Here is a 71806-nt window from a genome sequence, read left to right on the forward strand (position 1 = left end):
GATGGTCAGGTTGCGGGAGCCTTGCAAGAGGCAACAGACACTATGAAACCCACCGGTGTCAGTTCCTCCACTTTGAAGTCGGAACTCTCACTGTATAATCCCAAGAAATGCGGTCCAAGTACCAAAGGGCGGACATCGTTAGAAGACAGAGACATCAACCTATATACAAGAAACGGTTGCTGCATACTGTTACGATCGGCCTGCAGGAGTTCCGACCTGCAATATTTTCCCGGCACGCTCCGACGACTCGCTTTGTAAAGACGACAATGAGCCTACTAAATAGCCCAACGGCGCCGGCATGTCTAACCACGTTCGGCGGACCGAGTCTTGTTAGTTGATTCGCTGTCGCCTTCACGGTTTGCTTGGAGAGAGAGAACTCCTGGAAAAGGATGTTTTTTGGTGCTTTCTCACAGGCCCCAGAAGTCGTCACAGTCAATTGACAGGTGCGGCGGCTACAGACTGCGGGGTCAGCTCTTGGATCAAGAGGCGCCTCTTTGGTATAGACCCCTGTCTACGAGAACCCCCTCACCTCTGTTTGTCCAGTTAAACCAAAGTGCGGAAGTGACTGTATGAACCTTTCCCCTAAAGGCGGGTCAACTACGATGATTTTGGACGCTGCCATTGATCGAAGGTTCAACGGCAGTTTTCCCTCATCTAGGGAAGACAGAGTGTTTTTGAGCAGCTGTTTACGGCTGCTTGGCGTGCCTTCTCTTTCAGTCATGCTAGACTGATGAAATGTAACTTCCTCCACCCTTCATATAAATATTGTAAATAAATCCCATATTCCTTGTTCTCGATGAGAACAAGTCCCTCCCTTCAACAACCTCCTCAGCGTGGATGTGTCGGACGACGGCATGGGCCAGCTACCATTTATTTCATGCCCGACCCCAACTCTTACAACTGGCTGGGAGCGGTGAGACGGATTTTTTGACGTGGTGCTGTGTCTGCGGTGAGTGCGCTTCGTTCTTGCTTTGACTCTCTAGGCTTCATTTTCTGGTTGTTCAGTTTAGAACTGTAGCGAAGCTAGATTGTTGTTCGTTAGCTAGGTTGTGCTCACATAGGTCTGTTTAGCGAGCAGGATCAAGGCAGTAAAGCAGCAACCAAGGAGCAGAAAAATGCAACTTGAGCTTGAAAGAAAACGTTTGGAGCTGTCTCAAGGAAGTGAAGGGGCTGTGGGACGATCAAGTGAGGCAGGATCATACTGCATGGACAGGCTGTTAAAGCCATTTGAGGTTGGGAACGACATAGGCTTGTTCGTAGAAAATTCTGAAAGGACATGTCAGAAGATGAACTTACACGGCCACAGCGGTTGCTTTCTATGTTGTCGCGTGAGGCTGCAGAAGTAATCGCCAGACTGAGTGCACAAGATGCATATGATTATGCAAGTGTTAAGGCTAGTCTTTTGAAGAAGTACCGCCTTCCAGCCGAAGCTTTTCGGGAAAGGTTTAGAAGCGCGGGCAAGAAAGATAGCGAGGGATATCCGGAATTGCCATATAGCGTAAAGGCCAACCTAGTCGAGTGGCTTAAAAGCGCGGCAGCGTACGAGAGCAGACACATGATTATTGAATACATGTGTCTGGAGCAATTTTACAGGAGCATCCCACAATCTGTGAAGCTGTGCATGCAAGACAGAAGAAATGTAAACACTGCGGAAAGGGCGGCTGAATTAGCGGAAGTGTACGCAACGCGTAGAAAGCTGAACGCCGACGACGCAATTTGCGATGGTCGAAATGGACCGCGGAAGCCATTTCCGTTGAAAAAGGGTTCAAAAAAGAAAATTCGAATCTTTTAGACCAATCCCCTGTTATCAGTGCCACAAACATGGACATATCGCTGTAAACTGCTCGAAGCCTCGCGTAGTTTTCTCCTGCGTGGATGAAAAAGACGGGATTATTGCACATTTAAGCCCATATCTTCCCGACCTGCAAGTTCATGGGAAACAATGCCGAGTGCTGCGAGACAGGGCCGCCACTATGGACATTGTCCATCCCTCTTACGGGACGGTAGATGACTTCACGCGAGAAGTACCATGGATAAAACAGCTTGTGGAAGGAGACAGCGTGTGTCTACCCAATGCAAAAGTCCAAATCATTAGTCAGTTCGGGGAGCTCGAGAATGAGGCTGCAGTTTCCAAATTCTTGTCGCTGCAGTACCCTTACATTTTATTCGAATCGGTCGGATCAGTTACTGCGGGACAAGGTGCTTAAACTGCGATAGGGCGTAGTACAGGCGTTGACGCGAGACCAAGCTCATAAAATTGGGTCGCTCTCGGCTGAAAATGCAAAAGCTGCTCCAGCGGAAGTAGCAAAAGAGGTAACTTCAGTAACCGAATCCGAGCTAGGCTCGAGGGAGAAAAAACGGCTGAGGAAAGCCTGCTAGCTGACCAGCTCAATGAGAGCGTATCACTCGGATGTCAAAGTTCACCCCTGCAGAAAGAGCCAGCTGACGCACTCGCAAACGAGACAGCATCGTTACTATCACCGGCCTCATAGAACTTTGATCGGCTCTTACATGTGGACAGAGGGCCTGTGGCAGTCGAGCGAAAGAATGATGAACGCTTAGCTAAATTGCATCTCGCAGCTAAAGGAGGCATTTCTAGGCGCAACGTTACGATACGAGAGGAGGATTGTTGTATCGGCACTGCAGAGACCGAAAGGGCAGGATTCTAGATCAATCAGTCGTACCTACAAAGTAAAGGGAGGACCTTTTGAGTCTCTGTCATTAAGATGGGTGGTCTTGCCGCCTAGGCATGAAGAAATCAAATGAAAGATTGTTTATGGAATACTATTACCCTGGCTGTTTCAAAGCTGTAGAAAACAATGTAAGATCATGTGGTCTCTGCCAGCGCTTGCGTAAACCAGGCGAGACCTGGAAAGCTCCACTAAAGGTAGTGCCCTTCATTTCAGAACCTTTAAGACGACTTATGCTAGGCACTCTAGGGCCTCTACCAAAGGCAAAGTTGGGTTAGATGTACTTGTTTACGGCGCTGTGTCCGGCTACAAAGTTTCCGGAATCAATCCCTCTGAAAGAGCTCAGCTCCACCGAAGTAGTAGACGCGTTTTTGTCAGTATTGCGAACGGTTCCTCATGAGGCTACAGAATTCTCGCCACCAGAAATAGTGTATCGGAGGAAGCTCCATTCTCCACTGTGAAAGTTAAGAGAGATGCGGGATGAAAGAGGAGAGAGTCCAACAAAGGTAGAATACGTGATGAATCTGCTGTAACAGCTAAGTGCAACCCAAGAACTAGTCGAACAGAACATCGGAGTTGCTCAAGAGAACGCCAAGTTCTATTACGACAAGAATGCGAGGCTTCGTACGTTTAACCCCCGAGACCAGGTAATGATCCTGAAGCCTTCAAGAAAGAATAAGCTTTAAGTTCACTGGGATGGACCTGTTACAGTGTTGCAGAAACTATCAGATTCTAAGTATGCTCTGAAAAGGACCGGTCGCAGGGAGCAGGTGTGGATAGACCACTGCAATTATGAAGCCATATGTGGAGCGGAGCGGAGTCATTAACTGTACCATCAAAGAACAGGATGACGCTAGTACCGAGTTTAATGAGTAAAAGGCGACCTCCAACTCTGAAGTCAGCCTAGAAGAAGTGGTAAATCATTCGGTAAGCTCGGTAAACCCGAACAGCTAGATGAGCTAAGAGGGCTGTTAGGATAATATCTCTGCCGATTCAGCGATCGGCCAGGTTGAACCGAACTAATAACGCATGAAATAGAGCTGACATTAACCGAACCCGCAAGATCAAAGTCTGACAGTGTCTCCACGACAAAACCAAATTAGGAAGGCAGAGATACAGCGCATACTAGAGTTGGGAGTTATTGAACCCTCTGAGAGTGACTACACATCATCGCTAATACTTCTAGAATCCCTTTACTAGGCCGTGTCCCAAATAAGGACTGTCTTCGAGTTGTTGACTACAGGAGGTTAAATGCCATCAATAGGGATCAGCTGCACCCGATACCCAACATTGAGGAACGAATCGAGAGAGTTGGCGCTGCTAAATATATTTCAGCTATAGATCTCGTGCGAGAAATGTGGCAAGCTCCCCTTTCAGAAAGTGCCAGCCGCTATGGCATATTTATCTCACCTGTAGGCACTTTCCGCCCACTCGCCTTCAGCTTCGGGCTGAAGAACGCGCCGTTTAGCTTCTCTAAGTTCATGGATATTGTCTTAAAGGACTTGCAGGAGTTCGCCTTGCCATGTCTTGATGATGTAGCAATATTTTCGGACAGCTGCAATAAGCACGTATCGCACCTCAAACAGGTGTTCTCACGGTTGAGCTAAGCTGGCTACTTATCTGGGCCACGTTGTCGGACAGGGCACAATACGACCAGCCGAGATGAAAATAGTTACGAATGGCGATTTTTCACAGCCGCGCACGAAAACAGTCATTCGTTCGTTTTCCGGATTTGTGGGGTACTATCAACGGTACATTCCGAATTACTTAAGAATAGTAAGTCCTTTAACGGGCGCCCTCCGAAAGGGAGCACCGAATAGCGTGCACTAAGTTATGGACAAAGAGTACGCTTTCCAAGGTATAAAAGCGCTATTGGTTTCTGGTCCTGTGCTTCGCGCGCCAGACTACACAAAGGAATCCATAGTTCAATGCGAGGCTAGCGACAGGGGTATGGGCATCGTACTTTATTTTTATTGCGATAAAGACTTGCCCTTAAGGCATAATTGTTGGTGCGTATATGGGCGTCGTACTTAGTCAGGTTGGCGACGATAATGCGGAACATCCTATGTTCTATGCCAGAAGTAAACTTACTGCAAGATAGGAAGCCTGCAGTGCTTCAGAGAAGGAATGTGCTTGTTTAGTTTGGATAGCCCAGAACTTGTCGTGGTACTTGTACGGAGTGAGGTTCATCTTCGAGACCGACCACTGACCTCTGTCATGGCTCAATCAAATGTCACACAAAACTGGCCGCTTTCTCCGATGTAGCTTCACTCTCCAAGAGTACAACTTCTCCGTTAGATATAAGAACTTAAAGTTGCATAGCAATGCGGGTGGTTTGAGCAGGCAAATTGGAATTCTGCGTTTAGAGATACCACCTAAATTTTGGGGCTATTATTGTTATTTTGCTAAGCCAAGAGAATCCCATCTCATTTACCACGACTCCAAACATGATTGCTGAGTTTGTCAGCACGAAATTCCTTCAAAAATTGGTGTAGCGAAATGCCGCATTTGCTGTTTCTGTACTTTTGTTTTCCTTGAAGCCTAGCGAGTCTAAGGTGAGATCCAAGATACGTCATCTCGGCGGAGAGCCGTGTTGCGCGGTTCGCTTTGCAGTTGCCTGTCCTTGTTGCATGTTTTGGGGCGGTGTCATCATTTCACAGCTGGTCGCTCCAAGCCAAGGCATCCCCCTCTTGCCACCAGCCATTCTTTTCCTGCCCAACGGTTATCAGCTCTGGCCAGTCGAGATTTTCAGGGGCATGGAGGGGCTATTACTATCGGCCTGCAGGAGTAACAACCTGCAAAATTTTACAAGCCCGCTGCGACGACTCGCTTTGTAAAAACAACAATGCGCCTCCTCAACAGCCCTTGTGCTCAACAGTCTATTCACTTGTACAGAGGGCTTAATGCAGCTTGGCATTCACAATAGTCTAGTAGAGATTGCAGAGACCCAGGAGCTCGCTCAACTAAGTCGCCTTACTACAAAGAAGGCAGGGAGATCCATTTCGCAGGAACTCGGATGTCACGCCGATATAGTAACGGAGGAGATCTGTGACGTTCCCCCATCGGTTCGTGAAAACATTCTGGTCGCGCCAATAACTACGGACGTGCACCCCCATCATAATCGCGGTATAAGGAGGGCAACGACGGCCAATTTCCTTTGACAAATACACAGTGATCAGCGACAACTCAGCTTTGTGGATGCAGCTCCTTGTAAGAGACGTCGGGTGTTCACCATCGTCACTGTCCATGGTCGGTAAGGAATTACCAATGCTGCTTCGGTTCGGACCAATCACTCCGAAAATGCTGAACAAATGGCTCTTGCCCTGCCCTGCTCACGGTATGTCATCTATACTGATTCAAGGTCTGCAGTTAGAGCAATTGGAAAAGGCACCGTTTCGAAACAGGCCCTCAGATTTCGTGAGGTAGGGCAGTCACGCACCACTTCATTTATTGGTTGCAGATGAGGGCCAGATAGAAGGCGTTCCTTTTAACCCCAACTAGTCGGCTCACGGCACTGCGCGCGCACTTGCCCACCGCTGTACCCGCGACCAACCGGAAGCCGACCCTACAGAGAACAGGGACAAGCCCTCCACCTACAACGAGATTACTAAACACTACTATCTCAGCCGTAGAACCTACCTCGTTCCTCATGTGCGGCTCAATAGAGCTGAAGCAGCAACGCTCTGTCTACTACACAGAATATGTTTCCTTATCCGCCGCCCTTGCATAAAATCTATCCGGATACTTACACCGATGGTACTTACCGTGATTGCAGAGGAATTGCCACGTTAGTACACATGCTCTGGCGGTATGCCAGGTCACGCTCTATTGTCTATAACAGCTCGGTCATATGGAAGACGGTTCTCCGGTGCCCTCTTCTGGCTGACCAACTCTGGGTGTTCCACCAGGCCCACGGTGCGGCAGAGAGGCTTGGCCATCCAATTCTCACGTGGGGGCGACCCGCTTCATGAAGACTCACGATCTGCAGGACTTCAATAAAGTTTTACGGTACCATACCATACCTGTACATTTCTTTACCATGCATCTGGTGCACGGCATACGAGCGTTTTTGGACTTCGTGGACTAGATGTCGCTGTCCTGGCTGGCATGAGATCCCGTCACTTCGGCCTTAGCAGCGCATCGCCATAGCTGCTGATATGCCATGGTGGGTGTAGGACACCCCGAGAAGCGTAAAAGCTGCAAGGCGTTTTAAGTTCTAATGGACGTCACACAAGGATTATGCCTTATAGAGCGAGTTGGGAGTGAGATTATGGCGGCGTGACTGCGCACGACACATGATAGCATCACACTTGTCGTCAGGGCAGTAGGAGCAGTGCGAGGTTATGTATATCTTTTTTTAGTAATGCATCATCACGATATGGCGAAGTTTTACGCTGTAGACCGCGAGTGAACTTACCCCATTCTCACACGGCACTTATTTTTGCATTGACATATATATATGCCGTGCACATACATAGCGGAATGCTTATGATCGCACCCATACCCCACACGGTAAACTAGGGGTAATTCGCAAAACAGATATTGACTTTGCAGAAAGTTTTGACAGAACTGATCTCAAGATCACTACGGGCGGTAATAGGAGTTGCATTTAACCTAAATACGAACGAATCGCATTTCATAACTCATGTTTATTTACCTCTTCCAGTGGTAATTGTTCGGCTGTATATTACCCACGACTGTATCACCCTACTTCGGCTGATTGCAGTTGCTGGACCAATGGCCCATAAGCATAGCGGGATGACGACTGTGAGACCGATGCATTTGCGGTGATGAAATCGTGACGAACAAATAACTTCAATGGAACTTCTAAGCCGGTATGGCGGCGGGAACCGCATGACGACAATGAGATGAAAATTCCTAGATGATAATAGTTGTATGACAACAACATTGTGACAACGATGTCATCAGGGCAATGCGGAGGTTGTTGAGGATGATGGCCTTACGGCAATGGTATGACGACGCACGGATAATACATTATAATGACAATAATTCGACCACCACGGCCAGCGACAACGGTTTCAGAACAGGCGCTATGAGAGAGGCGGTCTGACCGCGACCTAATGAAGGAGTGGTGACAGCGGCGGCATAATGAGGAATGCATTACCAGACTGCCTCAGAATGCCTGCAATAAAGGAATGAGTCAATGCTTCGACGAAGTCGGTATGACGAAGACGGCATGCGCTCATTTGGATGACGTTACTGAACGATGGTAGAACGACAACGTCACGACTGCGGCGTGATGACAACGGTATCGTGACGACTGTGTGAGCACAAGGAAGTGTCGATGACGACTTGGCGTAAAACATAAAACTTACGATCACAACTATACAGGCACTGGACCGGCATGACGACGATGGTATGACAACGAATATATGATGACGACTCTATGTCATCAGTGGCATGACAGCCCCGGCATAATACCCACTGAATGCCGTCAACTTGATTGGGATATAATAACGAGAGACGATTTACGTCGATGGAAATAGAAAATGGTGTGGCCATGACATCACGTCGACGGCCTTTTGAGGATATTAGCGGCAGTGTGTTGCTGAATGGGCGCGCCATTTCATTACAATTCCATTCCGGGGAATTAGACCTTTGGTAATTTCATTCCTTTCAAATCTTCGGTATGAACGAACAGCTCATTACCACTCGTGGAATGGCCGGGTAGTTCGTAGACCGGGTGTACGTAGACGCGGCGCGATATGGAGGTGGGAGAAGCGCACACGCGATCGCGGTTGTAGACCACACGGGTAAGTGCCTCGCGAGCGCCACGGGGACCACGCGACAGACGGAGGCGGCCGAAGAGGCCGCGATAGCCCTAGCACTCGTCGCGGTGCCGAACGCTGGGATCGTGATCAGCGACTCGCAGGCGGCAATCCGCGGCTTCGCGCACGGTCGTGTTTCTGGGGAAGCGTCCCGCATACTCCAAATTTCTGACGACGGTGACTCGTCATCGCCCTCGCAACTCCAAAATTCCACGGTCTGCCTCCTATGGACCCCGGCACACGCCGATGTTCCGCTCGCGGGCAACGAGACGGCCCACGCCACGGCTCGAGGTCTCACACGCCGAGCCGCCGCTGATTAGGTGGCCGCCGCCACCGCCCCCGAGAGCGGGGCATTGGATCTGCCGGATCGGGACACTACAAAAGAAATACAGCAACAAGAAACACACTGGGCGTGGGGTGATCGCCTAACCACGTTCAGAGACCTCACGCGACACTACAGACTCGAAAGACGCACATTCCCGCCACCGCACGATAAATTCAACAGGAACGAGGCCGTAACTTTACGCTTGCTCCAGACACACACCTACCCTAGCCCCGCTATCTTACACCAATGCTATCAACGCTATCTTACACCAATGCTATATCCAACAGAAGCGTGTAAAACGTGCGGACAGAGAGCAACGCTGCAACACGTGCTCTGGGGACATGCCGGCAACAACGGTAATGAAACCAGCTGCGTTCGCGACGCGTCCATAATCGCGGCCGTTGCCAGAGTACGGGAAGGCTCGAGCTCGCTTCTTCCCGACGCCGCCACGGATTCGGGAGCCGCCGGTGACCTTCTCCGTACCCGCCGTGGTTGCTCAGTGGCTATGGTGTTGGGCTGTTGAGCACGAAGTCGCGGGATCGAATCCCGGCCACGGCGGCGGCATTTCGATGGAGGCGAAATGCGAAAACACCCGTGTGCTTAGATTTAGGTGCACGTTAAAGATCCCCAGGTGGTCAAAATTTCCGGAGTCCTCCACTACGGCGTGCCTCATAATCAGAAAGTGGTTTTGGCACGTAAAACCCCAAATATTATTATTATTACCTTCGCCGTAAGCGTCGCCGCCGCTGGGAAGCGGCTATCAAAAGTTCAGAGCTGGCGGACCAACTCTGGGACATCCGGCAAGCCGAAGATGCCGCCCGAGTCCAAGGACCTCGTGCCGCCACCTGAGGCCACCACAGCAAGAACTGCCGGACTATTTATTCTTCAATAATGTTTCTTCTTCTTCTTCGACACTCTGATAAGCTCCTATGTAACCGCGTTGTATAAACAGCCGTGCGATTGGTAAACTTAAGAACAGCAGAAGGAAAAAAAAACAGGCTATGATAAACTGCACTAATCGAACGACGAAGCACAACATGAATGCTCGTTATGTATAAGCAACAAGGCAATAATTATAAACATACCTTGGCATAGACGTCTTACTCATTTTTTATGGTATTGAATTCCAGACTACGTATATATTATGCCCAATTTGTTCTCGACCCCACTGCCCATACGTAGCCGACAGAAATATCCGTTAAGAGGAATGAAAAAAAGGAGGTACGTCGGATCATGCTTTTTTTTTCCCATGGAGAAGCAGTCACCGGTATGCATTCTTACCGGATAATGAATGGCCATGCGGGACTCATTCATGAGCAAATGTACGCGTTCAACAAAGACACCTTCGAGGAGAGCTAAGGCACACGCGCACATGCGTATAGAGCAATACCACCCTTGCGGGCTGACCCTCGTCACCTCCACCAGGCGTTCACAAACCCCGTACACAACCGTACGCCGGTTATGGAGGACGTCTGTACCCTTTTCTGGCGGGTGTCCGTCGGCGGGTTTCGAACCAACCACCTACCGAAGCTGTGGCGGACGTCCCATCAAACACGCCACGGCAGCGGTGGAGGCTTTGCCTAATAATATCTGTTTCAGCGTGATGTTATCTAAGTTCGCATTCAAGTTTTTCTTTCTTGCAGTTCTCCGCGACCAAATTTTGGCTTCTTCGGGCTAAGTGCATGTAGCGTAGTTACCTTTAGCTAGAAAGGTGGCGGCCGACGTGGCCTGCGATATCAGCTCAAATATCAGTAAAAACCACTCTAAAGAACAACACCCGGCTAGCCGTCGAAATATACTGCTTTGCACTTTACGCTCATGGTGCACCTGGGGACAGTGCTTTGTGTGCTTGAACCTACTACTGATGATCGGGCTGTTTTTGACTCTTAAGAGGCAGTTACACGCCGATGTCCGACGATAATATTAAGCATTCATAAGTTAGCGCATGCGCAAAGGGCGAGTGCACTTTAGTTCTGCTGAAAGAAGCCGTCTGTTTGAGCACAAGTGATGGAACGGAACCCTCGTGAATAGAATAAGTAAATATCTTGAGAGTTCAATACCACTTCTAATGGAGGAGGAAAAGAAGAAAGGGAAGATAGTGACGCCGACTGTCGCAGGTTTGGTTTTCTAGCCTACACGGGGGAAGGGGTTTAACGGACTAAAAGAACGGAGATGTAGGGAAAAGGTTCGCTCAGTGTGCACAAGAGCGGTTGTCTATCACTTCTCGCCTACAATCGGACACTGAGGCCTGTCGATTTCATCAATTGTGGCAGCGTCCTCGTCGCTTTATAAAAGCGCGATGCGTAGGGCCATGGTGGGAAAATATTCGCATCTGAAAATGGCCAGCTGTCTAATCGGTTTAACACCCTTCGAAAAACGTCTGTTTCGATGTCACATAGAGATTACAAAAGCATAACACGCGCTCGATTTTTGGTTCACAGTTGCATGAATCACAGATTAGTGTGTCGAGCATTTCAATAATGAATAGGTAGTGCACTTCTTTCTATGGAAAAATACAATGTGCAAGGGAGGAACTTGCCCCCGACGATTTTCAATAGGATTGCGGCTTGCAATTAGCCGTCCAAAGACTTGCGCGGTGCCCGGGCAGACCGATCGTAGCAGGACCGGAGCTGGTGTCAAGAGTGGCATGAGTCGATGTGAAAGAATGCCGGCGCTTCCCAGGGGGGACATCAAAATTGTGTTTAGATTGAAAGTAGCCTAGATATATCAAGGATAGGCCCAACTGTGGTGGCTGATGCAATCAACACTGCTGCTTGCATCGAGGATTCGAAGCATAAAGCGGACATTATCTGTCCTAACTATTAATAGTATGTCGTCATGGTCAGTAACCCCGAGGAGGAGGATGCGACCATCTGAGGATGTCAGGATCGAGAATATTTTGGTGGCGGGTCGCTTCACGAGCAAGCGACATACTGCACGGCACGATATGCTACGTGCAAAGGCATAATACGAGACGTTCCCGTTGTGATGGGCCATACGTGTTGCAGCGCAAGATTGTTAATGGAAGAAGGCCCCTGGCGCTGCGAACCAAGGAATCAAGGACACCGGCAACCTCATAATTGCGTCTGACGGATAGCAGGTACGCAACTACGTCAGGTATGAGAATGCATTGGTCAGATGTACTTTATATCGTAGGCAGATCGACATCTTGTACGGTTGCAGATGGCTCGGCCATCGTGCCGACTTATGTCCGACGCCCTACGAAGCCATATGCAGAGGACGTGGAGCCGGGAACCCAGACGAACAGTATCAGTGCATGCCTAAATGCAAGTTGGGCGGCGAGAGTCATCTCACTGCAGGGAAAGAATGCAGAAAACGCTTTCTAATCGAGATTGTCGAAGAGAACGAGCTAGAGGTGAAAGTAGCTGGAGAAGAAGCACTATCCCGGAATATCACGGTGCCGAACTCAAGTTACCGGATCTGGATCAGCATCGCCCCCAGCAACCAGCCCTCGAGTGAGGCCGCCGCCGCTCCAGATCGCGGTCTAGGAGTGGCCAGCGTTCTAGGGGTTTATCCCGGTGCCGTTCGCGTGGTCGCTCCATAAGTCGATCTGCTTCCACGGTTCGCTTCGAGCCCCGAAGCCGATCCAGGACCAGATCCAGCGCTAGGGGGCACCTGCAGCAGCAGCAGGTCATCCACAAGGAGGGCCGCCCCACTTGGGCAGATCTGGTCCGTGGAGAACCATCGGAGGTGATGTCGAGGTCGCTACCTGATGGTGATGATAGTTTGAAAAAAAATCAAGATTTGAGCGCGAGAACACGGCTATGAGAGAGAACATTATAAGGCTAATACCTGAGATAACGGAGATTAAGGGCGCTACGAAGACGGAGCCCACCTCTACCATCAATGCGCAAATTCTGGAAGACCCAATCGCCGAGGGTACCGACGGGTCGCGATCCCCGAAGAAGAGGACAATAACTTGTGATCAGGAGAACGTGCCACGTAAAGCTAAATCTGAGGTGCGCGAGATATTGACCGCTTTGTGCGAAAGTATGAAACAGCTAGGTGATAGAGTGACTGATATGCAAAGCAAGATGATACGTCTTTCTGACCCAGCAGTTAGCCATGTAGCTGCGATACTAGCACCACCTACGATCGGTGTCCAGCGTGTAAGAGACGGCTCCGCCACATGAGCGATGCCAAATTGGGCAGTGGAACTGTAGAGGCTTCTCTAAGAACGAGGCTCTCCTACAGGGATACTTATGCAGTTGTGAAAGGAAGCCCCAGGCCATCCTATTACAAGAAACCTTCTCGCCTGACATCTTGACTACGAGGTTTTGCTCGGTCGCCGTGCAGAGAGGGGGGAATGGTGCATGCACTCGCAATTCAGACTTCGAGGGAGATTATTGAAGCCTACAATATCAAGAAAAAAGCGTCGTGTTGTGTACGCATGCCATCGTTAAGTTTGTAGGACCGTGAATTCGAATTTTTAAGCCCCCTAATATTGTATTTCACAGAATTTTCCGTTTTTGCCTGCGCACTGATCAGGACGCCATCGATTGAGAGCACGTGGCCATGGGTTGTAGTACATAAGTTTGTGTATGGGGGCCTTCGAATAAAGTTAATTGTGAGTTCAGCGCCGTACTGTCCGTTCCTGTCTTCATCTTGCGCTGCCCCTTCAAAATGTTGTAGCCTCAATATCTCGGCCTAATGTGGGTGAGAGATTTTACAACTACGTCAAATTGTTCCTCTCGGATAGGAAGGCTACCCTCCAGATGGCCGATCTCTAATCAGAGCTGCTGCAACTAGGGAAGAAGGGCGCGCCACATTGGGCGGTCATTTCCCCCTCTTTCTTCGATATAGCTATCGTCGACCTTAGAAGAAAGCTTCTCAAGATTTAAGGCATCAAACACTTTATGTATGCTGACGATATAACTATACGGTGCACAGGAGGCAAAGATGGTCAGGTTGAGGGAGCCTTACAAGAGGCCATCGACACTATCAAACCCACCGCTGTCAGATGCTCCACTTTGAAATCGGAACTGTTACTGTATAGTCCCAAGAAACGCAGTCTAAGGACAAAGGGGTGGACATAGTTAGAAGACAGAGACATCAACCTATATACAAGAAACGGTTGCTGCATACGTTTACGATCGGACTGCAGGAGTACCGACCTGCAAAATTTCCACAGCCCGCTGCGACGACTCGCTTTGTAAAGACGACAATGAGCCTACTAAACAGCCCAACGGCGCCGGAATTTCTAACCACTTTCGGCGGACCAAGTATTGTTAGTTGATTCGCTGTCGCCTTCCCGGTTGGCTTAGAGCGAGAGAACTCCTGGAAAAGGATATTTTGTGGTGCTTTCTCGCAGGCCCCAGAAGTCGTCACAGTCAATGGAAAGCTGCGGCGGCTACTGACTGCGGGGTCAGCTCTTGGATCAAGAGGCGCCTCTTTGGTATAGACCCCTGTCTACGAGAACCCCCTCACCTCTGTTTGTCCAGTGAAACCAAAGTGCGGAAGTGAGTGTATGAACCCTTCCCCTAAAGGCGGGTCGACTACGATGATTTTAGACGCTGCCATTGGTGGAAGGTTCAACGGCAGTTCTCCCTCATCTAGGGAAGACAGAGTGTTTTTGAGCAGCTGTTTACGGCTGCTTGGTGTGCCTTCTCTTTCAGTCATGCTAGACTGATGAAATGTGACTTCCTCCACCCTTCATATAAATATCGTAAATAAATCCCATATTCCTTGTTCTCGATAAGAACAAGTCCCTCCCTTCAACAACCTCCTAATCGTGGATGTGTCGGACGACGGCATGGGCCAGCTACCATTTATTTCATGCCCGACCCCAACTCTTACAACTGGCTGGCAGCGGTGAGACGGATTTTTTTGACGTGGAGCTGTGTCTGCGGTGAGTGCGCTTCGTTCTTGCTTTGACTCTCTAGGCTTCATTTTCTGGTTGTTCAGTTTAGAACTGTAGGGAAGCTAGATTGTTGTTTGTTAGCTAGGTTGTGTTTACCTAGGTATGTTTAGCGAACAAGATCAAGGCAGTAAAGCAGCAACCAAGGAGTTAAGGACACTGCTGAGAGGCTAATCGTTGATTGTTTCTGAGGAACTGGGCCTAGATGTACGAAATGAAATGCTAAAGTCGGAAATATTGCAGCTGATTTCCGAACAGGCCAGTGAGGAGGACATTGAAATTGGGTTAGAACTTCTGAGGAAAATAGAGAAACGGGACAGAGAGAGAGAAGAACGGTAGAGGAACGCGAGTTGAGAAAAATGCAACTTGAGCTTGAAAGAAAACGTTTGGAGCTGCCTCAAGGAAGTGAAGGGGTTGTGGGACGGTCAAGTGAGGCAGAATCATACTGCATGGACAGGCTGTTTTTAAAGCCATTTGAGGTCGGGAACGACATCGGCTTGTTCGTAGTAATTTCGAAAGGACTTGCGAGAAGATGAACTTCGGTCCGAGTACACGACCACAGGCAGTTGCTGTCTATGTTGCCGTGTGAGGCTGCAGAAGTAATCGCCAGACTCAGTACAATAGATGCATATGATTATGCAAGGGTGCTGCAACTGGCTGGCAGCGGTGAGACGGATTTTTTTTGACGTGGTGCTGTGTCTGCGGTGAGTGCGCTTCGTTCTTGCTTTGACTCTCTAGGCTTCATTTTCTGGTTGTTCAGTTTAGAACTGTAGTAGGCTGTTTAGGCTGTTCTTTTGAAGAAGTACCGCCTTTCAGCCGAAGCTTTTCGACAAAGGTTTAGAAGCACGGGAAAGAAGGATAGCGAGGGATATCCGGAATTTGCATATAGCTTAAAGACAAACTTAGTCGAGTTGCTGAAAAGCGCGAATGCGTACGGGAGCAGAAACATAATTATTGAATGCATGTGTCTAGAACAGTTTTACAGAAGCATCCCACAATCTGTGAAGCTGTGCATGCAAGACAGAAGAAATGTAAACGCTGTGGAAAGGGCGGCTAGGTACTGATAGGGCCATGCAACATAAGCGGTTACTTTCACGCTTTAGTACCATCGACCGATGACGGCTGGAACCGTCTTCCTGCCTTCGTCGCTGTTATCTGCGACGCCGAAAAATTTCGAGATATTTCCTAATGACTACTTACATGCTCACCACTCCTCTCTATCGTACCTCCAGGCCTTTAGAGTATGCAAATACATAAATTAATACATGGCTTAATGAATGAATAAAATAAAATAAATAAGTGGTGAATGCTTTTGAATCCGGTTTCAATAAGAAAAGAATGAAATCAGTGAAGTATTTCGTGCAACTTCAATGAGTATTTGAATCGTTTAATTTCCTCGACTTCGCTATTGCGAAGTGTTGCAGAGTTTCTTGAATTGTTTAAGTGGTGCTGTGCTCGTATTCCACAGCAAACTGGTGATGAGGACGAGTCAAGCGGGGAGGGGGGAGCTGACGGGGGCGAGCGTCAGCGAAATTGAACGGTAATCTTCCTCCTACTTACCCAGAGATTAGACGATCGCGTGAATCTAAGGTATCGCACCGGAGGAGAATGACGCTTTGAGGCGTTCACTTGCGCGGACTGGCAAGAACGCCCACACTTCCAATGCGTCTGCAGCAAATGACGTGTTTTGGGTGATAAGCCGTTTCAAAGGGACACTCGGTGACCGGCTCGGCCGCCTAGTGGCTATATATGGTAGTCGTTGTGCTGTTGAGAAAGAGGTCGCCAGTTCCATTCGGGAGTGCCACGGCACCGCTTTGCGAGGGGGGCGGAATGCTATAACGCTCGTGTACCGAAAGGTAAGGGCACGAAACCCAGCAAGTGAATATTATTCTCGAGTCCACCACTACGCCTTTGCCTCGTAGCCCGTTTGATGCTTTTGGCCTTCAACACAATCAATCAATCAATCAATCAATCAATAGTTGGGAAAAGTTCAAATCGTAACAAGATTTGGACCGCGCCCTAAAGTGACCACATGAAGGACAAGCCTTTTCGCTGCATGGACTTATGCGCAAATGTTTGCAAACTTCTTCATGGCTTCATTCGGCCCTCATTTCTTACTGACATCTCTTGCAGTAAAAGTTATTCGAATGCAGCACCTCGCTCCAGTGGGAACCGGTTGCCTCCGGGAATCTTCGGTCTCTGCGCTCGACGTAGTGTTACGCTGAAAGCGGTACGGAGTGAAAAAGCGTTACGTTACCGGCATTCCTTGTCGAGGTTGTAGCTCAGATGGTACAGCGGTCGCTTAGCATGCGTGAGGTACTGTGATCGATACCCAGTACCTCCAATGAATTTTTTTCCTAGCTCTGAGATAAATTGCGAACTTCGGTTAAAATGTAATGGAACATTAAAGGATATACTGCCACCAAATTTTGACATGGTAGTCCGTGTCGCGGAAAATCCAATGTCGGCGTCGGCGGCGTTACCCGTGAGAAAGAATCCCCCGATACACGCAGGCCCTCCGCGTGGTGCAGAGGCATTACTGAACTGACTGAATTTCTCAAAGTAAAATGCGTCAGAAAACTCCTAAAGTGTGACATACACACAACCTACAGACACGATAGCGTTGGTCTTTAATTTGAATATAGGAGAAAACATAATTCTGTAATGAGAAAACTCAAACACTGACCCTTTTTCCAGCTGCCGTTTGAGATTTCGTGTGGCTCTGCGCAAACTCCGGGATCGGACCAGGCAAGCGGCCGTGTTTCTACCGGAAAGCTTGCCATCAGGCGTAGCGTTCGCCGCCAGCGTTTCCCGGCAAACATTACGGTTACGTAAGCTGAAGTTGCCAGGAAGCGTGAGAAGCCGTCCGAGATCTTTGAATGCTGTCGCGTTCCACTCCTAAAGGCGAAGCTTAAGCATCCTCCAATTTTTTCTCTCTTTCTATAACTTATAGAAAAAACAATCGAGTAAGTAATTATGGTTTCGAGCTTCAGTTCTTTGTGACTACAACTAATAACTAATCACGTTCCTCGTTACTGCGAAACGCTCAAAACGTGTGTCCACTGCAGCGATGAATATTGTGACCAAATGTTGTGGTATTCCGCCCCAAAACCACGATTTGATTGCGAAGCGCGTCCTAATATAATTGAGTCCAGAATGATGTTGACCACATCAGACTCCTTAACGTGCAGCCAACGAGCGCTTTTCACTGCCCCTCCCCCGCCTTTCATCTGGTGTCTCCGCGAGGGGTGTCAAACCCGCGACATAAAGCTCATCGGCGCAACGACCAGAGCCAGAAAACTGTGCAGCAACGACAATGGCCAATCTGTGAGTGTGGGATCTGCATAACCTTTCAAATAGGAAACTTTCTTCTAATGTATAGACGCACAGTAGGAAGGACAAAATGCGGCAGTTTTCAGTTGCATTGCATACAGAAATTTACCTTGACCTTAACAGAAAACGCCGGCATATAAAGTTAATGAAAATCGTCTTGGGAGAACACAGCCTCCTTTAAGCCGATGCAAATTTACACTCCGTGATGTTAATTGCTACATCACTGATTACCTAGACGCGAAAATGTTGTCGCTCAAGGTGTAGACGCTAATATCAAGGGTGGTCATAGTAAGCCGCAAGTGCTGCTCTGCCTTCCTTCTGCATGTGTCGGAAATTCTCTCTCAATACTTTACGCAGGGGAAAAAGCGCAGAAGCTTTATTAAAGGTTTTCGCTGGGAGCGCGTGCCTGCAATCTAAAATATGTCTCCACGTGATTTGCACGCACTAGCGCATGCGAACAGTTCACCTCGCCTATTCTGAAGGCGTCGCTATAGTCGATATTGCTTTCGCAGGTCACTCAATGTCAAGGAGGCAAAGGGCACTTAACGAACCCCATTAGGGTTAATTCGGTATTTGAAATATGTTCTGTGCCGTTTTGAGGCTCCTCGTGTGCAGTCTGTCATGTTGGGCGGCAGTAATAATTAAACTCCCGTCTTAGAAATTTCGGAAGAACGTTATGCTGATACCACGCAACCCGGGAGTCAGTGGACAGTAACTTCTTGTTTTTCTGACGTGGACACTCGCATTATTGCTAAATGTGTTGATGGTATACGTCGTTACAGTAATGTATATGATAGGTTACGTTATGGAGATATTGTGTTTATGCTTTTATACATCGATCATCTGCTGTTCCACTGTCCACGATACACCCCTGAGAGACAAGAACTTGCCAAAGCTTTTCAAAAGCGGGACAACCGGCCGCTTTCTGTGCAGGTGCTGCTGGAACAACGCCCCCATCGCCCGTCGGCTCATAAAGCGGTGAGGGCACTTTTGTGCTTCTTAAGGACGACGGGCTTGTGCGACCATCTGTGACTATTAATGCAATTTCTGTAAGGCCACACACGTCAGCGAACTCACTGCAATTTCCTTCTTTCCTTCCCTCCTCTCTCTCCTGCTATCCTTGTTTTCCCCCTTTCCCATTCCCCCGGTGTAGGGTAGCCAACCGGACGTGATTCTGGCTAACCTCCCTGCCTTCTTGTCTCTTTCCCTCCTATGCGCTGTGTCGTGCATGTGATGAACTTCATTGTAATGCCGTCCTCTGACGTCTACGGTTGCGTTTTCTTTTCGTTGGCAGCATTTCAGTTGCACAAAGACGGTGTTTCAGCGAACACTTTCAGAAATTCTTAAAGGTTTCCTGTGGCAGATAATACAATTCTAGTTCATTAGGTAGTGCACTCCAACGGGTGTACACTACTTGCACAGTAAATTGAATTACATAATGAATAATTAACAAAAATTCACTAAATGATTAAATTATGGGGTTTTACGTGCAAAACCACTTTCTGATTATGAGGCACGCCGTAGTGGAGGACTCCGGAAATTTCGACCACCTGGGGTTCTTTAACGTGCACCTAAATCTAAGTACACGGGTGTTTTCGCATTTCGCCCCCATCGAAATGCGGCCGCCGCGGCCGGGATTCGATCCCGCTACCTCGTGCTCAGCAGCCCAACACCATAGCCACTGGGCAACCACGGCGGGTAAAATTCACTAAGTAAGTTATATAAGTTAAATAATAAGTTACCTTATGGTCCATATTGCAATGTGCTGATTATAGCCGTGGACTTTGCAAGGTGGATCCACTTGGAAGGATTTCTCAAGATGACACCAGTTTCGATATAATAATTCGCAAGCTTTGCGGAGAACTGCATTGGTGTTCCAATTACTTTCTTATCAAAACGGTCGTTTCATGCATTCAAACGCAAAAGTATCTGGATGACAACCTCTCGAAAAGGTTGTCATCCTGAGAATTCGTTCCAAAAGGACCCGCTTTGCGAGCAAGACTGCTTGACTTGGTAATTTGAAACTTGGGTCTAAGGCAATTAGTCCGAGACCTAATTAGTCAATATTTGTTAATGAATGTATTATACATTTTAATTTCTTTTGCACGTAACGTCCGCCTTTTCTTGTAAACCAATTCATGAGCTAGAATTGTGCTATCTGCCACAGAAAACCTTTACAAAATTTTGAAGGTGTTCTCTGAAACACGCGGTATCACAGGCAACAGCATTTCTGCTCAAAGCGCCTGCATTTGCTCAACACGAATAGATTTTTAAAAATTTTTATTCGTACACAAAGATAAACAAAAGTCAGCAGGATTATCAAGAAAGAAAAAATTGGAGGACGCTTAAGCTTCGCCTTCAAGAGTGGAACGCGACAGCGTTCCCGTCGACCCGCCAAAGGGTATTGGGCTACGGCGCAGCGACAACGCGCCCCGCATCGGACGCGGTGAGCGTCAAGCAACGCAGCGTTCGGCGCGACAACGAAATGCGCGCCTCAGCAAGCGACGCACGCCTGAGCCTTCTAAGGTAACACCGCGTTCACTAGAGGCGCTTTTGTACCGCTTTGAAGCATCGAACTCGTGGCTCAGTGGTAACGTCTCCGTCTCACACTCCGGAGACCCTGGTTCGATTCCCACCCAGCCCATCTTGGAAGTTGCTTTTTATTTATGAAGTGCCTGCCGTGATTTATCGCTCACGGCCAACGCCGCGGACGCCGACGCCGACACCGACGCCGACGCCGACGACACCGGCTTTTCTGCGACACGAGCTCCTTAACGCTATCGCGTTAAAAAATTGGAGGACGCTTAAGCTTCACCTTCAACAGTGGAACGCGACAGCGTTCCCGTCGACCCGCCAAGGGGTGTAAGACAATGGGCTACGGCGCAGTGACTACGCGCCCCGCATCGGACGCGGTGAGCGTCGAGCAACGCAGCGTTCGGGGCGACAACGAAATGTGCACCTGAGCAAGCGACGCACGCCTGAGCCTTAGAAACAGCTCGTTTCTAAGGCAACACCGCGTTCACTAGAGGCGCTTTTGTACCGTTTTGAAGCATCGAACTCGTGGCTCAGTGGTAACGTCTCCGTCTCACACTCCGGAGACCCTGGTTCGATTCCCACCCAGCCCATCTTGGAAGTTGCTTTTTATTTATGAAGTGCCTGCCGTGATTTATCGCTCACGGCCAACGCCGCGGACGCCGACACCGGCTTTTCTGCGACACGAGCTCCTTAACGCTATCGCGTTAAAAATACATAAGGTCCGTCGAGCCGGATTCGAACCATCGACCTATGGATGCCCGCTTGGGATGAAACCTCTACAGTCCACCGCTCTACCAACTGAGCTATCGACGGCACGGCATCAGCGCGTCTACCTGTTTGTGTGGATTGCAGAGCAGCACGCAACGTGGCCGAGTAACGGGATAATCGAGGCCTGGCACGTGGAACGCAGGGCGAAGGTGTCTCTTGGGTCGCAGCGTTTTTCCTTGAGCAGAAAAGAGCGACTGCGCGCCTCCAATGCTTCTTTAATTCTTCCTTCGTAATCGAGGCTGTTGTCGCGAACTACTGAGTGCACGTGACTATACAAAGTATAAACACGAGTGTTGGTTGAGTTTGTTCCACGAGTGCCTCATAATCATCTTGGATGATTGACCAAGAATATAGGATCTTTCTTGAATATAATTAGTCGAATCTAAAGAGAAACACTAATGAGAAATTTTGAATATATCAAAAGGAGATAATAAATTCTGATTTTAAAAATTCAATAATTTAGCAAAGAAGTCGTCCTGATTTACTTATGAACCTTGCAATAGCTGCAACAACATCCGTATAATAATGTCCTTTAGGGAGGCTTTCAAATATTGAATTTCTGGAAAGACTAGATTTGATCCAGCATCGTGAAATTGTCCCACTGAAGTGTGCTTTCTTGATCGAGAGAAATCGCGGCATGGCAAGCAGTTTTCTATCGACTTATCTTCACGTCAATAAGGAGGAGGGCGCCAGACCAGATCTATGCAGATAATAGATTCATGAAGATATTCGACAAATTAGTTTGGTAAGTATGCTGCTATTTTCATTACTGCCGTCTACTTCTACTGCTTTTCTAAATCTTCAGTGAAAAACGCTAAATTAAAAAGCATTAAACGGATAATTTGTAGGGGTTGATTTATTGGGACCTGAAACTTTCGTAATTCCTTTTTTTCCCTTGATAGGGACTATTTAAGAGGTCATTATGTTCTCGCTGACGATGTCTGTCTCTCTGTTTGCCATCAGATAACCTCCCCGACATTTCGGATATGTCGTCGATCCGTATTTAGCCTATTTCACATCAACTTGGTCCTTGCTCTTCTTTTTTTTTTTATCAACGCAAAGTAGCAAAGTTTTTCCGGGATGCTTCTCTGCTTTTCTCGCATTAGAATTGTTCTCCTCTGTCCATTGAGCCACTAGGTATACGTGCCACTGGTTTTGCTGCCTAATAGACAATTTGGGACTCGACAACCTGGATGAATGAGTAGGTGCAGAATAAACGACTTGTTTATTGGGATCTGCATAACATTTACAATAGGAAAATACTTATAGTGTATGGGCGTACAATAGGAAGGGCTGATGTGGCAGTTTTCAGCACCAACAGCACAGCATTTTGCTGGCATCTGGCGCGCGAGCGTAACTGGCCAGCTCGTGAAATCGGCGGTGTCTGTCTGAAGCCGCGAAGCAAGCGAACGAGGAAGGCGCCTGGGCCTCCGTGCTGGCTCCGGTTTGCCTGTAAGTTCTGTGTGCACATTCAATCAGCCCTATGGACAACCACAACGCTCAAATCTGAGAATAAAAATCGTTAAGCGTCCTTCGTACTTTTTAAACTACACTTGGAACACAACCTCTGACACGTATATCTGAATGAAATTGCGCTGCCGGAATGTTTGCTATTAATGAATAACGAAAAAAAAGTTATGAAGAACCAACCCCGCCTACTTTTCAATAACATGTTAAGCATGCATTGGGAGGTGGTTATTTGCGGCACTATACTGCATAGGGGCACTCCCCTTTACCAGCATGCCTCACCTGTACGCAGAAGCCAACCGGTACTTCGAACGACATCAAGCAACGCATTTGGAACCCCGTGCAGCGCCTGCCACCGCCACTGATTGCCGATGCTGTGACCAGACGTGCAGCCTCTCAAGACGCAAGCTGTCACGAGGAAAGAGTGCGAACTCTCCCTTACCACCGTGCCATAATGCGGTGCTGAACGGTACTACCCTGCCAGCGGTGCCACCGTAGTGTCCCACGACACAGTCTACGTGAGCCGATGCCCCGTAGCTTCACGTGCACTGTATTCTCACCGTTCAGTTTGCGTTGAAGGGATAGGCAGCACGAAGGTCACTTCGTTCACTGCTGCTGCCGCAATTCCTCACGCCAGCGTTTTGACAGCGAGTGTCCGCGGTCATCGAGTGTGAAGTGTTCATGTTTGCCTATGCACGCTAACACCATGCCAGGTAATTTAGATAGTAAGCGAATGCTTACAACGGGACGTTCTACTCTGACGGTTGGTGCGTATGGTGCAGCCACGTGAGCCCTGTCCTGAATACGATCTGCGTTCCAAATAGTGCTGGCGTTTAGGCGCACCGAGGGCCGATAGCGTCGTGTGCGCTACAGCACCCATACGCTTGCCGGTCACCCGCATTCATGAAGTGAAACATTACTGTAAATTTTTTAACAGGGCGCATAAAAGATGATGTGATTAATTTCATAAGTCGCCGTTGCAGCTTGTCTGCATGAAGTGGGTTTTAACGATATTACATGTGATTTCATTTCGCCGTTATGCCACCATGGCAACTCAGCTCCTGAAAATAATTGTTTAAAGGGCTGATAGAATTCAGGCTTGATACCTTAATTTTGAAATCGAACATCTAAAGAAAGAGACTACGAAAAAACAAGCATGATTCATAATTTTCCTGCCAGGATTCTGATAAAGGGCCCCTCACCAGGCCCCCTAGCTTATTTTGGTTATACGATGAAAGTTGCTACGTGTCCTCGAGGGAGCGTTCTGCCGCAAATATTTTTCAAGTCGGCTTATTAATAGTCGAGATAGAAATATTTCAGTGACGCGAACCAATGATTTCAGCAGGCTGGCTCCACTGCATAGCGAGACTGCCTCTCCACTCGCCCCGTCTAGCCTTCGCAAGTGAAATTCCTTCCTGCGTTCTCCCTTACCGGACCTCGAGAATCGCGTAACGCATACGTCACAGGCCCCGCCTTCATGTTTTTTTGCTCCTCGCTCTTTTTTTTCGGCGCTACGCGTTTCCACCGATGGCGTCACGCGCGAGCTGTTGGCTCGTTCGCGCAGCGCACGATTTTGCGCGCTGTGCACAAGGAAACATGACTAGCGGTATAATTAAGTGCTAGCCGAATACTGAGGCAGAACAAGCGGATCGCAGAGCATGATCACGCGTTGGAACCCGGTAGAAATTGACACAGTTTCGGTACCTGCGCACGTGACCACACGACCGTGGGAACAAGCAGACCAAGCGGAAGTACAGCTTCCTTGCTTGGGCGCGAAGTAAAACAAAAAACACACAGACATTAAGTTTGTGCGTTTTATGATTTCTCTGAAGTTCAATTCGTCAATTCAAGCAGCAGATCGCACAGATAACATATGTTGTCTTGAATAATTCTCGAAGTAACGTGTCACCATGAACAACGTCACACTGTGGACACGATTACGTAAGCGAAGGGGCACGATTACGTCACCATCCAGATTGGAGCGCGGCGGCTGCGAGTGAGGAGGGAAACGACGTTCGGATTTCAGATCTTTCTGCGGCGCATAGCGATGTAATACTTTGCAGACACGATTGTTATCGCGCAATGTATGATCTGCGCTTGTCAGCTCAAAATGGCCAGACCTGGTGAGGGGCGTTTAAGAGAACATTCCTTAAGATTCCGTTAAGATTCCGCTGCTCAACATAGCCTATTGGCGTGCGATTCACACATCTTTTGCATGTGTGCGGCTTAATAACGTTGGTTATCAGGTGAGAAACTGAATCCCCTGTGAGTTTTTTAAAACTCTACCGCGCTAATGACATCGCCGTGGCGTCAGAAACTGCAGTTTATTTCCATCTGCTTGAGTAATTTTTACGAAGAAAAAGTTCGTTAAAGGCCAACAGGTTCACTTATCGCTCACATTGAAAACACAGTGTAGTTATTTTTTATTGACTGACAGTTAACTCAGACACAGTGGAAGCTTGCAAAATCCATGACGTCAAACAGACCTCTTGCAAGAGTTTCAACATTGCAACGCCACCTGACCTCCGTTCCGGCATCCTTCCTGTCTTATCAAGCCTCACTGACCGATTAGGCTTGACTTTGTAGCGCTGGAGCGGAAAGCTTCAGAATAATTTTTAGGCCAGCTCTGAAAATGTTTTAATCCGCGCCGTGTTTATCTCCGCATTACAAAAGGGAGACGCTCGGACGACCGGAGTAATTGCCTGTATTTGGACGCAGGTGAAAGTGACGCACCTACTATGGACTTGCCAAGGACTTCATCTAAGTCGTCTCCGCCACCTCCGAGCCACAGGCCTTCGACCTGGCCTCCCACCTGACCTTGAACGTTGGATTCATGGACCACATCATCGTTCAGTTCTCGATTTTTTTGCACGAGTCGAATCTGTTCGTGTACTTTTAATGTCCTTTGTATTACGCCTAAGGGCAAACTTTCGAATTAGAAAAAAAAATGGACGCAGACTGCCTGAATAAAATTGCATTGCATACGGAAATTTACCCTGACTTTCGAGAAACACGTTGGGAAATAATGTTAATAAAATTTATCTTTGAAGAACGCACTGAATAACTCTGGAGAACTTACACTGTATGCTGCTGATTGATACACCATGGGCTACGCTAAGTATTAGGCTGGACGTAATGAATGGAAGCAAGACGACCACTGCAATTTTCATTTTCTACGTGGCTACATGGGTGGGGTTAGTCGACTAGTCCGTACAAATATTGTACAGTGCTAAACAGAGACTATCTACATCGGAAAAGTTTAGAAGACGCTTCGCCTTCAAGAGTGTAACGCGATAGCATATAAAGATCCCTGACTGTTTCTCACGCTTCCTGGCAACAGGAGCGCATGACCGAAATGTTTACAGGGAAACTATGGCGGCAAACGCTACGCACAAAGGCGAGCTTTCGGGTAGAAACGCGGTCTCTTGCGTGGGCCGATCTTCTGTTACTTTTTCGTACTTTTAATATTTAAGATTGAGAATATTTAACATAATAGGCATGCACTGTCGGTGCTTTGCTTCATGAAATTTGTTCAGTGACTCGTTCGCAAAATTCTGAGGAATATCATATGGAATCTATGTTGAACAGCCTTGTAAAGAACGCAAGGTGCTGACGGTAATATTTAGCCGCAATTGCTGCTCTGCCTTCCTTCTCGGATGTGTGAGAAATTTACTTATAAGTAGAGAAAGGCGCTGTAGTCTCATGGGAGGTTTTCGCAGGGATCGCATGCCTGCAATCTAAAATTAGCTCAACACGACTTGAGGGCACTGCTTGAAGCGAATAATACATTGGCCCTATCCTGAAGGCGGCGCACTAGGTGATATTGGTAGCACACGGCACTCAAGGTCAAGGAGGTGAAGGGCACTCAAGGAACCCCAATCGGGTTAATTCGGTTGTCAAAATATTTTGTGTGCAGTTTTAAACTTCCTCGTGTGGCAGGCTGCCATGTTGCGATACAGTCGCAATATTTAGTCGCACAACTATGTAAGGAACGTTATGCGGATCCCACGCATTCTGGCAGTCTCTGAATGCGTATCTCTCTTTCTTTTTTCTTTTTGACCTGGACGCTTCAGTTAAACTCTGGGGTTTTACGTGCCAAAGCCACAATCTCATTATGGGGCACGCCGTAGTGGGGGGCTCAGAATCAATTTGACCACCTGTAGTTCTTTAACATGCACCCAATAATGCACGCTACGCGGGCGTTTTTGCAGTTCGCCCCCATCGAAATGCGCCCGCTGCGGCCACGACTTGATCGCCCGGATTCTTGCACTCACGCCAAATATACTGACGCTATACGACGTTAATGTAACCTATACGTGGTGTTGTGTAGAAGCGTTTTTTTTTGTTTATATGCAGTGTTGATGGTCAGGCCTGTGATGACTTTGCTCCTCTTAAAGAATTGCGCGAAGACGAGTGAGGTTCATTATTATGCTCCTTGAAAAAAGTGAGCGATTGTCTCTCCTTAATCGACATCCAATGGCCAATTAATACTCCGTATGAAGGCGTTGGCTGACGGCCTTTAGCGTCTCCCTCCGAGCTTTGCGAACGCTATTTTTGGCGAATTTACCGGTGCCACCTCGGTTGTCGTTGCGGTCACCTGAACGACTGTAGTGCGATAGCACTATGACTATCGACCCACCGACGACCTTGAATATATTTTCTCTCTCGCGTTGAAGATTGCATTAGAGATGTTTAAAAAATCAAATTATGGGGTTTTATGTGCCAAAGCCACTTTCTGATTATGAGGCATGCCCTAATGGGTGTATCCGGAAATTCTGACCACCTGAGGTTCTTTGACGTGCACCTAAATATAAGCTCACGGGTGTTTTCGCATTTCGCCCCCCCTCGAAATCCGGCCGCCGTGGCCGGGATTTGATCCGGCGACCTCGTGCTTCCCAGCCCAACACCATAGCCGCTAAGCAACCACGGCGGGTCATTAGGGTTGTTTATGTTATGTTCACTGAAAGAAAAATGCCTCTCCCAGCGATATCCAGTTACCGTTTTCCCCCATCAGCCGACTGCATTCCATGTCCTTGCAATGTTATAAACTTCAATACAATATCCTCTGTCGTCTACGGTTGTGCTTTCTTTTACTTGGCGCCAATTCGGTTACATATATAACAGCCAACGGATTTTCTGGTCAGAGTGCCTGCGTTTGTTGGGCAAAAATATATGTGATTTTGATTGATTCACAAGGTTAAACAAAAGTCTGCAAGATTATCAAGAAAGAATTAAAGGGCAGTTCGTCCGTCGAGCCGGATTCGAACCAGCGACCTATGGATGTCCGCTTCGGATGAAGCCTCTACAGTCCACCGCTCTACCAACTGAGCTATCGACGGCACGGTATCAGCGCCTCTACCGGCTTGTTTGGACTGCACAACAACGTGACCGAGTAACGGGCTAATTGAGGCCTGCCACGTGGAACGCAGTGCGACGGTGCCTCTTGAGTCGCAGCGTTTGTCCTTGAGGATAAAAGAGCGATTACGCGCCTTCTACGCTACTTTCTTCCTTTGTAATCGAGGCTGTTGTCGCTAACTGCAAAGTCCACACGACTAGACATAGTATAATCGCGAGTGTTGGCTGAGTTGCTTCTACGAGTGCCTCATATACTCATTATAGATGATTGACCAACAATATAGGATGACTCTTGAATACAATTAGTCGAATCTAAAAAGGAACACTAGTGAGAAATTTTGAATATATCGAAAGAAGAGAATGAATCTAAAGAAAATCAAGCATTTAGCAAGGAAGTCGTCCAGATTTATTTATGAACCTCACAACATCTGCAACGACATCCGTAAGATGTTGTCCTAGAGAGGAGGCTGGGAAATATAGAATATCGAGAAAGGCTAGATTCGATCCAGCACCGTGAAATTGTCCTTCTGAAGTATGTTCTCTTAATCCAGAGAAACGGCGGCATCACAAGAAGTTTTCTATCGTCTCATCCTCACTGCAATAAGAAGGAAGGCGCTAGATCAGATCAATGCAGATAATAGATTAATGTAGATATTCGAGAGATGAATTTGGTAAATACGCGGCAGTGTTGATTACTGTCTTCTACTTCCACCGCCTCTTCTAATCCTTCAATGAACAACGCTAAATTTAAAAAAAAACATTAAAATGATAATTTGTAGAAGTGGATTTATCGGGACTTCAAATTTTCTTAATTCATCTTTTTCTTATGGTAATTCCTTCTTTTTCTTATGTATAACCTTTAAAATAAGAAAATTTCTTCCAGTGTATAAGCTTACAGGAGGAAGGGCCTGTGTGGCAGTTTTCTGCACAAGCAGCACAGAATTTTGTGCACGCTTTGAAGAGATTGCATAAAACGTGATGTAATCCATTTCATCAGTCGCCGTTGTAGCTAGTCTGCGTAAAGCGGGTTCTAATAGTTACATGGAATTTTTATTTATACGCTATATGTGACGTGAAAACTCAGGCGAATAAAAAAAAAACGATTGTTTGGGGGCACTCGAGCAACGTAGACTCAATAAAGTGGAACTCTAACTGCGAAAAACAAGGTAAAAAAAGAACGTGATACAAGATTTTCCTGCCCGCATTCCGTTAAGAGAAGCACCACCGGGGGGTGCTTCTCACTTCCGACGTGTGATTCACAAATCTTTTGCATATTTTCGGCTTAATAGGCTTCATTAGGTGAGAAAACAAATAAATAGTTATTGTTTATTTTACGCGGTGCCAATGACATCTTTTTGACGTTATAAAGTTTAGTTAATTTCCACGTGCTTAGATATTTTCATGGAGGAAGCGTTGCCAAAAGGACACGAGGTTAAGTTCTTTTCTTTCGCATTGAAAAGACAGTAATTCCTTATCGACTGGCACTTAACTAAACCCAGCGGACGCTTGCAAAATCCATGACGTCAAAGGGAGATGTGGCAAGAATTTTAATGTGGCAGAGCCACCTGGCCTCCGTTTCGGCATCCTTCCTGATTATCAAGCCTCAGTTATTGACTTGGCTTGACTTGGAATAGCTAGCTTCAGAGTAATTTTTGACCAGCTCACACTGGCTTTTAATTCTGTGCCGCATTTATCCCCGCACTGGAAAATGGAGACGCTTGGTTGGATGGAGACGTGACTTGTAGATACTGCATCTACACACACGCAGCTTGCCTGCGTCAATTTGCACTGCGTAGAGAAATTTAGCGGAATCCTCACGAAGGGCAGGATATGAATTTAATAAAAATACTCGTTGAACAGCGCAGCTTCTTTTCAGCCGATGCGGGTTTGCTGGGGATTCGGTTGATTGCTGCGACATGTGTTACGCAATGTATTACGCCGGACGTAATGATTAAAAGCAAGACGACCGCTGTAATTTAATTCTGCGTTGTTAGTGCACACCAGTACCTGCAAATATTGCCGGACGGTGATAAAGAACGAATTATACAACATGGTCCAACTGGTTGACGCTAAGAGTAAGGATGGTAATATTAAACCACCGTTCTTGCTCTACCTTCCTACTCGCATGTGTCAGAAATTATTATTTAAGAGACAACTGCATTTCTGCTCAGAGCGCCTGCGTTTGTTCTCCGAAAATGTGTTTGATTTTGATTGTTACATTAAACAGAAGCCTACAAGAATATTAGGTTCGAAAAAGCAAACAAAAATATTCATTCCGTCGAGCCGCATTCGAACCAACAGCCTATGGATGTCCGCTTCGGATGAAACCTCTATAGTCCACCGCTCTACCAATTGAGCTATCGACGGCACGGCGTGGTATCGTCTACCGGCTTGTCTGGACTGCTCCACCGCCCGAGATGTTATTCTTCTTGCATGGTATTTATTGGAGTAGGATTCAACCCGACATTCGTCCCGTTCTGCATAGTCAGGGAATGGAGGGCACAATGAAAGTCACACACAGAAAAGGCAGCGTTCATACTGTGAGTAGAAAGGTTGATTTCACTTTAAAAGGGTGGTGAGTAAGCACCTCACCAGAATGGGGTACCAGTCCGGTCGTATATCGAGACCATCATAAACATGTTTTAGGTGTAGTGTCATTCGTGTAAAATGTACCCTTCTAAGTACCACCTATTCAGCGTTTCGGTCCATTATTCGCGTTTTCCACAAGCTGAACATTGGCACGAGAAAAAACATATCGAAAGGTGCACTATTATCAAAGGTCGGCAGCAGGTATCGCACAGTATGAGCGTTAATCTCAAAATCCTTTTGTAAAGTCCGTTGGAGGGCATCCAAAACAGGATGGCATCAATGCAGCTAATAAAACAATGTTCAATTGTATCTAGCACATCACAAAGGCGACAGGTAACAGGAGAGACAAAGATACCCTTTTTCTGTAGCCAAGTTTTTACTGGTATGGTTTCACTATGAAGTTTATAAAAGAATGTTTTGCAGCAAGAGCATAAATGTGGCATGGCGCGTATGCCGCAGGGCGAAGGTGTCTCTTGAGTCGCAGTGTTTGCCTTTGAGTAGAAAATAGCGATTGCGCCCTTTCTATGCATCTTTTTTTGCAATCGAGTGTGCTGTCGCGAACTGGGAAGCCCGCGTGAGAAACTCGTTCATGCACAGAAATTATTTTTTGCGAGTAAATCTTAATTTTATTCAAAATATGGTAAACAAGCGGGTAGAAAAATGCTGTTCTCGCAACGAAAGAATCTTTTTTTTTTTTACTTTTTAGTGGGAGTGAGTGGTCACCTGGGTTGACCAGGATGCACAAAGGGTGTAGCAGACACTTTACGAGGAGGCCTGCAAAACAGACCCTGTTTTCTAGCAAGTACAATTCACGTTACACAGCTCTCGCGCATCCATGTGCTCCTCGAAAGTTGGGGTCTTGTTCTGCAGACAGCATTCCCGCGCAGAATGCACTTTTCCGGCTAGTCCTTACAAGAAAGCATACTTATTGTAGTGTCTACATGAGGCTTTGATTTTATTGTCTGGGTCACCTCGGTGACTGAGCCACAGGAAAGAACGCATTCCACCAAAGCAGTACACGTGTACAATTTTCACCAGTGCGGAACATGGGTATCTGTCTGAAAGGCGAACATCTGGGTCAAGGACACCTTCAGGTAATTGGTGACGATGTCACGACGAATTGCCATCTGTTTTTTCTGATTGGCAAATTACCCGCCACTATATGATAAACGGTTCAATGTGGTGAATTTTGTAGGAGGCACTCGATCCAGCGACGTATGGATGTCCGCTTTGGATGGCATTGCTGTAGTTCACCACTCTACCAACTGAATTATTCGGAATTTTTTTTTCTTTCATGGTACTTACTACAGTAGCATGTAACGCAATAAAACATTCACCAATTGTTCACAGCCACAGAATGGCGGGCGCAATGAAAGTAACACACACAGAAAACGCATTGTTCAAGCTTTAGGACGAACTGCTGGTTCCGCTTTGAAAGCGGTGGTAAGCGCCTCACGCAAATGGGGTACCAGTCCTGTTTAACATCACATTTACCGCAAACATGTTTTCACGGCACAGCCACGAGAATGAGATTCACCCTTGAATGGAGAAACGGTGCGGCGTTGCCGGTCTTTCATTCGCGCTTTCCACAAACTGTGCCTTCCCATGAGAAATAAAAAAAGCAGTAAAAACGTTCGTTATCATCAGAGGTCGGCAGCAGGTATCGCAAACCATATGGGCTCATTTAAAAGTTTTGCTGTACAGTCGGTTGAAGGACCTCCAAAAACAGGACGGCATCCTTAACTTAAGCATCAACGGGACGGCGGCGCAATGTATGGGTGTTCGTCCGCATGACACAGACGGCCGCAATGGGGCCTAGTCCCGAGACAATTGAGGCATGCCACGCGGAACGCAGTGCGAAGGCGTCTCTGCGTGACAGTGTTGTCCTTGAGTCCCCTGACTGAGTTGTCCTTCATTGAGTCAGCGATGAGCGCTTGATGATGATGACGTCCTTGATGCGTTTGGCGCATATTCACTCACGGGGATTGTCCAAGACTCGATCAGATTTTACAGACGTGTCAAGGTAATAAGTTTCAAAATCTATAACATTGATGAATAAGTTTTAGCGAGGAAAGTTCGAAACTATTCAGCAGACAGTGCAAAATTGCGAACATCCCTTCCTTCTCCTCTTTCAATTCCCTTCACCCTTCCCCCAATGCGGTGTAGCCTACCGGGTTCATCCTGGTTAACCTCCGTGCAATTTCCCTGATAACTTCTCTCTCCCTTGTCTTCCTTTCTAATTGAGGCTGCTGCCGCGAACAGCGAAGTCCACATGATTGAACGAGATAGAAACGCCAAGCGGGTCGCTTAGTTTTCTTCGGCGAGTGGCTCATACCCACGATGCGGACTGGCCAACAATCGGGTGAGTTGGGAAAATAATTAGTCGAATCTGCAAACAACCACTAGTGAGAAATTTTGAATATATATAGAAACATAGAAGGAAGTCAGATAAGAATCTAAAATTTATTAGGAAGGTGGTCCCGATTAATTTATAACTCTCACAATAGCTGCGACAACATCCGTATGACAGTGTCGTGGGGAGGTAGTTTCCAAATACAGAATATCGATAATGACTAGGTCCAATAAAAATAATGTGGAATTGTCTTTATACGGTGTTTTCTTAATGGGCAGAAATGGCGGCAAGCATGACAAGAGGAAGTGTTCTACCGTTTCCTCCTCACCACATTATGCACACTAGTAGGAGGGCGCCAGGCAAATTCATGGTATGGTATTGTATGAAGAACATTATTTAGGTCCTCAGGGATAAGTCTGGGATGCAAAAAACAGTTTAATGCAGGTATTCGACAGCGTAATTTGGTAAACACAAGATAGGTTTGATTACCATCGTATTTTTATACCGCGTCTTTTAAATCTGCAGTGAATAAGGCGAAATTAAAAAGCATTAAGTGGTAATTTTTAGGGCGGAGGTTTCTCAACTTCAAAGTTTTATCATTCCTTTTTTCCTAAGGCCATTACCGTTTCAGACCTCATTTGATCCTCGCTGAGGATGACCTTTAGTCTATTTGCCATCAACTAACTTCACGTACTTTTTGGTTTGTCGGTTCGTATCGAACCTCTTTCACGTCAACTTGGTCCTTGCTCTTCTCTCTTTTCTAAAGGAAGAGTAGCAGGCCAGGGATCAAGCAATTCCGTTCGGCCTCTCTGCTTTCCTCAGATTAAAAATAATATGTGGACGTTCAGCGAAGCTGTTAAGAACCACCACTACAACTGCTGAGGGGTGTATGCAATGTCTCATTGCTTCAGAGTCAAAGGGCAGCACTTTCAAAAATTACATTTCGAACGATGGACCTAGGTTCTACAAGCTTTCTTTAGCAACGTCCATGGGGTGTTTCCTTTAATTAGCCAACGCATTTATGACAACCTTGCCAGCACTAAGTGCTGCATTACAGCGGTGTTTTGGTCCTGACCAATAGAGAAATAAAATGAAGCGCCAAGTGCCAACGTTAGCTAGACGCTTGTTATGAACATATCTGCTACGTTTGGCTGGTTGTGCGCCGTCCCCACAATTTATCCTGACATACAATACGTCACGCCTCCCGTTGGGCAGGTCACTGCTCACTACTTTATGTTATCCCGCTTATGAAAAACTGCGCGGGCAACGAATGCGGATTGTTGGGATGGTGGATACCCACCCGGCGTTGATTAAATGGTAGGAGTCCCAGCTGAACGTGCCATTAGCCAGACGTACAAGGCGACCAAGTAGAGATGACGACGTTGCGTTGCAAAAATTGGAACGTTTTAGTTAGAACAAGGTGAAGGCTTCACATGACAGGAAATATTAAGAGGCGTCGCGGGGCTGTTTAAATAACCCAGAAGGGAGAATAAAATGAAAGCAGTCATCGGACCTCGGGCGGGTGGGTGCTATTAGCTTGAGGAGACGAACCGCTGTCTTGGTTCTTGAAGATCTCCGAGGCGACACGTGAAAAGGCAACATGTTTTGGCCCTTCCCCTCCCCCAGGTTGAGGACAGCGTTGTTCAGCGTAGCACGCTTCTGTTCACCGCAGAAAAAGCAACTGACGTCAGCAGCGCTTCATCAAACGTGGCCGCTGTATACCACTATGTTTGAATGAGGGGCGCAATCTTCCGTTTTCCCCAGAGCTCAAACTTTTACCCATTCTTCGTGGCCCGAAAGGGGCGTACTCTACTGCCGTCTCGTTTTCACCGCCTGATTGCCACCCCCAAAGTGAACTTGTCGACAGGTAACCCGTTCTTCCTGGCGAAGGAACACTCGATGGCTGTTTCGCAGATGGGCGAGGCATTTACTTCAGCGTTGAAGAACCACACAACACGACACACAAAACGAAATGGACCCACATCCTATGGAAACCCATGCCCCAGTTGGAGCTGGCAGGGCTACCGCCAGGTCACTCCTGAATTCGCGAGACACAAGTCACGTGGCACAATGAATCGGCGCTTTCAGAATGGCGAGTCGCGGCACGAACAATGCGGTGGGAAAGTCTCACTCGTGGAAGGGAAAGATATAAATCACCACGTAAGACGCAAACGCGTACTTCCGTGCGGCTAGTCCCTCCAGGATTACCTTGCAGCGTCGTACAATTTTAACGTCACCGGTGTTATCGCGTTAATGGCTAAAGCACGCTTGTATCCGATGGCCGCCACTTATTCGAGTGAAGAAATACCACGGATTCACCAAAGCAGAGCCTCCAGCGGCTGCTCGCAGCAAAGGCTTCGCTCTGTCCACATATTCACGCGTCGATCTCGCCACTCTCGTAGTATTTTCTAGAACATTCTAGCACAGGCGGCGCAGAAACGCGAAACAGCGCGTCAAGGATGAGTGTGGCATCTAAAACTTCGGACACCACGAAGTTCTCGAACAAGAACCCGTGCATCTAAGAGGGCAACGGACGGGTGCGTTTCTCTGCACACTTCCGTAATTTCTTCGATAACAGCAGGCGGTAGAGTGTCACGGCTGTTTCACAAATCGATTTCATCAACTGCCTCGGACCACCTGCGTCGCCTCCTCCTCAGTTACTGACCGCATTTTGTTATGACGGAAATGACGTCACACGCAGAGGGGTGAGGACGGCGAAGTGGATTCGACGATCCTGAGTTATACGTATAAGGGGACATTGCACTAGCGCGTAAAAAATGACACGGACAGGAACATGAAAAAAGGCACACCGAAACGATTCCCGAAGAAGGGGGTAAAACTCCTAAATAGCAAGCAGCCCGCATCAAATCAGTGGTAAGGGCTTACCCTAGGTATTTGTGTTGCATCGCCGTGCGATGGGTTGCGCTTGACGCTGGCGGTTTGGCGGCATGTCGAAGGCGAACGACGATTCATGGCTGTCGAGCTGATGGGAATCGGAGCTGTCACTGTTCGACAGCTCCGAAAAACTGGTGCGGCTGACATTGTCACCCGAAGACTTTGTGGCAATGGTCGGGCACGGTCACGAATCGGCTGAGCGTCTCTGCCCTTCGCCCTTTTCGTTGACTACCATTTACGTCACACGAAGGGGTGTGCTCGACTGCTCGGCCAGATGTAAATGTCGTTCCGCTGTTTTGCTTATTTCAAATAATTCCGAATTTGCTGATAAATTCCACTATCTGATACGTCATACGTGACAGGAGGGTCTCAGGAACATGACATTGCCGTTACTCAGTTGTAGTAAAAATAAAATCGCCGGAGTTGCCCTCAAAAGAGCGTTTGACGTCGAACGTGTACTGCAACTCGGTACCATGAGACGACGAGCCTTCAGCGGAGAAAGGCTGCTCATGACCCAGAAAACGGGTTAGAAGCCAAAGAAAACGATCCGCGCATAAATAAATATATAAATAACTAATTACATTATTAATAAATAAATAAATAAATTAAATAAAGCAGCTCATAGCTTGGTATAAGGCGGTGCGACTGTCTCGAAGGAAAATTTAACAAAAGTTCCAGTTCAATCGCTGTATTCAAAATGTTGGCCATAGTAGTCAGCGTACTGGTTACAAAGGCAAATGGGGCAATAAAACGTGCATTATTTATGTACCGTGATGCAACAATACTTGCAGGCAGGAACATTGTTCATTGTTCATTGGAGCAGAATCATTGTTCCATGGTTGTTAAAAGCGACCGGTGGAGAAAATGGTTAATACGCTTACCCTTCTTAAACAACACGCGGTTGCGTGCGGACTTTGCATTTGATTCGTGGTTTTATTACCTTCGAAAGCGCCTGGCGACAAACATGAGCTTCGCTCCTTCTTCACTGTCTCTCATTGCATGGGTCCGTGCACAACAGTTTCACATTTAAGTTAGTAGGGGAACTCTGGCGCGGCGCTCGTCCGACCACAGTGCAAATCAGTTTGGACTGTAGTCTTCAATTTCAACTTACATGCGTAGGCCGAGGAACAAAGTGGCCTCTATCGGGGGAATCCCTACTCCAGGTAATATTGGGCAGTGGAGTGCGCATATATATTATACGTGCGTGTGGTCAATAAAGCACATATGCATGCCTTTATGTATATATTCGCAATGGCAAAATATGATGCTTCTTTTTTCCACTCTATACGCGCAGCCTGGACATCTGAGGTAAGTTGGAGTAGTCTCGCGGTCAAGCGCACTCATAAACTTTCAAAGAGCCAATGTTTATCTATCAAAGTGATGAAAATTATATTTCCCAGGTAAGAAAAGAACGCGCACGAAACACACAAGGATACTGTGTGAAGGCAACACAGATAGGAGGTTAGAACATAAGAAAGTTCCTTTTTATGGGGGGCTGAGTGCAAAAGAACATTTAAAAGCATAATTATAGCATACGAATCCAAGAAGCGACTTTTCGATGTCGCCAACACGACACCGTGCCCAGTCACTTGATACTGAGCTTCCGGTGGCTTCATTCGAGCGTTCGCTCGGTTTGATATCGACGAGACACGTTAAAACTTCCAGGAGTTTTGCTGCAACCACTCCTCCCACTCTTCCTGCTGGATGACTTGGAGCTCTCCTGGCTTCCGGTCTTGGACTTCTTGCGTACCATCCTCTGTTCGAGGGTTCGTTTCATGTGATCCATGGACATCCTGGTGGAGTCTGATGCGCGCCTGGCCACGCTTCGTGCTTCTTCCACAACTGTCGTTCGTGGCAGGACGCGAATGACGAGAAGGGAGACGAAGAGGAAAAGTCCCGCAACGGCGAATACCACGTCTTCGTGTCCGGCTGGCTTCAGGACAAGGGTCATTGCCGCGCACATGGCCGCGATACGCCCGAAGGCGAATGCCCAGCATGCGACACCGGCGCGCACTGCCGATGGAAAGAGTTCCAGGACGTAGGTGAAACAGTGTACAAAGATTACGTTTGAGACGCCCTTGGAGAGGACGAGTAAGGCCTTGCTGATCATGACGAATCCAGCGCCCACCGCCACACTCAGCGCGCATTGTATGAAGCCCGTCAACAGGAAGCAGAAGCTGAGCACTCTGACGAGGGCGACGCCGGTCATTAGGAAGTGCATCCCCGCGTACGTCGCCATTGTGACGACAACCGTGAGGAACGGGATCCAAAGTTCGTTATACTGCGCCGTCGAGAAGGCATCGAGGTAAAAAACAAAAGATATGGAGAAGCAAACGGCAAACATGGCCAACGCTCGACGCCGGAAGGAGCGATAGTCGACCAAGTCTTCCGTATCCGCACCTTCGCGACTTGCGTGGTTCTTGATCTGTTCTCTCAGCTTCTCCACGAGACAGGCCGTGACAGGAAGTGGGACATTGTTGGTTTCAGCAGCCTCCATCATGAGTGCTTCGGCCGCGTCCAGTCTTCCTTTCGCGACGAGCCAACGTGGCGACTCTCGGGCAACAGACAAAGCCGGGAGCAGGAGAGCCGTCGGGGCCAGGAACATGACCTGCTTCAGACGCCAGTCGATGACCATGGGTTTGATGACGACATTCCAAACCTCACATAACGTCAGGCCCAGAGCCGCCAGGAGGAGCACTTGCTGCGGCCTGTGCGCGTGCGTCATCACCTCGAACGGTATGAGGCAGGTAAAAATCGTGTGTACCGCAACAATGGCCCCGGTAAGGAAGCGCACCACAGCGTAGCGGACGTAAGTTGTCGCCGCGAAGGTGCACACCGTGAAGGTGACTACCGCTGTGGCGGAGGACAGTAGCATGAGTCTTCTGCCGACGTAGTCGACGAAGGCTCCGGTAAGGATAAGGGAAACTGCGGCGCCGGCGTTTTGCAGGGCGACAAGGGTGGCCGGCAGCAAACGTTGGTCGCACACCATGTTCCAAGAGCTCACCGCACTGGCCTCGGCCGATCTAACGTCGTAGTCCCACTCTTCACAGGGCACGTCGCGTGGGTCGCTGGTGTTTTGGAAACATCGGCTGTGCCACTCGTCGGCCCCGGTTAGAACAGCGCCGATCTTGTGAGGCTCAGCGGAATCGCCGTGTTCAGCGGGTGGCTTGCAGCGTTCGTAAATGCGGCAGCGGCTGAAGCGTCCATCGGCCTCGATCGGTATGGCAATATTCTTCCAATCGGCTGCAGAGATGTTGAAACCGGCGAGTGGCTTGCACCAATGGTCGACGTCACCAGTGATAAGGGAAATCACCACGGTTTGGCAATTAGCCGAGAAGACTCCTAGAAGAATGAGGACGAGCATCCTCTTCTGGAAAGGGCCATGACCAAACGCTTCCTCGCAGTCAAACGATTCGCTTGTTCGGAGATCGGCGCCGGCCAGTCGTTGGGGGAGAAGGACGTCCATCGCCCAGTTCTCAGGTGTCGCTCTTCGGCGTTGGTAGTCCTGAACAGTATTGGAATAGAAGATTTTCACTAAACGCCAGCTGAGTGGACCTGCCGAAAAGAAGGCTTCTTCTTCTTCTTCATCAGCGCATGCACTTTACACCCTGTCACAGTGTCGCGCGCTTTTGCACGGCGTTGGCATCTCCGTTTACAACTTCGCGAAAAAAAATTTGTCCATTTCACTTTATCCTTTAATAATTAGATTACCATATTTATCCTAGTGACCTGTCCTATTAGTCTGGTGGGCTGCTATCGAAGAACTATACCATGATTGTCTGAAAAAGAAATACCCGTTGGAACTCCTTTCATGATTAATGCAAACAATCATGCGAATAGCACTGAAGCAATTTGTAGCGACACGCGGTCTTGTCTAATTTTTCCCTTCTATGTAGTCGATTCGCTCAATTTTCTGGTAAGGACATCTTCACGTTTCTGTTGCTCAACGATCCACACTGAATGAGCGCTATTGCCCCATTCATTACACTACTTTCTTGACACTCGACTGTTATTGACGCTGGCTTTTCCGCTTCTCTGTAGCTTACTTTTAAAATTTTACGCTGGCGATAAGTAACCCCTTGGCTCTTCTTTTGCTTGTCTATCCGGGAACCCTCACAGTGGCGCATACCCATTCTGGGGGACGTTCGCATACTTAGTTTCACATTTGCATTTGCACATACCGAATGGGCGAAGCGAAATATTCTGGCACATACCCAGTGACACATGCTCAGTTGCACATATTCAGGGGCCCAAGTTGTCTATTCTTGCACATGCCTATTCATACCCATTGGCACATACGAAATGGCCTAAGTGGTCTACTGGCAAATTACCTATTCGGAGACAGAACGAAATCACACACATACCCAGCAACCAAGAGGGATGAGGGAACATTCCTAATGTGAGATAGCAGAGAAGACGGTCGGTAAAGCTTTGACTGGGGCCTCCTACTCTGCGCAGGGAAAAGTGGGAAAAGGAAAGAACATGTTGACGTAATTCATGTTGATCCAGGCAGATATGCTGGATCAGTACGTCTGCCGTATGATCGGAGAGAGAGAAAGAGAGAGCGATTAATGGAAGCTGAAGTTGGTAGGCCTGCTGTACTGCATTGAGATTTACTGCACTAAAATTGGCCTTAAAGATGAGTTGTTGCTACGTCCATTAGACATTTCATCCCGCACTGAAGGTCTGGTAGTGGAAGACAATGCGACATCAGCGCTTACTTTCAGGCATTAGTAGCACCGGCCGCCGACGACTGGAGCCACCTTCCTGTCTTCGTCGCTGTCATCAGCTACGCCGAAAACTTTCGAGTTGTTTGCCAATGACTACGTATTAACTCACCACTCCTCTCTATCGTGCCTCCGGGCCTTCAGAATATTCAAATAAATAAATGAACCAATGAATAAAAGAACGAATAAATATAAAAGAAAAAAGAGGGGAATGGAATACATTCAGGTTTCAATAAGGAAAGAATGAAGGCAGTGCGGTATTTCGTGCAAGTTTAATGATGATTTCAATCGTTTAATTCCGTCGACCTCGCTTTTGCGAAGTGTCGCAGAGTTTCTTGAATTGTTTAAGTGGTCTTGTGCTCGTATTCCAAGGCAGACTCGTGATAAGAAGGAGTCAGCCGGGTAGGGGGAGCTGAAGTGGGTGAGCGTCAGCAAAATTTAACGCTAACCTTCCTCCTTCTCACCCATAGATTGGATGGCCGCGCGAGTCTAAGGTATCGCACCGTGCGAGAATGACGTTTTGAGGTGTCGACTTGTGCGGAGCGGCAAGAGCACACACACGTCCAATGCGTCTGAAGCGTTTTAGGTGAAAAGCCGTTTCAAAGTGACACTCGGTGACCGGCTCGGCGGCCTAGTGGCTACATATGGTAGTCGTTGTGCTGTTGAGAAAGAGGTCGCGAGTTCCACTCGGGTCTGCAACGGAACTGTTTGCGAGGGGGTGGAATGCGAAAACGCTCGTGTACCGAAAAGTAGGTGCACGAAAACCCAGCAAGTGACTGTTATTCTCCTGTCCATCACTACGCGTATACACGTAGCCCGTTTGATGCTTTTGGCTGCAATCAATCAATCAATCAATCAATCAATCAGTATTCGTTGGGAAACTTACGAATCGGAAGAAGATTTGTGGCCGCACGAATGAAGCCTCCTTTTCGCTGCATGGACTTGCGCGCAAATGCTTGCGAATTTCTTCATAGGTGAGTAAGCTTCGTCCGGTCCGCATCTCTCACTGACATCTGTCGCCCGTAAAAGTGATTCGAATATAGCACGTCATTCCAGTGCGAACCGGATGCCTCCGGAAGTCTCCGGTCTCTGCGCTCGACGTAGTTTTAGGGGGAAAAGCGGTACGGAGTGAAAAGCCGTTACGTTACCGCTATTACTTGTCGGCGGTGTAGCTCAGATGGTAGAGCGCTCGCTCGCTTAGCACGCGACAGGTGCTGTGATCGATACCCGGTACGTGCAATGATTTTTTTTCTAATTCTGAGAGAAATTGGCTTAGTCGGTTAAAATGCAATGAAACGTCCAAGGATATACTGCCACAAAATTTTGATGGCATAGCGTTAATGGCCCATGTTTCAGAAAATCCGCTGTCGGCGTCGGCGGCGTTGTCTGTGAGAGAAAAATACTCTCAAACCACGCAGGTCCTCCGCGTGGCGCATAGGCGCTACTGAACTGATTGATTATCTCTGAGTAAAATGCGTCAGAAAATTAGTAAAGTACGACTTACACGCTACGTACTGACATGATAGCGTCGGATTTTCATTAGAGTATACGAGAGAAATTAATATTGTTACATGGAAACGCATACACAAACCCCTTTTTACAGCAGCCGTTTCCGATTTCGCGCGGCTGTGCACTACTTCCGGGGTCGGCCCACGCAACAGGGCGTGTTTCTACCAGAAGGCTCGACGTTAAAATACGTTAAAAAATGACGTTAAACGGATCTCTTGCAAAGGTGCAACATGGCAACACCACCTGGCCTCAGTAGCGGCATCTTTTCTGTCTTATCAAGCCTCACCGGCCGATTAGGCTTTACTTTGTAGCACTGGAGCAGAAAGGTTCAGACCAGTTTTTAGGCCTGCTCCGAGAGCGGTTTATTCCGCGCCGTGTTTATCTCCGCATTACAAAAAGGAGACGCTCGGACCACCGGAGTAATTGCCTGTTGATATTGCCTGTATTTGCACGCAGACTGCCTCTATAAAGTTGCATTGCCTACGGAAATTTCCCACGTTAGTGGGTACGAACACGTTAGGAAATAAAGTAATAAAATTGCTTTTTTAAGGACACACTGAGGAACCTTGAAGAATTTACACAGCACGCTGCCGATTCATACAACGTGGGCTACGCTAAGTAATACGCTGGAGGTAATGAATAAAAGCAAGACGACCACTGCAATTTCAATTTTCTGCGTGGATACATGGGTGGCGTTAGTCGACTACGCCTTACAAATATTGCACAGTGCTAAACTGAGACTATATACATCGAAAAAAAATTGGAAGAGACTTAAGCTTCGCCTTCAAGAGTGGAACGCGATAGCATATAAATATCTCCGACTGATTCTCACGCTTCCCGGAACAGGCGCGCATGTGACAGCAAAGTTTACCGGGAAACCCTGGTGGGGAACGCAACGCATAAAGGCGAGCTTTCTGGCAGAAACGCGGTCTTTTGCGTGGGCCAATCTTCGCTTATTGTTTCCGCACTTTTAATATTTCAGACTGAGAACATTTAACATAATAGGCATGCGCTGTCGGTACATTGTTTCATGACATTTGTTCAGTGAATCTAGTTAGCAAAATTCAGAGGAATGACAACGTAACAACTTTGCAACGAAGGCAAGGTGCAGACGGTAATATTAAGCCGTAACTGCTGCTCCGCCTTCCTTCTCGCATATGTTGGAAATTCTCCCTTAATACTTTTAAGCAGGGAATGGCGCAGCAGTTTTATGGAAGGTTTTCGCAGAGATCCCCCCCACATGCCTGCAATCTAAAATTAGTTTCAACACGGCTTGAATGCGCTACCACATGCAACAATACGCTAGCCCTATCCTGAAGGCCTGCATTCCTGAACCTGGCAAAGTTTAACGCTAGAACATTATCTCGTTAGGCGATTCAAGCAGTGCTATTGGAGGAATTAGCGGGCATTAAATGGTAAATAATAGGGCTCAGTGAGGTTAGGAGGACAAATGAAGCACATACAGTGCTAAAAAGCGGGCATGTCCTCTGCTACCACGGCTTAGCGGAGAGACGAGAACTAGGAGTCGAATTTTTGAATAATAAGGATATAGCTGGTAACATACAGGAATTCTATAGCACTAATGAGAGGGTAGCAGATCTTGTTATGAAAGTTATTGAGAAGTACAAATTGAAGGTCGTACAGGTCTACGCGACTACATCAAGTCAAGATGACCAGGAAGTCGAAAGTTTCTATGAAGATGTGGAATCGGCGATGGGTAAAGTACTGATGGGTTCACCTACTCACCTACGGGGCAGAAACCTGGAGGCTTACGAACAGGGTTCTACTTAAATTGAGGACGACGCAACGAGATATGGTAAGAAGAATGATGGGTGTAACTTTAAGGGACAAGAAGAAAGCAGATTGAGTGAGGGCACAAACACGAGTTAATGACATCTAAGTTGAAATCAAGAAAAATGAATGGGCATGGGCAGGGCATGTAATGCGGAGGGAAGATAACCGAGCAGTCATTAATGGTTACGCACTGGATTCCAAGAGAAGGGAAGCGTACCATGGGGCGGCCCGACGTGAGGTGGGCAAATGAGATTAAGAAGTTTGCAGGTACACCTTGCCCACAATTAGCACATGACCGGGGTACTTGGAGAAGTATGGGAGAGGCCTTTGTCCTGCAGGGGGTGTAGCCAGGCTGGGGATGATGATGATCCTGAAGGCGGCGCACTAGGTGATAATTGTAGTGCACGGCACTCACGGTCAAGGAGTTGATGTGCACTCAACGAACCGCAATCGAGCTAATTCGGTTGTGAAAATATACGCTCGTCATACTTCGTCGCAGAAGTGTGTAAAAAACGTTATGCGGATCCCCCGTATCCTTGCACTCTGTGGATGCGAATCTTTTTTTTTACCTGGACATTTAAAATAAACTTTGTGGTTTTACCTGCCAAAACCTCAACGTGATTATGAGGCAAGTTGTTGTGGGGGGCTCATGATTTATTCTGACCAGCCTTGTATTCAGGATTTATCCTGACAGTTCTTGTATTTCGCTACCATCCAAATGCGGCCGCCGTGGGCGCAATGTGATGGCCTGGACACTTGCATTCATGCTGAATGGTTGACGCTATGTGACGTTAGAATGACGTATATACTCTAAGTTATGCAGAAGCGATGATTTTTTCCCTTTATATGCATGTTGATGGCTATGCCTGTGATGACTTTGCTCGTGTCGAAGAAATGAGCGAGGATGAGTGAGGTTAATTATCATGCTGTTTGAAAAAAGTGAACGATTGTCACTCCTTAATTGACATTCAATGACCTATTCTTACTCCGTACAAAGGCATCGTAAAACGTCCTTAACTGTCTCGCTGCACAATGCAAACGCCATTTCTGGAGAATTAACCGGCGCCACATGGGTTGCGGTTTTTCTCCAAGCTCCTTGCCGCTGTAAACGTATGACGTCAGAGAGGTTCTTCGTGGATCGCCTCTTCACAACTCAGCTATTCGTAATGCCACCCCCTCTTCCCTTTGCTCAGCTGTGTATGCTCTACGAGAACACCAAAGTCAATCACGGAGTAAGTTAGCAAGTAGGTTAGCATGCTTCAGCTTAACGACTGCAACGCGATATCATTATACGACTATCGACCCACCCAAGGCCCCGAATATATTTCACCCAGGATTTGCTAGCGTTGCAGATTGCTTTAGAGGTGTTTATGTTATGTTCACTGAAAGAAAAAGCCTTTCCGCGATATCCAGTTACTGATTTCCATGTCCATGATATGTTATGAACTTCGTTGCTGTGTCATCCTCTGCAGTTTACGGTTGTCTTTCCTTTTTCTTAGCGCCAATTTGGTTTAACCCTTTGTATCCTAGGTGCCACAAACGTGGCAGTGTTATTTTAATTTTTTTCGAGGTAGAAAATATGCTTTAGGAACCCCGTGCTCCTAGCTTCCACGAACGCGGCAGCTGGTGCTTGCACTCGCTGTCAGTAGATGGCGCCACGGGGACCGCACAACAGCATTTTGAGCATCGAAAACATGGACTCCACGTGCAGCCGGCCAAGGCGTTAAGTGTGCGTTATTTTTCTGTTGTGGTAACCTGAACTCTGATAATGTAATATTGAAAACACTGACAGCAGTTTTGCGGAAGTCTAGCGAATATACTTACGCAGTTTCACGTTGCTACGACTGCTCCTTGTCGAGCATTTCACTTCGTTCAGCTTAGATACACATTTGTGGCAGACAGGAAGCTGGGGTCCGTCCTTCCAGAGAAATGCATGAACGAGCATGATTTCATTGAGCGCTTATGTCAGAGTATTTGCGGCACCGAATTTAATTTCCATCAAGTGAACCTTCATACTCGTTGTCTAGCAGCGACTTGTGCTAGTGTATTGATTTTGAAGAACGTTTTTTTTATATGCAGGCAGCGCTTGACTGACAAAGAAATTCAAGCAATTCTTTTTGAATACCCTAGTGGAAGTGAGGACGAAAACTTGGAGGGGTCGGATTGCGATGAAGAATACACGCCGCTGGAGAGAACAGTGCAGAATGTCAGCGAAAGCTCTTCAGACAGTGAAGACGTGCAAGTCACATCAACCAAAAACAAGAAGCAAACAGAAATTTGGCACTGGGTGAAAAAGGACATCAATATCAATAGGGGAGAGGAAGAAAGTGTTTTGAAGCCTGCGGACGGTTTAGAAAGAGTGAAGCGCCCCTTGAGCATGTTCCTGAAACTCGTTGACTCTGACCTCATTGAGTTCCTCACTTTCGAAACGAACAGATTCAGCACCCAAGAAAATCGCACGCGAATCCTTCCGGTGTCAGTCCTCGAGATGCGCACGTTTACTGGCATTGTCCTTTACATGTCTGTTGTTGACCTTCCTTTTACAAGGATGTACTGGTCAGCGAACACTCGTCAAGCGGATATCGGCGACTGCATGACAAGAAACAGGTTCGACGAAATCATGTCCCTATTTCATGCAGGGAACAATGATGAAGCGCGGGAAAAAGGAGAAGAAGGCTATGACTTTTTGCATAAGGTGCGACATGTGCTTACGAGCTTAAATAACACATTTTCATAAGCTGCCAAACTTGAAACTTGCGTTGCTGTAGATGAAATGGTTATCCCTTTCAAGGGCAGACATTCTCTGAAAGTTTATATGAAGAGTAAGCCTAAAAAATGGGGCTACAAAGCTTGGGCCCTGGCAGGCCGGTCTGGATACGTATATCGGCTTTACATGTATGGTGACAACCTAATCGAAGACCCCCCAAACACCACGGCAGACGTAGGCGAAAGTGGGAAGGTCGTTTTGCGACTCACTCATGATTGCCCTCCGGGAACAGAAGTATTTTTCGACAACTTCTTCGCTTCCATCGAGCTTTTAAATGGAATGAAAATGAGAGGACTTGGAGACTGCCACCATCAGAAAAACAAGATGGGGAACTGCCCTCTAAAAACTGAAAAGGAATTGAAAAAAGCAGAGAGAGGATCACTCGACTTCTGCTCAGAAAAGAGCACAGGAATTGTCATCTGTGCCTGGAACGACAACCGCACAGTGACAGCTGCATCAAACATCCACAGCATTGAACCTTTTGATACATGCAGGCGCTACGACAGAAAGACCAAGACTTATGTGGATGTGCAGAGGCCCAACATCATTAGGGTGTACAACAAGAGCATGGGTGGAGTAGACAAAGCAGATATGCTTCTGTCATTTTACAGAAATGACTTGAAAACAAAGAAGTGGTACAAAAGGATATGCTTTCACCTTATCGATCTTGGGGTTGTGAACGCTTTTCTGCTTTACCGCGAAGCGAAATCGGCAGATATGCAGCTGGTTGACTTTAAGTTCCGGGTGGCACTTGGATTGATGCGCTCACTCGAGGGCATGCCCGAATTGAACCGGGATGGTGATGATCCTGTGCCTGCGAGTGTTGTGTCACCATCTAGTTCATTGAAGGCATCAGGCTCAGCAGCTGTAGTTGTTTCAAAGAGAGCCCATCATGTTGAACATTCTGTGCGGCACGACAATGTTGGCCATTGGCCAGTGAAAGTGGCGCAAAAAAAAACGCCCCCATGTGCAAGTTAAGCTCATGCACCAGGCGCACAAGGTTCTTTTGTAAAAAGTGTTCTGTGTATTTGTGCGTTGATGCACAAAAAATCAACTGCTTTGAGAAATTTCATGCATCCTAAATTTTCGGGGAATGTCTACCCCCCACTCCTAGCTGCAACGTTTGTGGCGTAATAAAATTTCCTATAAAATGAAGAGGAATCGTTTTAACTTTTTTCACGTGTCTTTCCATGAACATGAACTCTTTAAAAATATAGATTTCAGCAATGTTCACCTCGTGAGACACCTGTGGGATATAAAGGGTTAATATGTAACAGCCAACTGCATTTCTGCTCAAAGCGCTTGCGTTTGTTGGACCAAAATATATGTTTGATTGTGATGGTGACATAACGTTAAACAGAAGTCCGCAAGACTTACTAAGAGAAAAAAAAACATTCAGTCCGTCGAGCCGGATTCGAACCAGCGACCTACGGATGCCCGCTTCGGATAAAACGTCTACAGTCCACCGCTCTACCAACTGAGCTATCGACAGCACGATGTCGGCACGCCTACCGGCTTGTCTGGACTGCTGAACAACGTGTCCGAGTAACGGGATAATTTAGGCCTGGCCCATGGAACGCAGCGCGAAGGTTTCTCTTGAGTCGCAGCGTTTGTCATTGCGTAGAAAGTAGCGATTGCGCACTTTCTATGCGTCTGTGTTTTTTCGTAATCGAGCCTGGTGTCGCCAACTACGAAGCCCGCATGATTAACTCTTTTCTGCGTAGAAATTTATTTTTGAGACTAAATCTTAATTTTATTCAAAATATGGCGAACGAGCTGGTAGAAAAATGCTGTTCTCACAACGAAAACCCCCCTTTTTTTTACCTTTCAGTGTGACTGAGTGAGGAGGTGACCTGGGTTGGCCAGGATGCGGTAAAGCTGTAGTAGACACTTTACGCGTAGGCCTGCGAAACAGACCCTGTTTTCTAGCTAGCACAAGTTCACGTCACACATCTCTCGCGCATCCATGCAGTCCTCGAAGACTGGGGTCTTGTTCGGCAGACCGCATACCCCCGTAGAATGTACCTTTCCGGCTGGTGCTTACAAGGAAGTGTACCTGTTGTGGTGTCTACTTGAGGCTCTGATTTTATTAGCTGGGCCACCTCGGTGACAGAGCCACCGAAAAGAACACATTTCACCAAAGCAGTAGGCGTGTACAATTATCACCAGTGCGGAACATGGGTATCTGTCTGAAAGACGAACATCTGGGTCAAGGACAGCTTCAGGAAATTGGTGACGATGTCACTGTCAATTGCGATCTCCTTCTTCTGATTGGAAAATTACCCGCCACTATATGATAAACGGTTCAACGTGGAGATTTTTGTAGGAGACACTTGATGCAGCAACGTATGGATGTCCGGTTTGGATGACATTGCTGCAGTTCACCACTCTACAAACTGAGCTATTCGGATGTTTTTTTCTTTCATGGTACTTATCACAGTAACATGTAGCCCAGAAAAACATTCACTAATTGTTCACAGCCACAGAATGTCCCTTGCCCAGTGCAGTGTAGCCTGCCGGGTGCATCCTGGTTAACCTCCGTGCATTTTCCTGATGACTTCTATGGTACAGATTCATTTGGTACAAATGAACAGATTCACTTTTAACTAGGCCGAGTCGCAGTTATGCTTCAGTTCATTTCTAGTTCTTCCGGCCCTCTTTCTACTTGTCCCAACTATGGCTTAAACAACGCAGCAATTCTTGTGCTTATTATTGCGGTCCGTGAAAGCGCCCGTCCTTGTGTTGCTCCTTTTCTTTGTCCTTGTTTGTTTTGCGCGCAAAAAGTTCTTTAAAAATGAATCTATTCCAACTAGGCTGACTCGCAGTTATGCTTCTTGCCCATTCTTTGTGGCCCGAAAGGGGCGTCCTCTATTTCCGTCTCGCTTTCACCGCCTAATTGTCACCCCCAAAATGAACTTGTTGACAGGCAGCCCGTTATTCCTGGCGATGGTACACTCGATATGTGTTTCGCAGGTGCGCGAGGCATTTACTTCAGCGTTGAACAACCACGCAACATGTCACACAAAACAAGGTGGACGCACGTCTCGTGGAAACCCGTACCGCAGTTGGAGCTGGCAGGGCTGGCGTCAGGTCGCTCGTGAATTCGCGAGACACGAATCAGGTGCCACAATGAATCGGCGCTTTCAGAATGGTGAGTCGCAACACGACCAATGCGGTGGGAAAGTTGTCCGCGTAGAAAGGAAAGATATAAATCTTGACATATGAGACACAAGCGCATACTTTCGCGTGGCTAGTCGCTCCAGGATTATTTCACAGTTTCGCACAATTTAACATCACCGGTGTTATCGCGTTAGTGGCTAAATCACACATGTATCAGATGCCCGCCGCTTTTTCGAAGGGAGAAAGCCCACGGTTTCACCAAAGCAGAGCCTACGGCGGGTGTTCGCGGCAAAGGCTTCACGCTCTGTCCACGTATTCGAGGACCGATTTTGCCACTGTCCCAGTATTTTCTAGTACATTCTAGCACAGGTGGCGAAGAAACGCGAAACAGCGCCAAGGGGAGCGTGGCATCTAAAACTTCAGACACCAAGAAGCTCTCGAACAAGAGCCCTTGCGTCCAAAAGGTCAACGGACGGGTGCGTTTCCCTGCACACTTCCGTAATTTCTTCAAGAACAGCAGGCTGGAGATTGTCACGGATGTTTACAAAATAGATTTCGTTAATCGCCTCGGACCTGCCTTGGCTTCTCCTCAGTTATTGGCCAGATTCAGTTACGAGGGAAATTATGGCACGGGCAGATGGGAAACGACGGCTTCGTGGATACCACGATCCTGATCCATAGCCAGTGTTTGGCGTGAGGAATTGAGGCGAAACAGTGCGCTCTACAGATCGACATACACGTGCGGAAAGAAGCGTTCCAAGACGTCTCATAATGAGTGCTGTAAAACGATTCCCGGAGAAGGGGTGAAACACCTAAAATAGCAAGTAACCCGTATCAAATCAGCGGTGAGGGTTTACCCTAGGTCTTTGTGTTGCATTGCGGTGCGGTACGTTGCGCTTGCTGCTGGCGGTCTGACGGAATGTCGAAGGCGAACGTCGATTCATGGCTATTGAGTCGATCGAAATCGGAGCTGTCACTGTTCGACAGTTCCGAAAAGCTGGCGCGGCTGACATTGTCACCCCAACAATTTGTGGCCATGGTCCGGCACGGTCACGAATCGGCTGAGAGTCTGCCCTTCGCCGTTTTCGTTGACTGGCATTTACGTCACACGAAGTGGTTTACTCGACTGCTCTGCCAGATGTAAATTTTGTTGCTGCGCCGTTTCGCTTATTTAAAGGTACTTTCAAATTTGCCGATAAATTCCACTATCGGATATGCCATACGTGACAGGAAGGTCTCAGAAACGTGAAATTGTTGTTACCCTGCTGTAGTAAAAAGAAAATCGCTGGAGTTGCCCAGGGCACGGCACGGCACCTGGCCTGCGGACAGCATGGCTCACCCGGTTCTGCTGATTGTGCAGGTTGGTCCTTAATGTACTGATTGTTCCTACAGAAGTGGCAAAAAATTTTGGTGATCCTGCTGTAGCCCTCACAGGCTTTGTTGCATTTTTATTGACTGTTGGTCCATGATGTTGCTATTAGTGTCAGGAGACATAGAAGAAAATCCCGGGGCTCAATCGGCCGAGCTGCTGCAAACAACTATATAGAATCAGGCGGCGACTGATTGCCGTCTATCCTCAAAAAGCGAGAACGTCGTGCAGTTAAACGCAAAAACAGATTGACTGACTGAATTTCTTGTCATGATGCAGGAAATGAACAAGAAAAGGAAATGAACAAGAAAACTGGGCATCTTGAGGCTATAGTTCGGCACAAGGCTGAAAACTTGATCGAGTATGAAAACCGCAGCCAGCGCAACAACCTGTTGGTTTTTGGAATCTCGGAGGAAAGCGGTGACTCAGAGGCGAACTTGAGGGCAGCTGCCGTTGATGAACTGTTTCATGAAAAACTGGGGGTTCAAGTTAAAACTGCAGAAATAATTCATCGCATTGGTAAAAAAAACAGTAACCGATAGAGACCAGTTATTATGAAGTGTTATGATACCAGAGAAAAGGAGCAGGTACTGAAGAACTGCAAAAGACTTAAAGGAAAATCAGTTTGTACCAGCAATGATTATGCAAAGGAAACAGTAGATGTGCGATGAAAGTTGTGGGCGAGTGCTTCAGCCGAAAGGGCGAAGGGCGTGAAGGTATTTTTGAACGACGACAAGCTCACGTTTTCTTCTAACTCACCGAGATAAGAACAAGCACAGCGCACAAACGACAGCTGACACGCGTGATGACTCTGGTCCCTCAGGCAGTCCCAGCGATTATCCGTGTACTTCAACCGATTCATAGCTTCGAATCTTGTCACTGAATGCACGCAGTATTGTTAATAAGGTAACTTAGAATACGTGTTGCTGACGGAGACCCCTCATGTGCTAGTGGTAAGCGAAACATGGCTGAACACCAATGTACCTAGTCACTGTATAGTGCCACCAAACTACCGAATGTTTAGATGGGGTAGAGACACTCGCGGTGGAGGCGTTGAGATTATTGTTAAACAGCACTATGATGTTGTAATGATTGAATGTACTATCGCTGAGACAGTGGGGTGAAAATATACTTACGCGAACACTGTATATCTTCTTGGAGCAGTATATAGGCCACCTGCCGCTGCACCCGTGTTTTTGGATGAGCTGAATGATTTCATATGCAATCATTTGGATCATAACACAAAACTAATAATGACAGGGAACTTTAATCTACTTAATATCGTTATGTAAGAAGACGCAGATGAAAAGCGATATACAAGTATATTTACAACGTAATACGCCGCACTTTGCCAAGAGGCAACAGCCCGCGCTAGCCTCCAATCGTCGTCGTCGCCTTCTTACTGCTTGCCTCTTCGTCATTGGAAATACTATTCCGCAGCACTATACCCCGGCGGCAAAACCGCCGTCCCCGAGCGACTAAAGGCCAGACTCAGAAACAGTGTAGTAGGCCTTGAGCCTACTGACGTGCACGAGATCACTAGACGCCAGAGTAGATGACGAGGTTGAGCCCACAGGAGCAATTTCGTATATCACAGGAGTCACCTGGCGCAGCACGCGGTAGGGCCCTGCGTATCGCGAAAGGAGCTTTTCTGAAAGTCAGACGTGATGAGAGGGCGAGCACAGGAGCACGAGCGCACCAGGCGAAAACTGTACGTCACGATGGCGGGCGTTTTACTGACGCTGCTGAGTGGTTTGCGAGTCGGTCAGTCGAGCACGGGCAAGCTGGTGTGCATGGTCGGCGAGGGCGAAGGCGTCGCGCGCATACTCGCTTGTTGAGATCGCAGCAAGAGGAAGTGCCGTGTCAATGGGCAAGGTCGGTTCGCGACCGTAGAGTAAATAAAATGGAGAAAATCCGGCGGGGTCGTGCAGGGAAGAATTATAAGCAAATGTGACGTAAGGAAGGCCAATGTCCCAGTCGTGGTGTTCCTTGGAAACGTGCTTGGAGAGCATATCCGTAAGAGTACGGTTTAACCGCTCTGTCAGGCCATTGGTTTGAGGATGGTATGAAGTAGTCAGCTTGTGTTGAGTGGAGCAGGAACGCACAATGTCGGCGATAACTTTTGAGAGGAAGTTACGACCACGGTGAGTAAGCAGCTGTCGCGGGGCGCCATGAAGTAAGATAATGTCACGCAAGAGAAAGTTCACGACGTCAGTGGCGCAACTGGTAGGGAGAGCCCGAGTGATAGTATATCGGGTGGCGTAATCAGTTGCGAAGGCTACCCATTTGTTCCCAGAGGATGACGTGGGAAAGGGGCCGAGGAGGTCTAATCCAACACGAAAGAACGGTTCCACAGGGACGGTGATCGGCTGGAGATGACCGGCAGGCAGCACTTGAGGTGTTTTCCGACGCTGGCAGGTATCGCAGGCAGCAACATGGCGTCGGTCGGAGCGAGCAAGATCGGGCCAATAGAAGCGGCGGCGGACGCGGTCGTACGTGCGGGTTACCCCAAGGTGTCCTGCAGTGGGTGCGTCATGCATCCCAAAGAACACAGTCTGTCGTAGATGTTTTGGCACGACAAGAAGAAGATCAGATCCGTCAGGGAGGAAGTTCCATCGGTACAGAATGCCGCCCTGGAAAACATATCGGCGAACGGATGCGTCGGCAGGTGTAGAGCGCAGATGCTCGATGAGTGCTCGCCGCGATAGGTCTCGGTACTGCTATATTTACAACGTAATACGCCACACTTGGCCAAGAGGCAACAACCCACGCTAGCCTCTAATCGTCGTCGTCGTCTTCTTACGGCTCGCCTCTTCGTCATTGGAAATACTATTCCGTAGCAATATTAACCGGGACAGTTTACTACCTAGGCACGTAGAAATTTCTAGTAGCTAAAAGCTGCTTCAAATGATGATCTCGCAGAATCTAAAGGAAATCGGGAAATAAAACATGAGGGCAACGCATGAAACTCGGTCATTGTTGGACTTGGTGTTTCTTTCGAATAAAATAGGTGTCTATACAGTGTCTGTGGAAGATGGTCTGTCAGATCATAATATGGTTCTTGTGCACATACTGTCTAGCACAAGCACTCGTTTCCAGCCGTTTATAGCGGTGCAAGTTAAGGACTATGGTCGGGAAGACTACACATCCATTCTCGATTTCTTACAATTGGTATTTAACCGGTTTGAACTTGTCTGCGATTGTGAATTGGTTGACGAACCATGGCTAGCGCCTCAAAAAAAAATCATAAGAGATTGCGTTGTTAGTTTCCTCCCAACTCGACTAAATAATATAAAACTACGGAACCCTTGGATTATTCGACGTATCATTCAGTATAAACGCAAAATAAAGCGCTTACGCAAAAGGGAAGGTATCTCCGCTGAGGTGTCGAAATTGCGAAGGGAATTGAAAATAGCGCTGAAGGAATCAAAAGAGCGGTTCATTAACCAAACACTAAATACCTTTATGAAAATATCACCTAAAAATTTCTGGCTTTATCTGAATGAAAAAAAGGACAAATAAACAAGATCCAAGTTAACAATATAACAGTAACGCGAAAAGCAAATATTGCGAGTCATTTTAATAATTTTTTTCGTATCAGTTTTTTCAGCGCCTAGCAGCAATTGCGCAGACGCTTGTCTGCCGTCTTCATTTTCATGTGGGATGTAAAATCTTGTCGTCACTCAAGCAGGCGTGTTTAACCAGCTGCTACTTTTAGATTCGAAGATGGCTAGTGGGCCGGATGGAATACCAACCCAATTTCTAAAGCAATACGCGGAGTGGGTGTCATTTTTCTTAAATATAATCTTTGTTATGTCATTGCGAACTCACTTGTTGCCACAAGACTGGCGTTGCGCTGTCATAACTTTGTTCTTAAAAGCGGTAACCGATTGCTAGTAAATAACTATCGCCCAGTTACCCTGACTAGCGTCTGTTGTGAAGTCTTAGAGCGTATCATAAGCAAGCATATTCTCGTTTTTCTTGAAAATAACGACTTTTTTTTATCAACACTAACATAGTTTCCGAAAGGGACTGTCTACAATAACCCAGCTCATAGAAACTATTTATGATTTTACTTCAGCTATTGACACCCAAGAGCAAATTGACGTCATCTGTGTAGACTTTGCGAAAGCCTTCGACAAAGTTTCACACAATAAATTACTTTTCAAGTTACATAAAGCAGGAATAAATTACACTATTCTAAAATGGATTGAAGCCTACCTACACAATCGCAGGCAGGATGTGCGTGAGGACGAGAGCTTGTCCCCTCCATTAGAAGTGCTTTCTGGTGTCCTTTTGGGGTCCGTTTTAGTACCGTTGCTGTTCTTGGTTTATACTAATGACATTATAGAGATTGTCATGTTACCTGTGAAATTGAAGCTTTTTGCTGACGATTGTTTAATTTATTCTACGGTAACGCACATTGATGACTAAATCAGAATCAACCGGGTTCTTCATTCCGTTCAACTTCTGTGTGAGAAATGGGACATGGAAATCAAATACAACAAATCGACTTTTACATATGTTACTAACAAAAAAAGTTTGTCGTCATTCTTTTATAACATTGCAAACAACAAACAAAGCAATGTAGATACATTCAAGTATTTAGGAGTCACAATTTCACATAATTTAGACTGGCGTAAACATATCGATCACCTGTGCTCAACGGCTTCACAAAAACTGTATTCCCTGAAGAAAAAGCTAGAACATGCAACGAAGGATGCGAAATTACTTGCTTTTAAAACTCTCATATGCCCATCATTAGAATACGCTTGTGTTGTCTGGAGCCCCCACCGAAAAATTTTAATAGAACGAATTCAGAGAATGGCTGCTCTTTTTATTGCTTCATGGTACCGAAGGACGGACTCGGTAACAACAATTCTGCGTTCGTGTGGGCTTGAGTTGCTGGAAACCCGAAGCAAAAGAGCCAGACTTAAAATTTTTCTTCAGATACTTCAAAGGCTTTTGAAGATAAAAAAGGAAAAATATGCCCAGTTCCCTGCAAATCTTAGCGACAGAATAAACCATAGCAGAGCCGTCAAGCCTTATAACACACGTGTTGATGTTTTTCGTTATTCGTTTTCCCCGGATGTTTTTGAAATGTGGAAAGCCTTACTTGCTGTTGTAGACCGGACAGACGTGCACAAATTTGAATGCTTGATTGATATCTTGTATCGTGGGCACCCAACCTGATGCGATGAAATGTCCAATTTGCCTGTGTTCTACTATTTTTCCTCCCTGTAACAACCCTCAAGCGAGGGTTAACAGTATCAATAAAGAAAAAAAAAAGAAAGAAACGAGCGTTTGACGTCGAACATGTACTGCAACTTGTTACCGTGAGAGCACGAGCCTTCAGCGGAGAAAGCCCACTGACCTAGAAAACGCGTTAAAGAGCCAAAGAAAACGATCCACGCATAAATAAATAAATAAATAAACAAATAAATAAATACATTAATAAATAAATAAGTAAATCAATCTAAATATTAACCAATCAGCCAAATGAAGCAGCTGATACTTTGACATAAGGCGGTTTCGAAAGAATACTTAATCAAAGTTCCGGTGCAGTCGCTGTATTCAAGATGTTGGCGATAGTAGTCAACGTACGGGTTACAGAGGCAAATCGGGCAATAAAACTTGCAATATTTATCTACCATGATGCAACAATACGTAAAGGCAGGAACAAACGGACGATTTTACTTATCATTGTTCCATCGTTGTTAAAAGCGACCGGTGGCGAAAACGGTTAATACGCTTGCCCTTCTTACACAACATGCAGTTGTGGGTGGACATTGCGTTGGATTCGTGGTGTGATTATTTTCCAAAGCACCTTGCGACAAATATGAGCTTCGCGCCTTCTTCACAGCATCTCACTGCATGACTCGGTGCACAACAGTGTCATACTTAAGTTAGTAGGGGAACTCTGGCGCGGTGGTCGTCCGGCCACACTGGAAATATGTTTGGACTATGATCTTCAAATTAAAGTTACATTCATAGGCCGAGGAATAAGGTCGCCTCTATCGGGAAATCCCTATTGCAGGTAATATTGGTCAGGGGAGTGCGCATATATGTGGGTGCGTGGTCATTGAAGCATGTATGCATGCGTTTATGTATATATTCGCAATGCAAAAAATCATGCTCCTCTATATACATTCGCAACGGGCAGGTCAGCCTTCAGAGATAAGCTTCAGTATTCTCGCGGTCAAGTACACACATAAACTTTCAATCCAATTTTTGTCAAAATGATAAAGATTATATTTGCAAAGTAAAAGAAACAACGGGCACGAAACACACACAAAAAAAACTCTGAACATGAAACAGATAGGATGCTAAAACATAAGAAAGTTTGTGCTTTACTTCGCACTGAGTGCAAAAGAACATTTAAAAGCATAATTACAGAAGATTCGAACTCAAGAAGCGACTTTGTGATGTCGCAAACAGGACATCATGCCCAGTCGAATGTGGGAACGCCGCTATCTGGAGCCGGGCTACTTGCCCTAGACACGCTATCGCCTACTTTGCGGAGGCACGACTTCCACAAAGCGTTTCTTAAGCTAGAGAGAGCAATACCATTCTTGATGAAATTGGAGTGGCTGGAAGGAAAGCCCAGGATTTACTTTTTTGGATCTGGGCTGGTACTCCCAGCTTGGGACGGTCAGTGACATTTATACAAAACGAGTACACTCCACTTTTTCTTGAGATTTATTCGCTAAACCCTCCAGCTCTTGTTCAACAGGAGCAGGGCTGATTTCCGGGAAAGCAAGCATTCCCAAGTTTGCCTCGTCGATCCTGGTTGTGCTTTTGTGTATAGAGTGGCAACCATTATGGGTGTATAGATGGATGACGCGTGTGTTCTTCTTTTTAGCGTTTTTCAATTTAGCGTTTTTCATTGAAGATTTAGAAGGAGCGGAGGAAGTAGATAACAGTAATCAAAACTGTCGCCTATTTACCAAGTTCATCCGTCGAATATCTTCATTAGTCTATTCTCTGCATATATCTGGTCTAGCGCCCTCCTCCTTATCGCGGTGAGGATGACACGATAGAATACTTCTTGTCATGCCGCCCTTTCTCTCGATTAAGAAAGCATATTTCAGTGGCATAATCTCACGGTGCTGGATCGAATCTAGCCGCTCCCTATATTCTATATTTGAAAGCCTCCTCTCAAGGACATTATCATACAGATGTTGTTGCAGCTGTCGTGAGGTTCATAAATAAATCAGGACGACTTCCTTGGTAAATTTTCGAATTTTTAAAAAATGTTAACTCATTCTCTTCTCTTGATATATTCGAAATTTTATATTAGCGTTTCTGTGTAGATTCGACTAATTATATTCAAGAATGATCCTATATTCTTGGTGAATCATCCATATCGAGAACGAGGCACTCGTTGAAGAAACCCAACCAACATTCGCGTTTATACTACGTTTAATCGTGTGGTTTTTGCAATTAGCGACAACACGCCTCGATTACAAAGGAAGGAAGACGCATAAAACGCGCGCAATCGCTCTTTTCTGCTCAAGGACAAAGGCTGCGACTCAAGAGACACCTTCGCACTGCGTGCCACCTGCCAGGCCTCAATTATCCCGTTACTCGGCCACGTTGTTGTGCAGTCCAGACAAGCGGGTAGACGCCTCGTCACCGTGCCGTCGATAGCTCAGTTGGTAGAGCGGCGGTCTGTAGTGGTTTGATTCGAAGAGGACATCCATAGGTCGCTGGCTTGAATCCGGCTCGACGGACTGAGCGTATTTCTTTTCTTTATTGATAACCTTGCAGACTTTCGTTTAACGTTGTGTAACAACCAAAATAAAAATCTATTCGTGTCGAACAAACATAGGCGCTTTCAGCAGGAATGCGGTTGCATATGTTGTGCCGTGTGTTTCAGAGAACACTTTCAACATTTTGTAAACGTTTCTTGTGGCGGATAGCACAATTCTAGCTCATCAGATCGTCTACTCAAAGAGGCGGACATTACGTGCAAGAAGACTGTATGCATATTAGAGTAATTAAAAAGGCACTAACTAAGTTTTGAACTAATTACCTTATGGCCCAAGTTGTATTTTCCATTTTCTAGCCGTGTTGTTCGCAAAGCAGATCCACTTGGAACCAATTATCAGGATGACAACCCTTTCACGAGGTTCGGATCCAGATCCTTTTTGCTTGAATGCATAAAACAGCGCGTCTTGATAAGGAAGTAAATGGAATGCCAATGCATTTCTCCGTAAATATGGGGAATTAGTATCGTGAAAGTTGTGTCATCCTGAGAATTCGTTGCAACTGGACCCGCCTCGAAAACTCCATGCTATAACCTGTAAATTACACTGTGGAACATAAGGTAATTGATTGATTGATTGATTGATTGATTGATTGATTGATTCATTCATTCATTCATTCATTCATTCATTCATTCAAATAACTTTATTCAGTGCCCTGCGATTTGGTGGGGTGCGCCTGGTCCCCGCCTAGGTTTCTGCCAAGGGTTGTTGGCCCTTGGCAGCTTCCTTGGCTCGCTGGACGGCCCAGAGTTGGTGCTGCAGGTCCGAGCTGAGCAACGGAGACTCCCAGCGCGCGCGGAGGCGGTCGCTGTTTGAGGCTGCATCACCGTTACCCTGTATTGCAGCCGTACATTCCCATAGGATATGCTCCAGGGTGGCTCTAGAGTTGCAATGTCTGCACTTGTCCGTTGGGTATAAGTCTGGGTGTATTACACTCCTTCTCCACATTCAGCTGTTCTTAGTGTCGGCTTTTTCACTTGTCTGTAGCTGACTTCTTCAATTATATGGTGCCGACTTCACTTCTTGTCTCTTTTTCCGCGTGGCTATTTGGGACTCTACCCACTGGCGCATACCCATAATGAAGGATTCACCAAGAATTTTCACGTGTCGAGCTTTACATTTGCAGTTCACATACCTATAAAGAGAGGTGTCCGGCAAGGAGCCACAATCTCTCCAATGTTCTACACGGCATGCTTAGAAGTATCAAGCTACCATAATTGGATGACTCAGGAGTGAGGATCAACCCGAATATCTCTGCAACTTTCGGTTTGCAGATGGCATTGTCCTGTTCAGCAATAGTGGGGACTGACTACAAAAAATTATTATGTACGTTAACCAAGACAATTTAAACGTGGAGTTGAAGATTAATATGCAGAAGACAAAGGTAATGTTCAATAGCCTGGCAAGAGAACAAGAATTCATTATTTCCACTCAGCCTCTTCAGTATGTTCAGTAGTATGTTTACCTTGGTCAATTACTAATTACTAATGCTTTTATCATGATAAGGAAATTTACAGAATAAAGATGGGTTGGAGTGGATACGGCAGGCATTACGAAATCCTGACTGGGAGCTTACCACTGTCGTAGAAAAGCTGGCAATCATTGCATTATACGGGCGCAAGCATATGGGACAGAAATTTGGAAGCCAGCAAGGAAAGTGGTGAAAAAGTTAAGGACCGCGCAAAGAGAAATGGAACGAAAAATGTTAGGTGTAACGTTAATAGCCAGAAGGGAACAGTGTGAATCAGAGAGCAAACGGGGACCGCCGATATTATAGTCGACATTAACAGAAAAAAAGATGGAGCTGAGGAGGCCATGTAAGGCGTAGGGTAGATAACGAATGGACCATTAGAGAGTTACAGAATGGGTGCCAAGGGAAGGGAAGCGTAGTCGAGGAAGTCAGAAAATTAGGTCCGGTGACGAAATGAGCAAATCTGCAATCGAGAGTTGGAATCAGCTAGAGCAAGACAGGGGTAATTGGAGATCGCTGGGAGGCCTTCGTCCTGCAGTGGACACGAAAGAAAAAAAAGATAGGCTGAGAATGATGCCGAATGGTCTAAGTGGTTTTGTTGGCAACTACCCCTTCACCCAGGCTGTTCCAAGTTGTCTATTAGGCAACACACCCAGTGACACGTACACCCAGTGGCTCAAGGGATAGAAGAGAACATTTTGTAATTCGAGAAAAGCAGAGAGGCCTCCCGGAAAAACTTTGCTACTCTGAGTCGATAACAGAAAGAAGAGCAAGGACCAAGTTGACGTAAAAGAGGCTAAATACGGATCGATGACATACCCGAAATGTCGGGGAAGTTATCTGACGACAAACAGACGAACGAACATCCTCAGCGAGAACATAATGACCTCCGTAATAGCCACTACCATGAAAAAAAAGGATTTACGAAATTTTGAAGTCCCGATAAATCCACTCCTACAAATTATCATTCTAATGCTTCTTTTATTTAGCGTTTTTCATTGAAGATTTAGAAGGAGCGGAGGAAGTAGATAACAGTAATCAAAATTGTCGCGTATTTACCAAATTCTTCTGTCGAATATCTACATGAATCTATTGTCTGCATAGGTCTGGTCTGGCGCCCTCCTCCTTATTGACGTGAAGATGAGTCGATAGAAAACTTCTTGTCATGCCGCGATTTCTCTCGATTAAGAAAGCAAATTCAGTGGGACAATTTCACGATGCTGGATGAAATCTAGTCTTTCCAGAAATTCGATATTTCAAAGCCTCCTCTCAAGGACATTGTTATACGGATGTTGTTGCAGCTATTGTAAGGTTCATAAATAAATCAGGACGACTTCCTTGCTAAATTATTGAATTTTTAAAATCAAGATTTATTATCTTCTTTTGATATATTCAAAATTTCTCATTAGTGTTTCTCTTTAGATTCGACTAATTATATTCAAGAATGATCCTATATTCTTGGTCAATCATCCAAGATAAGTATGAGGCACTCGTAGAAGAAACTCAACCAACACTCGCGTTTATACTTTGTTTAGTCACGTGGACTCAGTAGTTGGCGACGACAGCCTCGATAACAAAGGAAGAATTAAAGACACATTGGAGGCGCGCAGTCGCTCTTTTCTGCTCAAGGAAAAACTCTGCGACCGAAGAGACACCTTCGCACTGCGTTCCACGTGCCAGGCCTCGATTATCCCGCTACTCGGCCACGTTGCGTGCTGCTCTGCAATCCAGACAAGCAGGTAGACGCGCTGATACCGTGCCGTCGATAGCTCAGTTGGTAGAGCGGTGGACTGTAGAGGTTTCATCCCAAGCGGACATCCAGAGGTCGCTGGTTCGAATCCGGCTCGACGGAATTTATGTATTTCTTTCTTTCTTGATAATCCTGCAGACTTTTGTTTGACGTTGTGTACCAATAATAAAAAATCTATTCGTATCGAACAAACATAGGAGCTTTGAGCAGGAATGCTGTTGCCTGTAATACCGGGTGTTTCAGATAACACCTTCAAAATTTGTAAAGGTTTCCTGTGGCAGATAGCGTAATTCTAGCTCATGAGTTGGTCTATTCGAAGAGGCGGGCATTACGTGCAAAAAATGCATATTAACGTAATTAAATATGAACTAATTATGTTTTGAACTAGTTACCTTACTGCCGAAGTTGCAATTTACAAATTCTAGCCGTGTTGTTCGCAAAGCGGGTTCACTTGGAACGAATTCTCAAGATGACAACCTTTTCGAGAGGTTGTCGTGAAGATACTTTTGTGCTTGAATGCAAATAAACTAGGTTTTGATAAGAAAGTAACTGGAACGCCAATGCATTTCTACTCAAAGTTTGAGAATGAATATCTCGAAACTGGTGTCGTCCTGAGAATTCGTTCCAAGTGGATCCGCCTTGCAAACTCCCCGGCTATAATCTGTAAATTGCAATATGGACAAGGACGTAATTAGTTAAAACTTAATTAGCTAACTTCGGTTAATTAGTCGATTGTGCATCTCAATTTCTTGTGCAAGTAGTGTCTGCCATTTCGAATAGACTAACTAATGAACAAGAATTGTATTTTCTGGCACAGAAAACCTTTAGGAATTTCTGAAAGTGCTCGCTGAAACACCGTGTTTGTTCAACGGAATTGGTACCAAGGAAAAGAAAACGCAACCGTAGACGGCAGAGGACGACATTTCTATGAAGTTCATCCCATGGATGACAAAGCGTATAAAGACATACACACAGTATCTACATAACGTCACCTATCGTATACATTACTGTAACGGCGTATAAGCTCAGCATATTTAGCAATAATGCGAGCGTCCACGTCAGAAAAAAAGGAAGAAAAGGAAGTTTGTGTCCACTGATTCCCAGGTTGCGTTTTATCCGCACAACGTTTTCCCCACATTTCTGCGATAGGAGTATAATTATTACTGCCGCCGAACATGGCAGACTGCACACGAGTAGCCTCAAAACAACCCAGAATAAATATAAAATACCGAATCAACCCTAATGGGGTTCGCAGAGTGCCCTTTGCCTCCTTGACCTTGAGTGACCTGCGCAAAAAACATAACCTATTGCGGCGCCTTCAGGATAGGCCCAGTGTACTGTTCGCATGCGCTAGTGCGCGCCAACTATGTGATAGCTTAGTTCATATAACAGACTTGCGCTCCCTGCGAAAACCATCGCTAGAGCTACTGCGCCTTTCCCTGCTTAAAGTATTAGTAGAGAATTTCCGACATGGTGCGAGAAGGAAGGCAGAGCAGCAACTGCGGCTTACTATAACCAACCTTGATATTAATTAGCGTCTACAAATTGAGCAATAACATTTGTTTTCGGCGTTAATAATCAATCGTGTAGCAATCAATAGCATGTAGTGCAAATTTGCATCTGCTTAAGAGAGGCAGCGTGCTTCCAAGATGAGTTTCATTGACTTTATATAGTGGCATGTTCTCTGAAGGTCACGGTAAATTTCTGCATGTAACTTTACACGTGTAGTCTGCGTGCTGATACAGGCAATGACTGTAGACAGTTGCACCGTCCGAGTATCTCTCTTTTTCCAGTGCGGGGATAAAGGTGACGCAGAATAAGACGCTGTGCGAGCTCGCCTAAAATAAATCTGAAGTTTTCAGCCCCAGCGTTAAAAAGCCAAACCAAGTCAGTCATTAACGCTTGATAAGACAGGACGGATGCCGTAACGTAATGGCGCCACCACATTGAAGTTCTTGCAACGGATCCATTTGACATCTTGGGTTTTGAAAGCGTCCGATGGGTCCGTATTAACTGCCAGTCGATAAAGAATAACAATCCCTACTCTGTATTTTCAATGTAAGCGTGGATAACTGAATCTGGCGGCCTCTTGGGAACCCTTACCTTGTACAGTTATCCAAGTACGTGGAAATAAATTGAATTTCCAGATGTTGCGAAGGTGTCATCCGCGTGGCGGATTTTAAAAACTGAGAGTTTATTCATTTTCTCAACGGATAATCAGCCTCATTAAGCCGTAGAGATGCAAAAGATGTCCCAATCACACGGTGATAGTCCATATCAAGTAGTGCTTCTTTTAACGGAATACTTGAAGAAAAATTATTTATCCCCCTTTTCTTAAAGCTAGAGTTCAACCTTAAAATAAAGCTATCGAACCTGCATTGGTCGAGTGCCACGAACAATTATTATTTTTTATTCGCTTGAGTTTCCACGGGGTATATAGCGCTAAAATGAAATTACGTGTAAACATTCAAGCCTGCTTTATGCGGACAAACTACAACGACGACTAACTAAATCAATTGCATCAAGTTTTATGCGACCACTTCAAAGCGTGCGCAAAGTACTGCGCTGTTGTGCTGAAAACATCTACATCGGCCCTTCCTATTGTACGCCCATACACTAGAGGTTACTTTCCTATTCTAAAGTTTATGCGAATCTCACACTCGCAAATTGGCCCTTCTCGTTGCTGTGCAGCTTTCCAGCTGTGGCATTGCGCTGGTGAGCTCCATGTCGCAGGTTCGAACCCCATCGCAGGGACCGCAGATGAACGGGGGCGAAGCAAAAACGCTCGTTAGGTGCAGGTTAAGGAACCTTATGTGGTCAAAATCATTCGGTAGTCAAGTATTTTAAGCCGCGCTTCGGTAATGAAATCGGGGTTTTGGGGCGTAATACGGCAACATTTCGTCATATTATATGTCGCTGCACTGGAGACGCATTTTGACGGTCTCGCAGTAGCGAGGAACACGGTTAATTGTCGGTTGTACTCACAATGAATTCAAGCTTGAAAGCATAATTATTTACTCGATCGTTTCTTCTTTGGGTTATAAAAAGATAAAAAAGATATAGAGGACTCGTAACCTTCGCCTTCAGGACAGGAACGCAACAGCGAAGTTCCCTGACTGGTTTCCACACTTCCCCGCAATTGCAGCTTACGTAACCATAATATTTACTGGGAAACGCTGGCGCCGAACGCTAAGGATTAAGGCGACCTTGCTGGTAGAAACACGGCTTCTTGCGTGGGCCGATCCCGGAGGTAGTGCACAGCCACGCGAAATCTCAAGCGGCAGCAGGAAAACGGGTTTGTGTTTGAGCTTCCGCCTAACATAATTATGTTATCTCGTATATTCAAATAAATATCCGACGATATCATGTCTGTAGGTTGTGTGTAAGTCGCACTTTACGAGTATCCTGCCGCATTTTATTTTGAGAAATCCGATCAGTTCAGTAACGGCTCTGCGCCACGCGGAGGGCCTGCGTGGTTCGGGATGATTTTTCCCTCACGGATAACGCCACCGAGGCCGACACTGAATTTTCTGCGACGCGCACGCATGCGCACACGCACACACGCATACACACACATGCACATACACGCACACACACACACGCCCACACACGCGCGCGCACGCACATACACACGTACAGACACATACACACACAGAAAGGCACACGCTGGTACATACGCACATACACACAGACACAGAAATACGCGCACACGCGCGCGCGCACGCTTCCGTTGTTTGTGGTCTCTACTTTTCTGCCACCAAACATCCAATCCCCGAACTCAAGGACTTCGAGGAGGTCTAAACCTACAGAGCCTAAACCGACAGCTGGGTAGATATCTGCACATTCTAAGACACGTTCCATCGTTTTACTAGCTTTTCCGCAGCAAGCACATGCTTCTTCTTCCTTGGTGTACCTCGCTTTATAACCACGCGGTCTAAGGCATCCCGATCTCGCTACGAAAAGTAATACGCTTCCCTTTGAGTTATCGTAAAATGATTCTATTCTGATTTCTTTTTTCTTTTTTGGTAATTATTCACTGCAGGTTTCTTTTCCATTGCCGCCACCCATGAGATTATCTCAGCCTCTATGACTTCCCGCTTGACGTTTTTTGTCGCCATGATGCACAACATACCGGTCGCTTAGCTGGGGTAAGCTTCCTAGTTCTTTTCCTCTGCTTGATATCAATGTTTTTCCTCTACAAACACCTGAACACTCTGATGATTATGACGTATCAGGATCCCCTTTGAAACGCGGTATTGACAAATATTTAGGTAGCCTAATTGAATTATTCAAGTATGCTGTACATGCTTTTCATTGGAGCATTTTTGTGTAATCTCTTCAATCTTAGTCCATTTCTCGAAAGTTCTCTGTCTACCTTGTACCACTACCTATGCCTGCAACGGATCTGGTCGTATCAATCTCTTCCCTGATTTTTTGCCACCAATACTCCTAACGATCGACGCTTGCTTATCTCGACTGTTGACCGGTTGATGCTTCCGTCCACATTAAATCCATGCGCTTCTGGAAAGTGCAAGTTACCAGCGAGTATCGTTGGGTGAATTCTTTCGCATTCCATTAGCATGTCCTGAGTGGTCTCTCTAGTTTTGCTGTGCAGCCTACACATGCCTCATCTAGTTGCGAAAATTTGCTCCTGCGTGTTTTTGTCCTTAGGAAATCACCTCAAGCTTCAAATCGGGAGGGAATTCCCTTGGTGTTATCGCGCGGATTTTCCCTTCTGATTTATTTCTTCGCATGCTTGTAAATCTCCATGGTCCTTGTTGTTTCTATCTTTTTTTCATCCAATCCATTGTTTCTGTTTCTCTCGCTTTTTTTTTTTGGTGGCTCCTGGTTGTCTATTTACGCTTTCAATTTCAATTTGGTTGCCAGGTCGGTAGGTAGGTAAAACTAATCGACAAAAGTGTCGTTCAAGGGGGGAGGGTAGCCTGTCAGGTCTTGCCTGCCAGCCACCACCCCGGCTCTGTTCACGCCCTGTAGCTGATCCTCCTGGCTTGTCCCGGCGAGGAGGGAGCGGCCATGAGAGAGTAGGGGGGGGGGGGCCTTCCTGCAGCCCCAGATAATATGGTTTAGAGTGGCGATCTCTCCACATAGCTTATAGTGACGGTCGATGTTCCTTCTACCGTTCAGCTAGAAGAGCAGTGGGCTTTAGAGCTTGCACCCAGAGGTCACATTCATACATCGCTAGTTCGAATACGGCTGGACAATCAACAGTTATTTTAAAGTGAAGGTTTCTTTGGAGCACACGCCCGCCTTCCCTGCGCCTCTCTTGCGGACCGTGGCTGTGTGCTGCTACTGCTGTTGCTGCTCGTGCGTTCTCGCCGTATAGCTCACAGTCGGCGGCGTGATCTAGGAGCGATGGGTCACGCTACTTTCCCGCAGCTGTGTCAAGTAAAGGTGTAAATCGGGACTGCGCGAGCGGAACGCTGGCCGCTGGCGGAGAGGCTAGGATGCCGTGATGAGACTGGAGAGAAGCCTCTACTCCTGTGGAGGTGGTATATGGCACGGCTGAGCGTGGCCGCGTGGTCCCTACCTTGAAAGCCATCTGAGGTGGGCAAAGTGCCTAGGCGTTCCGAGGGTTGGCGGCTTTGTGCATATGTGATGTGTTCTCGCCGCTTAGCTCGCGTTGAAGCGAGATGCAGAAGGAAAGGCAACTCGGTCGCGGCTGCTGCCGCGATTCCTCACGCCAGTGTGTTGACAGCGAGTGTCCGCGGTCATCGAAGCGATTTGTGTTCACGTTTGCCTGTGTGCGAGTGTCACCATGCTTGTTAATTTAATTACAAAGAATGCTCACATATTTATGTGGCCGATAGAACAACTATGCAAACTTCATATAGACGTCTCGACCTTTCGTCTTTCGGGGGGAACTGCGGCATTTATTTCTGCACCCTTTGGAAATGAGCTTCGCGCCTTCTTCATTGCATCTCATTGCATGAGAAGCAAGCACTGCATCGCATTGAGAGCGTTGCATTGTATTGCACAATGAGAGCACGCTGTAAGAAGCCGTCGACGCGATCGAAAACCAGCTAAACGGTTCCGGTTTGATCTGCTCACCGAGCAAGTGAGAACTGCTGGAGTTACCAAGTGCGAACTTAACAAGAGCGAACCAAGAAGACTTACCAAGAAGACTTAACAAGAGCGAACCGAGGGATTACGAGGCTATCAAGATCGTGACGAGGAACGGCCAAGTGATCCCGGAGGTCGACAAATTCCGGGTGCTCGGCATGATTATAAACAAGCGATGGGGCAACGGCGAGACCATTTGCCGCCTTACAGCCAAGATTACCAACGCAATACGTCTCATCAGACGGGTCGCAAACTACAAGGCCGGGATGAAGGAGCAAAGCATGATTCGGCTTGTGCACTCATTCGTAATCAGCCACGTCCCCTACGTTGCAGCCTTCCACAACTGGTTGCAGTGTGAAAAGAATAAGATCAATGCCCTTATACGACGAGCTTACAAGGCGGCGCTCGGACTATTCAAGTGTATGAACACCAACAAGCTCCTGAGCCTGGGGTTACACAATACCCTCGAGGAAATTGCGGAAGCGCAACGGACCGCCCAGCTGGAGCGGCTCTCTATGACCCAAGCTGGCAGGCGCGTACTTCAGTACTTCGGCTTCACGCCTGGGGCGAAAAAGGCGAGTAGCGACGTTCCTGTCCCGGACGGGACCCGGCACCGGATTCGGGTAGACCTCATCCCGAGAAGCATGAACCCGGAGTTTAACAAGGAGACAAGAGCGGCGAGGGCCAAGGCCCTCTTTGACGTTCACGCCAAGGACGAGCACGCAAAGTTCGCGGATGCAGCAGAATATCAGCGAGACAGCTCGGCGTACGTAGCTGCGGTCATCGACGCGTGGTCCGGCGCGCGACGAGGGCAGCGGCGAGCTTACGAGTCCATTGCCCTGGCCATTGCCGACCCCGAGTGCCAGACGGTGTTGTGTGATTCGCGAAGTGTAGTGTGGAATCATGCCAAAGGCAAAGTTTGTGGCGAGGCTGTGTGCGTTCTGTGCTCGACTGACCTGCAACGAGAGAATAGGTATGTTAAAATCAAGTGGTTCCCGGCGCACGCGGGCAACGATGCGTCGGAGAAGCACGATAACCACAACGAGACGACACACGCAGTGGCGCGAGCGCTAACCAACCGCGCCGCTGCAACCGACCGTCCAACATGGTGTAGTGCCAAGGACCTCATGACGACATTCAACGAACTTAAACAGTTTCACCGTCTGGCTCGAAGGACTTTCCAACCCCCGCACCCGGGGCTTAACCGAGCGGAGGCGGTGCTGTTCAGACAATTACAAACTGGTTCCTTACCCACCCCAGTGTTAATGAATCATTTGTACCCGAAAGTATATGTGAGTGATGTGTGCTGCGTGTGCCAGCGGGAGAGGGCCACCCTGACGCACATCTTATGTGATTGCACCAAGTTCCCCGACGAAGCTTCGACAAGTTCAACGATTCCGCCGTGACTCGCGGCTGCGGCGGAATGCTACGACCTCGAAATCTAAACCGGAGCCGTCCAGCAGGTCTCGGCGGCCCTTGCAAGACAAAGACCGAACGAAACCGACGAGACTGTCCCCCTGAGTGCGACCGACCGCGGTAGTATAACAAGCGCTGGAGTTGAGTAGAGACCACCCGCTGAGAAGACGTCCGGGGCCCGCGTCGCGGCGCCATTTAGTCATGGTGCTGTTCTGCAGGCGACTAAATAAAGTTCTTTCTCTCATTGAATGGCTCGGTGCACATTAGTTCTATATTTACCTTACTAGGGGAACTTCGGCGCGGTGGTAGTCCGACCATTGTCGAAATCAGTTCGGACTGTAGTCTTCAATTTGAAGTTAGTTACATTCGTAGGCCGAGGAACAAAGTCGCCTTTATCGGGGAATCCCTAATCCACGTAATTTTGGTCAAGGTAGTACGCATATATATGTGCGCGTGGTCATATCATGTGTGCATGCGTTGACGTGCAAATTCGCAATGCAAAAAACCATGCTTTTTCCATTCCCAACGTGCAGCCTGTAATTCTGAAGTAAGTTTCAGTAGTCTCGTGGTCAAACACACACAACAACTTTGAGAGGGCCAATGCTTTAGCTGTCGAAAGGATAAAATTATATTTGCCAGATATGGAAAACGCTCACGAAGCACACAAAAATACTCTGTGCCGTCAAAACAGATAGGAATTAAGTTAGAACTCAAGTTCGTGAGTTTCATTGTTACGAGTGCGAAAGAACATTTAAAAGCATAATTACAGCAGACCAAAACACAAGAAGCGACTTTTTGATGTAGCCAACAGGACATCGCGCCCAGTAATTTCATACAAATATTCCTGTGGCTTCATTCCAGCATTGGCCAGGTTTGGAATCGACGTGACACTTTAAAACTGTCAGGACTTTTGCTGCCACCAGTCCTCCCACTCTTCCTGCTGGATGACTTGGAGCTCTCGCTTCCTGTCTTGGACTTCTTGCGTAATATCCTCTGTACGAGGGTTCGTTTCATGTGATGCATGGACATCCTGGAGAAGTCTGAAGCGCGCCTGGCCACGATTCGTGCTTCTTCCACCACTGTCGTGCGTGGCAGGACGCGGATGACGAGAAGGGAGAGGAAGAGGAAAAGTCCCGCTACGGCGAACACGAGGTCTTCGTGTCCGGCTGGCTTCAGGACGAGGGTCATTGCCGCGCACATGGCCGCGACACGCCCGAAGGCAAACGCCCAGCAGAAGACACCGGCTCGCACTGCCGATGGAAAGAGTTCGAGGACGTAGGTGTAACAGTGTACAAGGATTACGTTAGAGACACCCTTGGACAGGACGAGTAAAGTCTTTGTGATCATGATGTATCCACCGCCCACAGCCACACTCAGCGCGCATTGTATGGTGCCCGTCAACAGGAAGCACACGCTGAGAACTCTGACGAGTGCGACGCCGGTCATAAGGAAGTGCATCCCCGCGTACGTCGCCAGTGTGATGACAACCGTGAAGCACGGGATCCAAAATTCGTTATACGACGCCGTCGAAAAGGCGCCGAGGTGAAATATAAAAGACATGGAGAAGCAAACGGCAAACATGGCCAACGCTCGACGCCGGAGGGAGCGATAGTCGACCAAGTCTTCCGTATCCGCACCTTCGCGACTTGCGTGGTTCGTGATCTGTTCTCTCAGCTTCTCCACGAGACAGGCCGTGACAGGAAGTGGGAAATTGTTGGTTTCAGCAGCCTCCATCATGAGTGCTTCGGCCGCGTCCAGTCTTCCTTTCGCGACGAGCCATCGGGGCGACTCTCGAGCGGTAGACAAAGCGGGGAGCAGGAGAGACATCGGGGCCAGGAACATCACCTGCTTCAGACGCCAGTCGATGACCACCGGTTTGAGAATGACACTCCAGACCTCACATAACGTGATGCCCAGAACCGCCAGGAGGAGCAATTGCTGCGGCCTGTGCGCGTGCGTCATCACCTCGAACGGGATGAGGCAGGTAAAAATCATGTGTACCGCGACGCTGGCCCCGGTAAGGAACCGCACCACAGCGTAGCGCACGTAATTTGTG

At 47.1% G+C, this 71806-nt stretch overlaps 2 protein-coding genes and 5 non-coding genes across 7 annotated transcripts in view; 1 reads left to right on the top strand and 6 right to left on the bottom strand.

Moving 5' to 3' along the window:
* Positions 1–21270: 21270 nt before the first annotated feature.
* On the bottom strand, positions 21271–21363 carry TRNAY-GUA (transfer RNA tyrosine (anticodon GUA)). The gene is made up of 2 exons: positions 21327–21363; positions 21271–21306 (listed from the first exon to the last, which is right to left on the bottom strand). It is a non-coding gene; the product is annotated as a tRNA-Tyr (tRNA).
* Positions 21364–28031: 6668 nt separating this feature from the next.
* TRNAY-GUA (transfer RNA tyrosine (anticodon GUA)) lies at positions 28032–28124 on the bottom strand. Its single transcript has 2 exons — positions 28088–28124; positions 28032–28067 (listed from the first exon to the last, which is right to left on the bottom strand). It is a non-coding gene; the product is annotated as a tRNA-Tyr (tRNA).
* Positions 28125–30414: 2290 nt separating this feature from the next.
* On the bottom strand, positions 30415–30507 carry TRNAY-AUA (transfer RNA tyrosine (anticodon AUA)). Its single transcript has 2 exons — positions 30471–30507; positions 30415–30450 (listed from the first exon to the last, which is right to left on the bottom strand). It is a non-coding gene; the product is annotated as a tRNA-Tyr (tRNA).
* Positions 30508–37473: 6966 nt separating this feature from the next.
* Positions 37474–39451, bottom strand: LOC142568134 (solute carrier family 22 member 7-like). Its single transcript, XM_075678203.1, has one exon. The coding sequence runs from the start codon at positions 39441–39443 to the stop codon at positions 37590–37592; it is 1854 nt and encodes a 617-aa protein (XP_075534318.1). The 5' UTR covers positions 39444–39451; the 3' UTR covers positions 37474–37589.
* Positions 39452–48173: 8722 nt separating this feature from the next.
* Positions 48174–48266, bottom strand: TRNAY-GUA (transfer RNA tyrosine (anticodon GUA)). Its single transcript has 2 exons — positions 48230–48266; positions 48174–48209 (listed from the first exon to the last, which is right to left on the bottom strand). It is a non-coding gene; the product is annotated as a tRNA-Tyr (tRNA).
* Positions 48267–62262: 13996 nt separating this feature from the next.
* On the top strand, positions 62263–62355 carry TRNAY-GUA (transfer RNA tyrosine (anticodon GUA)). Its single transcript has 2 exons — positions 62263–62299; positions 62320–62355. It is a non-coding gene; the product is annotated as a tRNA-Tyr (tRNA).
* A 7999-nt stretch (positions 62356–70354) lies between these two features.
* LOC142568189 (solute carrier family 22 member 7-like) overlaps positions 70355–71806 on the bottom strand; it is a 2196-nt gene continuing 744 nt past the window's right edge. The window contains exon 1 of the mRNA XM_075678242.1: positions 70355–71806. This exon is cut by the window's right edge and continues 744 nt beyond it. Within this exon, the coding sequence (XP_075534357.1) occupies positions 70603–71806 (1204 nt within the window). The 3' untranslated portion in view covers positions 70355–70602.

Source organism: Dermacentor variabilis, unplaced genomic scaffold, assembly GCF_050947875.1.
Source record: "Dermacentor variabilis isolate Ectoservices unplaced genomic scaffold, ASM5094787v1 scaffold_17, whole genome shotgun sequence".
In the NCBI taxonomy this organism is placed as follows: Eukaryota; Metazoa; Arthropoda; class Arachnida; order Ixodida; family Ixodidae; genus Dermacentor; species Dermacentor variabilis.

Coding starts and splice junctions, on each gene's coding strand:
- LOC142568134 (XM_075678203.1), bottom strand. CDS start 39,443: ATGGACGTCCTTCTCCCCCAACGACTGGCCGGCGCCGATCTCCGAACA.